The 53,768-nt window shown below is 44.5% G+C and overlaps 1 protein-coding gene across 1 annotated transcript; it reads left to right on the top strand.

The window, feature by feature from the left end:
* Positions 1 to 4,185: 4,185 nt before the first annotated feature.
* Positions 4,186 to 52,196, top strand: LOC117702498 (colorectal mutant cancer protein-like; the record flags this gene model as incomplete). The annotated part of the gene is given in 11 exon segments (XM_034493614.2): positions 4,186 to 4,470; positions 6,524 to 6,730; positions 20,961 to 21,107; positions 22,098 to 22,187; positions 24,016 to 24,164; positions 29,235 to 29,375; positions 34,043 to 34,146; positions 38,884 to 39,070; positions 48,569 to 48,788; positions 48,790 to 48,804; positions 51,990 to 52,196. Coding segments are annotated over 11 exon segments (1,752 nt in total), but the record flags the coding sequence as incomplete, so codon positions are not given.
* Between the last annotated feature and the right edge of the window lie 1,572 nt (positions 52,197 to 53,768).

Below are 53,768 nucleotides of genomic sequence, written 5' to 3'. Positions count from 1 at the left end.
CATGGTAAACACTTTCAAGTAAACAGTCCAGGGTTTCAGGTGCTACACACACACAACAGCAACTGCCTGAGGTAGCCTTCCCAGCCTCCCTTCTGCTCTCTGTCTCTAAGCATTTGTTTCTTCTAAACAGCTCACAAAAGTGGAATCATGTATGTGTCCTTGGCTCATTTCATGTAACATAATGTCATTAAGGTTCATTCACAGTCTGGTCACAGAATTAGCATACAAATCCTAGTCTCTTAGAGTCCTTTAAGAGTTAATGTCCCCCCATTCACTTGCCCTCCATTGACTCTTCTAAAGGCTGTAACAAGGAAGGCAGTATGCAGACTTGTGACCCTGTGCCCAGAAAGCCCTATTCTCAGTTGCTGAGTTTGGTAGCATGACCCTGGCTATAGAGAGGGAGCCTCTGTCATGGCTCCTGTTCTCCTGACAACCCCATGTAACTTGGGTGAGTGAGGAAAAGTCGTCACACTAAGACATCTCCTGTGAGAGGCATCTGACCTGCCTGTCTGGTGAGGCCATGAATATGTGCATGACCTGAGAGAGGGTCCATACTATGCTGTGAGGGGTGCTGGCTCTGCTCTGGTTAATTGCAAATGACACCTCCCTGAAGGACCTACTATTCTGTCTGGAACACTGTAATGTTGCAAATACTATCTTTCCATGCAGACTTCGGGTATCATAGCCTTTGGTATTGAGTGTTCAGTTTCTGCCTAGGGCTGGATTGTGTCAGATGAAGAAGTTTCTAATTGTTACAAGTGAATATGTGAAAAAATATGCCACCAGTTCCCATCTTCCCTGTCTGGAGCAGTACTGATAACTGGGTGATGGTGGAATGAGTGCTTGGTGACAATGTCTCACGCCCCTCCCCACACCACACCCCACACCTGTGTACACTCGCCTGACCACCTTGTTTTCTTTGAGTCTCCACATAGAGCACAGTGGCAGAGGACAGTGACATGTCAGTAGATATTCGGTGAGTGTATATGAATAACAGACTGGGGGTAGGGGGACATCATCTAGAAGGTACACATTGCCTTCCTAAGACCATAGAAAAGGCTTATAGCTCTCCTTTCAGACAGAAAGACATAGAGTATTTCTAATATAATTGTGTTTTTTTGTTTGTTTGTTTGTTTGAGTACAGGGTCTCCTGGACTCTAGACTGCCTCAAACAGCATTGCATAGCTGAGGATGACCTTCTCTCTCTACTTCTCCAGTGCTGGGCTTCCCAGGATGCACCAGTACATTAGGCTTTGTACTTAAATGTCCCTCTCCCACCATTCTTCACTGAGGAGACAGTGTGGCCCTGTGCTCTTCAGGGCAACATTTCCAGGCAGGTGGCAGGTTCCTCAGAGAAGGACTTTAGTGTTGGCACCATACATTTGTTAGCTTCTCAGAATTGAAGAGAGTCTCTAGCTCATCCAGGAACTCTGCTTTCATACTGCAATCAGGGCCCAGACACTGTCTGACAACAGAGTGAGAGATACTGCCGGAACCCTTGTCCCTGTTCTTCCTCCTGTTCCCCAAGGCCTAGCCACCACTTTGATGCTGTACCCCGAAAACTGTTTAGCAGATATAGCCAGCATGACCCACACACCATCAGGTGGGCCTGGGTGGACAAACGGTGGAATGGCTGAATAGAAATCCTTTTTTCTTAGCCCTACTGATAAGGACTTACAGATCCGGAAATGTGTGTTCATGAAGCCCGATACCAGGCAACCTGCACCTGAGTGGTCATTCAGAGACTAGATTGTGTGTTAACTGAATGAGCTGCTTCACACTTGGACCATGTTGCCTCAATTGGAGCTGAGCCCATGTCTTTCCTGTCCTGGTGAATGCTATGATGACCATCTCCCTCCCAACCCCCTTCAGCATCCCTGTGAATAATGAGGAAGAAAAGCTTATCACCAATGTAAAGTATTCTAGTGCTGACAGAGTCTTCTCTGTGTTGCCGACTCAACTGTATACTGCCGATTTTTACTCTTTTAACATTGTTTTTGATTGTCTACCCTGTTCTATTTTGAGATACAGTGACAAGGGAGATCAAAGTCCCTTCTTTCATAATGCATGCATCTTTAAAAGGGAAAGATAATAAACATACAGTCATTATCAGATAGTGATGTTTGCCACAAACAAAACAGGATAATGGGGTTGGGACTGGGCAGAAGATGAGAGATAAACTCCCCATGCTTTGGGGTAGGAGGACCTTGGTAGGGAAGCAGTGTTTGAGCCTCACAGTGAGTGGAAAAGAGAGTCGGCAGAGGAAGTAGCAGAGAGACATCTGGGAGAGTTGAGAATTTGACATCTTCTAGTGTGTGTGTGTTTGTGTGTAGACCCCGTAGCATGAAAGAGCAGGGAACACAAGGAGAGGATAGAGGATCAAAGAGTGATTCTTCACCATCCTCACATCAAAACCATTCAAGGAATTGAAAACATTCCCAGTATCTAGGCCCCTCCCCCAGAGACCATAATTTAATTGGTCTGGGTGGGGCCCTGGCATTGGCAGTTTATAAATGCTCCCCAAGGATTTTCATGGTGCAGCCCAGGCTAAGCTCATGAGTCTTGGATAAGCAGAAATTTTGTGGGGTTTTGCTTGTTTGTTTGTTTTTTACGACTGTGGTAAGGAGTTTGATCTTAGTTTAGTGGTAAGGAGTAGGGGAAGCCATGGGACAGTTTGCCCTCAGAAGGTGCCATATCTGCCTTTAAAGAGGTGCACTCTAACTGCCCTGTGGGGAGAGGAGAGGGGACCAACTTGAAGAGGAATGGTGGTTTTGGAGCACAGTGGTATCAGCAGAGAGGAAGATGAGTTGCTCAATTGGAGGACGAGTTCGGGAAGTTGTACTTACAGGATGGATTGGATTCAGGGTGGGACACAAAGGGCACTGAGGTCACTTCAGAGATGACCTAAGTAACTGGCTGGATGGTGGGTTCCATTCAGAGGAGGGGGAGGTGGGAAGAGGTGATAGTGAGGAGCAGATGGAATCATTGTATCAGAGAGAAAGCCTCCAGCTGATTGCTCTCTAGGTTTGGGAAACTAAATGGATGTGGGCAGCCAAGTGAGGATGGTTCAAATGTCCTGAGACATCTGCTTCCCATAATGCTGAGCATTCTCTCAAAGCGCTCCAAAGTTTAGCAAAAACAAACAAGCAAACAACAAGCAGACAAACAAGCAGTCGTCCATGTTGGTGCATTGAACCTGTGACTGGAAGTAGAACTGGGAAGATACTAATTTCTTGCATGCAGGAAGCATGCTAGGTTTAGGAGAAGGATTGACTTCTGGAGACTGTCGTATCCTCCATGTATAACTTGCTACAATAATTGAAAAGTATGTAATGTCCAGAAACTGGAACAATGGGTGAAGAAAGGTTGATTCTTAAGGGATTTTTGTCACGACAAAGCTATTATATAACATGTATCTAACCCATATTATAATTAATATTGTTTTCCTGACCAGACACCAGGGTCCAGGAGTTTCATAGCAACCCAGATAAAGTAAAATTATTAGAAATTTTACATTTAAATGTAACAATGGCATTTGTTAGAAGTTTGTTATTCCCTCAGTGGAATAAATGGATTAAACTGCACAGGTGGGGCATTATCAGTTGATGTATGGGGGAGGGGCAGACTGGAAGCTTATGGAAGGCACGATGAGTTTTTTATAATTTAGATTTTGTTAAATGTATAATTTATATTTTTTCATGTTCAGTGGTGTTTTGCCTACATGTATGTCGGTGTGAGGGTGTCAGATACCCTGGAACAGGAGTTATAGACAGCTGTGAGCTGCCATGTGGATACTGAGAATTGAACCTGGGTTCTCTGGCAGAGCAGCCAGTGCTCTTAACTGATGAGCCATCTCTCCAGCCCCCAGTTTCTGTAATTTTAATATCAATCAGCGCTGCTCATTCTGAGTTTTGTTGTTGTTCAGTGAAGTTGTGAGATCTTTACTGAACTTGTAGAATTGGTGTTGGTCTGAATGGTTGAGCAAGAGGGTTTGACTAGAGATTTGTTGAAGTCTCCTCTGGGACATTTTTGCTCTTACTAGCAAGACACAGTGCGGTTGCCCATAGTTGAAAGGCAAGATAATTCTAGGTGGTACAGATATTTTTAAAATGGCAAAAGTCTAAAACTTCTTAATAAACGGTTTGTATTGGCTACAAGCCTCAGCTAGCAGCCCGTGTGATGAGGATGGATGATGTTAGCTTTGAAAGCACCACTGCTCCTAAGTGGGTGCCTTATGGTGAAAGCAACCGAGAGTGCCCATTGCCAGTTGGCCTGTTTAATGGCTTTTATCCCCGTTTCCTCTTAGACAACTGCAGTGACTTGAACTCAGAACTGCAGAGGGTGCTGACGGGTCTGGAGAGTGTTGTTTGCGGCAGAAAGAAGAGCAGCTGTAGCCTTTCTGTGGCCGAGGTGGACAGACACATTGAGCAGCTCACAACTGCCAGCGAGCACTGTGACTTGGCCATTAAGGTGAGTCTTCCTCCTGCTTTGCTTGGTTTTCCGAGGGGAAGGGAAGGGAGAGGACAAACTCCTTTTTTGACATAAAGTTTTCTTGAATACCTATTAGCCATTGAAAGCCATACAAAATATATCGAGCCATCAGCTATAAGCAGGAGCCTTATACATATTTCTTGAGCTAAATTACTTCAGGGGATAAAAAGGCATGTCAACAATGACAAGCATTGGCTTCGCACTAAAAAAAAAAGATGATTTCCTTGGAAATCATTACATTTGTAGCATAAAACCACGTCATTTTGGGGTGGCCCACCATTTTACTTTTTCCCTTTTCTTCTTGAGATAGGATTTCAACATGTAGCCCTAGCTGGCCTGGAACTGTAGACCAAAGTGCCCTCAAATTCATAGAAATCCACCTGCCTCTGCCTCCCAAGTGCTGGATTAAAGGTGTATGCCACTGTGGCCAGCTACCATAGTATTGTCATGTTGAAAGTTGACCTTAGAGGCTTTCTTACAGATTTAAGATTCCTAGAAACCCAACTGTATGAGGTAGCAGTCTATGCTGTCCAAAGAGGGAAGGGATAAGGGTCTAACTGTGTCACCCCATCCCCAGCCAGTGGGTCTCAGCCACACCTTTTTCCTTTTCCTTCTGAGAAAATATGGAGTGAGAGGAACAGCGTGTGCACACCCTCGCCTCTTTCAGAGTAATAGGGAGGTCAGTCCCTTCTTGATTCTGGGCCTCAGTTGTATTTCTATTACTTCATTATGGCTTAGTGTCCTGGACCTTGCAGCCTATACTTGCAAGTCTTACAGGAACTTATGCAAAGGAAGAGATTTGTTTGTCAGGAAGAATTCTGGATTGCCTAAGAGGGTAGTAGTGAATCACGAAATGCAATTCCAGTACTGCTGCTCCTCCAGTTGCAGATGGGAAGATCTGGCCCACTGGTGCTTCTGCCTCTGGAGCCTCCCAAGTCCCAGATTTGATTGTAATGCTAACTTGGAATTCCATTCTTCTCAGTGGAGGAGTGAGGGTGGTGTGCGCAAGAACTTCTGGTAACCAGCAGTGGAGAAAACAAGAGCCAAACAGACTCTCTTGCATTTGAAGGGAAGGACAAAGGATCACTTAGGGAAAGAGGCAGCAAGATTTGGGTTGCTTGTCTTCCTGGGGGGAACTGGTGTGAGTCCTTGCAAATGGCTGACTACTACTATGTGTTTAGTGTTGGTACTCTTCTGTTTCTCATCAGTATGTGTTCTCTCTGCTCAGCAATTCCCCTTCTATTTAAAAACCAGCTGGCCTAGGGTCTTTGTAAAGGACAATATGGATGAATAGTTCTCAGAACAAGCAGAGAAAGTTCTTCCTAATTGTATGTTTCTTCCTGGTCCTTTAATTCCATGTTTAAAGAACTCTCCAAATAATAAGATTGTCTTCTATTTGTGTCATATCCATCTTATTAACTAAATCAATCCCCACTGTCCGAGGAACCTCCCCGATAGGCCCGCCCTTTCCGGTATCACTGAAGCTTTATTCTTGGCTTTGCCATCTTGAGACTGAACCTCATTCACACCATCTGAATTCTGATGTGACACAAAGAGTGGAAAATAGTGATGTCACCTGCCTTACTGCAGAGCTGGCCCACGGAAGGCCTGTAATTTAGGAAACTTACAATTAGACACCGTGCACAGCCTGCAACCTCGTGTCTGTCACAGCATTTTCAGGATCACTCACTGGCCTCCTGCCTGGATGCAAATTGACCAGCTCTGGGGCTCCTTAAGGAAATAAACATTGTGTGGGCACCACACACAGACTCAGCACCCAGAAGGGACATCCCCCCCCCCCCCCCCCCCCGTTGTCCTTAATTCTGGGAACTGCTGAGTAGCACAAACTAGGATGCAGGCAAGTGACAGCCTCATCTGAGTCTGAGATATGACCATGTGCATAGCGATACCACTATGTGTATAGGGTTCTCCATTCAGCTCCTGGGCTCACAGGTTCCTAAGCAACCTCTGTCCTTCCTGACCTCTTTCTCCATGGTAGTTAGCCTGCTTTTGATGTATGTCTATTTTTCAGACAGTTGAGGAGATCGAGGGAGTTCTTGGTCGGGATCTGTATCCCAGCCTGGCTGAGGAGCGGTCCCGGTGGGAGAAAGAGCTGGCTGGATTGCGGGAAGAGAATGAAAGCCTGACCGCCATGCTGTGCAGCAAAGAGGAGGAGCTGAACCGGACCAAGGCCACTATGAACGCCATCCGAGAGGAGCGGGACAGGCTTCGGAGGCGGGTGAGCATGCAGCCAGACATGGCTTAGGTCTGGGGATGGGGTGGTTAGATAGATAGAGCCAAGGGCAGCCTGGATTCTTAGGAAATCAGAATCTTGGGCTCTGTTTTCACTAGTTCTGATGTTGTTAATAAAAGTAGTTCAAAGATCCTTAGGGGTAGAGCTAAGAATATAAATACACTCTTCTCAGGAATCCTGAATCTGAGAGATGGCAAAATTATGTCTGGGCAGTACATCTCAATCTACTCTACTGGGATGCACTTCTACCACTAGCTCAATTAAAATATTCTGTTAAGACAGTCTAATGATATTTTATAATTGGAAAACATAGAAATTTCCTCTTCTTCACATTTTTCTTTAACTCTATAGTAGCTCCTCTCATTTATATCAAATAGCGAGTCTCTTTTACAGACTCTTATATGTGTGTATGAGTGTCTGTGTACAGGGGTTTATGTATGTGTAAATATGCATTTGTGTAGTGTGCCTATATATGGGTTTGCACAGGTGTACATGAGAGAGTGGCATGGGTGTCCCCGTATCCCCATGAGGACTGGTACTTGTTTGAGAACTGTGGTGACAGTATATATTTCTGTCACTGAAGATGCTGATGGTCCAACATTGAAGCACTTGCATCAACTTTTCCAATGATAGATGTCCACCTGCCAAGGCCCATACATTCTTTGTCTGGCTATGTCTTTGAAGTATGATGGGACTGAGGGTGGAAAGAGTAATTCTTGTATCAGAAACAATTCTTTCTAAACTTCACTTTGAATTATGGGGCTTCCTTTACTCGCTGTCTCAACTGAGGCAGTGTATGAGGTTCCTCATATGATTCTGCACATGGAGTTTAATCAGACACATCTTGTAGGCTCATGGACCACTAACATTGCTTTGTCTCCCTAACTTAGGAAGTAACTTATTCTTCAATAGTGTTAGCATGCGTAAATCTTTCTGTTCTTTAAAGATCTATTTTTATTATCTTAATTATGTCTATGTGTGTGTATGATTTGGACTTGAAAGAGTACAGATGCCTTCAGAGGCCAGAAGGTGTTAGATCCCCTAAAGTTGAAATCACAGGTAGCTGTATGCTGGCGGAAATGGTGCTAGGAACTGAATTCTAATCCTCTGGAAGAACAGTAAGCCAGAATGAACTACTGAGCTATTTCTCTAGTGACAGCCATTCTGTTTCCACTCTGTGTACAGATATTTTCAGTATTCATTGGGGGTAGATATGGAATAAATTACTAGTTTTGAAGGTTGTCAGCCCCATCCCTCATTGTTGCTAATGTCATAATTAAAGGAGCTATTATCCTGCAGCTATCTGGACAAAATCTTTCTGAGCTCACATAAACTTGTTTCTAGAAGCCACCTATATCAGATTCTCTCTACTCGCATCGGGGGCTGTAAAACCTCCTGGTCAGCAAAGGCTTTATCTGGCGATCCTGATAAAGTTGACTTAGCATGGAGACCTGTAGCACCTGTAATTTCCTGGGTCCCACTCCCGATCTTTATGAGTGATAGTCTAATTAGGTGTGTGTTCACTCTTACAGTGTGCATCCGATGGCTCATGTGCTACAACATGAATGATGGCCTTAGATCTAACCATATACTGCACTTTAAAATAAATTTTTCTCTCTAATTTGGGTTACCAAGGCACAGAAGAGCCCTTGGTTATAACTAAAGAGAAAGAAAGTCAGTCTTCCTTCCATCCAGAGCTTTTTCCAGCTCTCGAGGTCAGCACAAAGAGCACTGTACTGTGGGGGTACACACATCATATACCAGAGTCCCAGAACCTGACTGCTGGCGCTCACAGCCTGACCTGCAAAGGCAATGCATATCTTTGGCAAGGCACCTGACATCTCTATGCCTGTTTGCTTCAGCCTTCATCATGGATTAAGGGTAGCCATGATACCTGCTTCAGGAAGATTAAATAATACTCACAAAATAGTCACACTGTGTCTAGCACACAGTAAGTACTCAAAAATGGAGGGGTAGTTGTTTCGAGTAAAATCAAGATTTGAATAGTATGGAAGATTTGCCTTTACACCTTTTTATCCATAAGAATCCTTGTGTGTTTGAATGTCTCTAACCTGAACAGTGAATAATTGAGTGTAAACACATGCATATTTGAGTACATGCACATTTCTGTCAAAATATGTATGATTTTTACCCAGTTGTTTGTGCTGTTGTTATACCTTCTGAAAATTTATATAATGTACACCTCATTTATCTTCAAATAACAAAATCTGAAGTGATGTGTGTTTCTTCAAACATCCTCTGGGATTTGTATATTTACCCATGAGTTAGATTATTCTTTTTATTTCTAGACAATTATGAATCTTAAAGAATTTTCTAGATTCTTTTGAATGCCACTTTTGTAGAGTTTAAATACGGGAAGACTTCCACCCCACCATTACCCAGCATATGTCATTTCCCTGAAGAAGGATCAGTCTCTTGTGGTCTTCTGTTTACATGATCTCCAGCCTTGGAGAATGCATAAGGTTCAATTTCATGTTTGTCTCTGTGAGTCTGTATAATATGTGGATGTTTTGCCCTTCTGTTTCTGTTGCAGCTTTGAGATCCCAGTTCATCAATGTGGCCTGAAAAGCAAATGGGGCCACAGTTATTTCCTTTGTCCATCTTTATTGCTCAGACTTTGACCAGATCAATGAAATTGGTGTATGTCCCCTGCCTGTAATTAAACCAAGTGCTCTCCATAGGTCTTCTGAGCCTTGTCCAAGATTTAATTAAATTAGGTCTTTAATGCAGTCAGTTAACAAATTGAGCTACTAGGCAGAACAGTAACTGAGGGACAACAGGGAAATCTTTATTATTGGTCTTTGTTCATTATTAAATGAGATAATCATTTGTTTCTGAGTATCCTGTAATATAACCATTTATTTCCTCACACTTACAAAAGCAGATTCAATCTCAGGGAAGTTAAGGACTCATGAGAGGAAACACTTTTCTTCTTCCATTCATTTGTACTCTTCATAAATGCTTAGTCTTTTCTGGCCAGGTGGGGGATCACAGTGATAAACTGGGTACCATCCCTGGCTTCAGGGATACTGGAGAATTGATGCAGTGTTATAGGTCAATGGATATGGACAGCAGGCACAGAAGTACACATAAGACAGACTTGTTCTAGTAAGGTACAGTTTCTTCATACTTTTTGCACTTTTGACCTAAATTGCTTAGGTCAGCTGCCATGCAGTCAAAATGATCAACTCTTTCCCTAATCCGTTTGGCCAAACAAGTTTGCTGGGACCACAAAGCCAGCAAATCCACCCCCATTGAATCGTAGACCTGAAATAAATAGACCACAGCAGTCCCGTTGAAAGCCTTATATTCTTTCAAAAGTTGTTCGTATTCACAGCATAAGGTGGTAGTGCCAACAATTTCTTCTTTATACTCTGCATCCTATCTGGGTCTTTTCTGTGTGTCTTGAAGTGAGTTCCACACCTCTCTCCATAGAGGCTTTGTCTTTCTGATCAGCACCATAATTGACTGGTAGCACAGTAGAACTTTGCTAATGAGGGACACACCCTCCCTACAGTGTGATGGAGAGCTTTAAGAGAAACCTGAAGCAGAGCTCTGGTTCTACCACCTTGTTGGGAGTGGTTCAAGGGTCCCTTAGGAAGATAGTACTCACACTGTGTGCTGAGGGAACACTGGGGAAATTCTTCCTGTTGTCACATTTGGGTTTGATCCTTTATCCCTGTCCTCACTGTACCTGCCAGGTTATACAGGGCTAACTCTTCACTATAAAGGAAATAGCCATTTGATTATTAGACATTTGGGAAGAAATTATGAGGGCAGTGCACTCGCCCTTTCTCTATGTAGCCATTTGATCATCAGATCCAGGCACTTTCTGGGGCTTAAAAACAAAGGTGAAGGGAACACACCTGCCAAACCCCAGAGCTACAAAGACACAGGTTTAATTTTCCTTTCCTATTTTGTGGCCCACTTCAAACACCTCAAAATTGCTATTGGTGATAACATAACACTTGCCTAAAGTACTGTGTAAGTTAGTGTCATATAAAGAAGCCTATATTTTCTATACTGGGATTCTTATTTCAAATTCATCTGAAGGCTCTACGAAGGGACATGTAAAATCCCCACTAAGAATGGTTCTCTGCCAAATCGAACATCTGAGCCCAAAGAAGGCAACTTTGCATGTGGTAATAGTCTGCACTAACATTCTGTAGAACTTTTCTGGCCGAATGGGTTTTACCCTTCTGTAGTTTAGGTGTTGTCTCTCCCTCACCAGTTCTAATATATAGTAAAACCATGAGTTATGGCCGAACTGCCTGAAACTGCAGGTATCTGTGAACATGGCCACATATAACTTCAAAACTCATTTATTGATGGCTGACCATGTGCCTTCTTCCACTCGGGACTCTAGTGCCACCTTCATTCCTTGCACGCCATTAATCCACCAACCACATTCATAGGTGACTTAAGAAACTGATTGTCATACAATCGCTTGTGTTGTCCTTGCCCAGCATCACAGCATCTGGCCCTCCTGCTCTCAGGGGCCAGGAACAAATTAAAACAAAGTGGAATGGATGACCACCAAATCCCTTCAGGCTTCCTGCTTCCCACAAACACAGTAGCATCTGGAGGTGCAGTTCCTCGAACAGGGCTGTGCTTTGGGAATGACTCTGGCATCTGCTTGCTGAGTCCTTGAGTAGCTGAGTGTTCTCCTTTACCAGGTCTTGCCAGTGGCCTCTTTGAATGGTGTGCCAGGCCATATGCTCTGCAGATGCACTGAGGACGTCTGACCCACCCCACTCCTCATCTCCATCCCTCCCTTGCTGCTCTCTTGACACTATCTTTGGGTTCCTAAGCCTGTATCTTTGGAAGTTCTTCTAGCAAAGATCTGGAAACAGTAAATCTGTCATCTTGAGAGTGTCTTCATTTTTGCCCAAAACTTTAAAAGGTTTTTTTTTTTTAAATCATCAAATTTATTTTGTAACTCAGATGTAAAAATATTAATATTTGTGCCCAGGATTGGGATTCCACGTAATGTTTTGAAACACATAACATCGGGTAATGTTAAAATCCGTTTAAATTTAGCTGTATCTTCAAGCAGTTGTGATTTCTTAATGGGAAGAGTACTCAAAACTCTTTCTTCTGGCTCTTTGAAGGATCTAATACACAGTTGCCAGCAGTAGTGGCCATACACTACAGAGCATACCAGAACTTCTGCGTCCTCACTATAACTTAAAACCCACTGGTTAGTCCATACCTACCCCTACCAGGTCCCAGTCTGGCTCCTGGTAAGCACTATTCTACTTCCTGACTTTATTTTTTTTCCCCATTTTTTGTTTTTGTGCATGTGTAGTACATAGGTGTGTATGTATGTGTGTATCTGTGTGTGTGTGTTATGTGTATGAATGTGTGTAAGCATGTGTGTGCACACTGTGGAGGCCTAAGGTTGATATTACGAGTCGTCTTTGGATCATCCTTGATCAAACCTGGAGCTTGCCAATATGACTAGTCTTGTTAACCAGCTTGCTCTGTCTGTGACTTCCAGAGCTGAATTACAGGCAGGCCACTGTACCCTCCCCGAGACTAGTCCTCTTGTTTGTGTGATAAGTACTTTTAACTGCTGAACCATCTCTAGCCCTGCTTTTAAAAATACCTTTTATTATTAGTTAAATTTGTTCTGATGCATTAAAATACACAAAATGTATTAGTGGTAGTGTGATGTTTCAGTGCATATATGTTGAGTAATGTGAAAACTATCTGTTCAGGGTGTTTTTTCCTTTATAATGAAAAACTAAAAGTTTCTTTTTTACAAGCTGTTGGAAATCCTCAGACAGGATTACCTGCATGGTGGACTGAATGAGAGCGGCCTCCATAGACTCATGCCTTTGAATACTTGGGTGGAAGTGTTTGGAAAGTGTTATGTGTGTTTTTAAAATGTTACCTCCTTTGGCTGGGGTCTGCCATGCTATTAGCCCCTCTTGGCTTTCCTTTTGTTTCCTCCATCTTTGCTCCAGAAGGTGGTTGTGCTATCAGCCCACTCCCTAGACCCTTGACTCCACAGATAAAAGATACATATACACAGTAAATTTTTGTATAATGTGTTGCCACGGGCCCCAGCTCTCCCCAAGACCTTAAATGATTGTTATGTTCTTCTTCCTCCAAAGCATGGCAGAAAGGGCCACCCCCTTCTCTGAATTTGCCTTTTCCTCCTGGGACCCTTCCACCCAGCAATTGGTCCCCAGCCTTCTTTACTGAAAAAAATCAAGAACCAATTGGAGAACAGGATGTTAGTATCAGAACCTCCCCTTACCAGGAAGGGTTAGGACATGTGGCCTTATAAAAAGAGGCATGGCACTGAGGCTGGGCTTTGGGGTTATAAACAAAATGAAACAAAAACAAACAAACAAACAAACTCTTGCCATCCGCAGTCTCCTTCCCTTCCTCGAGCCCTCATCTTCCTTCCTCCACTCCACCTACTTGTGGATCATGATGTGAGATGTGAGATCTTAGCAGCTCTGGCGACCATGACTTTGATTTACTGTCATGGACTCTCTCCGAAACTTTAAGCCTCAAATTCCACTCTTTTTTTAGTAAGTTGTATTGGTTGTGGTCTCTTATCACAGCAATAGAAAAGTAAATGAGACATCCTCTAATCATCTTCTATGTAGTACATGCCAGAGCTACTTTTATCTAACTAAATCTTACTGTCTACAGATCTCCATCCCTCCTACCCTCTAACCTCCAACCTTGGATAACTTCTATTCTACTCTTGACTTCTGAGCGATTAACTTTTTTTTTTCACACATGAGTGTTGCTCAATGTTGATATATGTATCATTTCCTATGGATGATGTAGCAATTTCTCATCAACTTAATGGCTAAAAATACTCAAATTCGGTCAGGCATGGTGGCCCGAGTCTTTGATCCCTGTACTTGGGATGCAGAGGATGACTCTGTGAATGTGAAACCGTGTTGCTTTAGTGAGTTCCAGGCTATCCAGGGCTGTATAGTGAGACCCTATCTCAAAAACAAACAAACAAACAAACAAACAAAACCACCCCAAACCTCAGATTTATTATCCTACAGCTTTGAAAGTCAGAATCTAAAATGTGTCACTTTTACTGACTTCCAAGTGTCAGCAGGACTGTGGGCTTCTGGAAGCTTGAAAATAGTCAGTTTCCTGCCTTCACAGCATCCAGGGGAAGCTGCCTTTTGTAGCCTTGCCCCTCCCTCCAGCTTCTAGGTGAGCTACAAGGCATCTTCAAGACTATCTGACAGTTCTGTTTTCTTTCTTCCATGGCCCAGATGACTCAGGACCACCCCCATCTCAACTTCTGTTAGCCATTTATAGGTGTTGGGGATTGAAGGTGTCACCCATAGTCTGCCGTGTATTAGATTTTATGGTGACAAGGTTTTTTGGTTTTTACTTTTGTTTTTTTTTCAGCATTCGATGGATTTTCTCAAGACTGTCATAATTGAAGGCTAGGCACTGCCGTACCGAATGAAGCAGATCAATATTCTTGCTTTCAGAGGCCATCATAAGGAACAGTCTTTTAAAATTGGGTATCAGCCTTTGTGTGATAGTCCACACCTGTCCTTCTGGGGACTCATGTGATAGAGTTTCAGAATAGTGTGGACTACATACTGAGATTGTAGTGCAAGGGTAGAGAGGTGGGGTGGGGCTCAATATCAATGCCTGGTCCTTTTTTGGCATTGCTTCTTACTACTTATAAAATCGCCTCCTTTTATCTCATTAGGAACCCTGGATATGTCTATTGGGACATAGTCTGCTCTGTTCATCTTTTCATCTGGAGCAAACTCTGATGGGTTAGCTGGCTGCCTCTCTCCTTTCTTCCTCTTTAAAATTGTTACTCCACATCTGGCAGCTTCCTGGTCGAAAGCCCCAGTCTTCTGATCTCTAATGACACTAGGTTGGGCTAGTTATAAGTTTGATGTCTGAGGTAGGAAGAGGCTTGGCCATATACACCAGTGTTAGATGATAATAGGATGCTACAGTGTGTGGACAGCACAGACCTGAAGCCTACATCCAAATATGCTGTATCTTTGAGTTTTGAGTTACTGACTTAGAGATAAGGTTCAACCAAGCTAGGCTCAGGCACACGATCCTTCCAACCTTCTTAATGCTAAAATTATAAGTATAGAATTGTGCCACAGTTAATTTGGGGCTTTTTTTTTCTTACAGTTGTTCCTTCTTCACCACTCCAGAGAGTCTATTAGTTCCTAGAGTAGCACATTTTGTATACTTCTTACAGACAGATGTGGTAGGAACCTATGGGCTCTGTTGGGCAGAGAACTGTTTGGCTCAGGAGCCCACTCCCCATCTCTTGCCCTCCTTCCTGTCCTCTATAATGTCAGCTCTTATGCCTGGCAACTGGAGAATTTTATTGTCTTTCTTTTTCCCTGGGCAATGAGTTTCTCTCTCATAGTATCTTTTCCATACAACAGCCATTTCCATGCATTGTTAGGAAGAGTGCTTGCTGGCTTTTGCTAAGGCCATCATATGTTGATGTTTTAAGTTGTACTGTGCTCAATCATGGGGACAGCAGCCTTTGAACAGCTGTTTCCAGCCCCACTTCTCATCTTGTGCGAATCTGTCAGTGTGAATCGAGTCCCTGCTGCCCATCTTGTCAGTAGACTGGCCGCTTCCCTTCAGATGCACCATAGAATGTGCTGTTTCTTCTCTCAGTGGGGTGTCTTACTCCTCTTTAACCTTTTTGAAGTATACGCCACTCTTATTTATATGACTGCCCCTTGCACATTCTTCTCTCTTTTCTATCCTTTACTATTATTTTAATAAGGTCTCCAGAGTTAGAAGATAACATGTCTTCAGACTTGACTTGAATGGACGATCAGCCGAGCCCTTGGTGCTGATGAGTAGGCTTGCCCATCCACATCTTCTTACTTTAGTACCCTGGCTTGTACCCCTTCCTTATGTCTAACATCTGCTAATTCAGTCCACTATACCTAGCAGAGAATTTACTCCATGGGGTGGGCATCCCTCTGACTTTCACCATCCCTCTTCCTGCAAATTCACCTTTCTTTCTGCCTGCCCATGCTCTCTTTTCCTTTCCCCTAGTGGAGTGGGTACTCTTTTCCCTCCCCTCCACTGACCCTTTGCCCATGTGACTATACCTCCTTCCCCCTTAGACCTTAGCCACATCCAGAATTCATTTGTTTTCTCTCTCTCTCTCTTTCTTTCTTTCTTTCTTTCTTTCTTTCTTTCTTTCTTTCTTTCTTTCTTTCAGCCAGGCTCTTTCTACATAGCCCTGGCTATCCTGGAACTCTCTAAGTACACCAGACAGGAGTTTCCTCAAATTTCACATGTCCAAAGTTGATATCATTCTTTCTGGAGGTTGGGAATGGGGAGGGACACTCCCCCCCCCTCTGTTTGTGTGTGTCTGTGTGTGTGTTTCCACTGTATTGAGGAATATCATGACTTATGACTTATGATGTCACCAAGCTTCAAGTGTGGGCAGCTGTTTAGTTTCCTTGAATATTTATACAGCTGTACTGGCCAGCACAGTAACAACTAGCCACATACAACTATTCAAGTTTGAATCGAAACAAGTTTCAGTCAAATACAGTTTAAAATTCATCTCCTTGGATAAACTAGACATACTGCAAGTATGTACAGGCTGATCCTATGCATCTGGTAGTAATCTATAGGGTGAGCAGACATGGCTGCTGTAGAACACTGCTGTCAATACAAGAAATTATGTCTAAAGATAGAGTCTTACCTCCATACTCCACCAGGGTATCCATATGTGGAAGGGACTGATCTCCATGCATCTAGGTGGGTACTGGAGTGTCTTGCCATCTTTATTCTCCATTCACTGTTTGTGACCCCATCCCTTCCCATCCATACCATCTGTAAACATCTTACTTTCTTCTTCTTTGTATTGGTCCTCTTTCTTCTGTTAACCTAGTAAAACAAAACGGGCCCAAAACCCTTAAATGAGACCCAGAGAGAAGCAAGAGTCCACTGTCTTCATCCTGTGTTGTGAAGGAGAGACACCTTTTCTACAGTTGATGTTGCTTGTGGACTTCATTTTGATTGAAGATTTCCATCGTGGTTTACTAAATTCTGAGCCCTTGAAAGATAAGAGCCTTACCTTAAACACTATCAGAGTCCTAGTGTTGCAACAGATCAATTATTATGCATGGATATTAGCTATGTATTGAGTTTAATCAAGAAAGTAGCCTCTCAGGGTCAGAGGCTGGGGCTGAGGGACCTAACTCAGAAGGGTTGTCAGGTAATACATACCTTTCCTAGATATATCAGTTTTCCTTTGGATACACTTTGAATCTTGGCCATCCCTCTTCAAAAGAAACAAAACAAAACAGTAACAGAAAGTATTCTGTAGAGAAAAAGCATGTAGGGGGCCCGAAGCAGAACAACCACATCTGCTACTGGGAGGAATGTCCCCGAGAGGCAAGTCCTTCAAGGTGGAGTACAAACTGGTCAACCATATCCAAGTGCACACTGGTGAGAAGCCCTTCCCATGTCCCTTCCATGGCTGCGGGAAGATTTTTGCCTGCCCTGAGAACCTCAAGATCCACAAGAGAACCCACACAGGTGAGAAACCTTTCAAATACGAAGGCTGTTAAAGACAGTTCGCCAACAGCAGAGACCACAAGAAGCACACGCATGTGCACACCTCCAAGAAGCCCTCTATCTGTAAAGTATGAGACAAGTCCTATATGCATCTGAGCTCTCTGCGCAAACACATGAAGGTTCACGAATCTCAAGGATCAGATTCTTCCCCTGCTGACAGTTCAGGCTATGAATCTTCCACTCTACCCCCTATAGCTTCTGCAAACAGTAAAGATACCACTAAAACCCCTTCTGCAGTTCAAACTAGCACCACCCACAACCCTGGATTTCCTCCCAATTTTAACGAATGGCATATTTACTTTAATAAAAAAAAAATCTTCAATAGAAGCTGAGATTTATCAGGTAATTAGTATAAATATAGAATTTTTAAAAATGTTATTTTTTAATATTACTGGGGTCCAAGAATTCCAGATCACAATGTGCACTGCAGGGTTACACCATCTCTACAGGATGGAAAGGAGCAGCCTTTGGTGTCTTTCAGTGTCTGCCTCTCATAGCTCTTGATTTGCAGCCATTCTCTAAATTACTCTTCACGTGTCCTTCACTGGTCTCCTATCTCTGTCTCCAGCCTCCCACCCCCCACCCGCAGCCCCTTTTAAGAAGCAAGTCATTGTGTGGTTCCAATTCTAAGTCCAGGATGATCTCAGATCTGTGGTATCATCCCATCTACAGAGACTGTTCCGAAATAGTCTCATTCCCGGGTATTATGGAGAATTGGGACATTACTGTTGAGGTTGTCCTGATCCAACCCAGTCCCATGGGAGGAGTGAAAAGGAAATCTCCAGTGGCTGTCTGCCCACCCCCTGGTCCTTGTCTAAGCTAACTTCTTGGCCTTCAGTTCTAGTGTTGGCTCATCTATAGGAGATGGTCAGGGAACCCTGCAGCTGCCCTTCCTTCTGTGTGGCTGCTCCATCAGCTAGCTTTTTGTCCTACTGATGAACACTGTCATTTAAAAATAGGGCATAGTCCAAAAGGAAGGTATCGTTCTTTAATTTTTACAGGGTCCATAGCTTTTTAAATGAGAATGTATAAATGAGAAATTACTGGACCACATGAATGCACATAGGAAATGACTAGAAGCGATTGCCTGAGAGCGGTTAGCAGGGTCGTGCAAACCTTTTCTGTTTTAACCTGCAGTGCTACTTAGCTTTACCTCAGTCAACATTCAGCATCTTTGTGAATAGAAGAACAAATGTTTCTAAAACACGGGTCATTTTAAATGATGCTTTAATACATTTGCTAGAACTATTTGTAGTTTTCAAAAGCCAACTATGGTTGGTTTATGCCTGAATCCTTGTGCTGGAGAAACTGAGGCAGGGCAATTGCTGTAAGATCCAAGACCAGCCTGGGATAAGGAATAAGATCCTGACTCAAAAAATTCCTAACCGAGCAAACCAAGTACACTCACTGGTGATTTAGGAGCAGGCCAGTGATGGCTTCCTGCTCCGCTTAGCCTGGATGTAAGTTTTAGAGTGACATTAACTTTGTTAATTATTCAGAACCTTATTGACTCCACCAGGGAAGCTGCCTGAGAACATAGTGGAAGCACAGTCCCTCACTCCCCCCTCCCCCTCGGCTCCATGGCCTGATGAACCTCCATACTGACACTGCCTTTGATTTGTCAGGGAGTATTCCAGAATAAACTCCCATCATGAATTCTGTTTGACTCCAGCAGGCATGTGTCTTTGCAGTCTGGTTATGTTTTGATTGCTGCCCTTGTTTCTGTTGTGAGAACACTGTTCATTTCTAGCAATCCCTAGCTCCTGGAAGCCACAGCAAAGCATTAAGCTCTTTTGATCTGTTTCCCTATTGAATGCAATTTGCTCCAAGGGAATTTCCCTATTTTGGCTTATAATATGTTGATGAATTATTGAAACTTCAATTACTTTTGGTTCCCAAGATAGCAGGGTAGAGATAGCCCAGACATTTAATATGAAAGCTTTCTAGAAGCTCTTAGAGAGGGGGAGGGCGGGGGCTGTGTATCTGCTCTCTGCCCTTGCCTGGAAGGGCTATGGCACCAAGAGCTAGCATAGGGTTGGGCTCTGCTCTGCCCGGCTGTGATGTTTTGTATAATGCTTTGTAGCCTTGGGTCAGCTGCTCAAGGTATGGTTGCCTGATGTCCAGCATTCAGGCCTTTGGAGAGCTCATTAGATGGAAGATTTCTGGCTTCGTGCAACCCTGATAAATCTGAGCCACTGGGGTGGGCTTCCGCTTCCCTGGTTTCTCACTAGCCTTGAAGAGGTAGATCTGGTATACCATAAAGTTTAGAAAACCATGCTCTAAATGTTTAGGTGTGCCTTCTGGCTGTCTGTGTCTGGTGCTTCAATCATATGAATTTTTGGACACTGCAGTCAATCGGAAGCATAATAAACTAGGCTTAGTAGTACTTCCCCATAATTCTAGCATTCAAGAGGTAAAGACAGGAGCTTCAGAAGTTCAAGGTCATCTTGGTTGCATAGCAAGTTTGATAATAGTCTTGGTACTCTGATGATTAAAGTGTGTCCATGGTTATCATAAAGGTTGCAACTGACCTCACTTACTGGGATGTTTCTCCCCTTGGTGGCCACAGAGCAGTAACCATAGATAATGGAGACTTAGATATTCATTGTGGTGTTAATAGGACATTTTACTTTTTAAATTTTATGTGTATGGGTCATCTGATCCCCTGGGACTGTAGTTATAGATAGTTATCAGCCTCCATGTAAGTGCTTCAAATTGAGCTTTGGTCTCCTGGAAGAGCAGTCAGGGCTCTTAATAGCAAACCATCTCTCCAGCCTTCACTCTTGTGTCTTAAATGTATTCACAGGGCTCTGTTTTCTTCTGTTTTACTTTTGTTTTTTTTTTTCATGCTTTAATTATTTAGGTGTTTCTCTCTACCATACCAGGGATGCTCTGAGCCTTGGTTACCTGGAGGAACGCTACTGGTACCTTCACTGTCACTCCAGTTTGGTTTCATCTCTTTCCTAAAGCCCTGTTTCTAAAAACTCAAAAGTTTGTCCAGTATTGCGTATTGTCCAGATGCTGTGCACACAGTTAGTTCTACCTCCCCATCCCCCACCCCCACCCCCACCCCAGCCACACCTCTACCAAGCTCACCCTGACACATTCTCCCATGGAACCCAGCTCTCCTATCATATACCATTTTATATTCTCTAGAGTAGCTTCAGGTGGAGGTTCAGTCTTCCCAAGTTCTGCTGCCTTGGAGCACTCGAGACAGATGTTTCTAGTGTGTGCAGGCACAAGCGTGTGTGTGTGTGTGTGTGTGTGTGTGTGTGTGTGTGTGTGTGTGTGTGTAGACTCTTCTCTATCCCTGTGCAGCCTCTGGGTTTCCTAAGACTAGAGATCACATCCTTATCTGAGTTGCAGCTTTTCTGCATACCTCCCTCCTATGTTGGATGCTTCCAATACTTAGGTTGCATATTCTCTCTTCTTGCTTGTAAATTACGGATGATTGGTCGGGAGTGAGTACACTTAAGAATTCACTAGCTTCAGTGGACTTGGCCAGACGAGCAGCACAGTTGAAAACTTTGCCTTAGGCTGTCTGGCTCTTTGGCTGTTTAACCTGGGAAACCACCAACTCCATCTAAACGGATTTTGTTTTCAGGTCCGAGAGCTTCAAACTCGGCTGCAGAGTGTGCAGGCGACTGGACCTTCTAGCCCAGGTCGCCTCACCCCTGCCAATCGCCCAATTAACCCCAGCACTGGAGAGCTAAGCACCAGCAGTAGCAGCAATGACATCCCCATCGCTAAGGTGAGCTCCCTGGGATGAGTCTGGGAGGGTCAGAACACTTCTTATCGAAAAAACCCAGCCGTGGCTGAGTCCACCATTGTGAAGCATACCAGTATATATCTGCTAGTGGCTTCCCCTGGGACTGAGTGTCAACTCTACCAAATCAAGCTGCAGGGAGAGATAACCCACTAATAGGTTTAAGTCTCTCTTAGATGCAACCTGTATACCAGGTCTCATTAATCAGCCTACTGGAAAATGTCACAGCTGACAAGCCATTGTGGACAGTTTTGTCATGTGCGACCTCACAGTGGAACTATCAGCCCTTAGGGGACCCTGAGTGATGATGCAGTGAGTTCCCCCTCAGAAGAATGACAACTGTGCCAGCAGAAGAAATACATCACAGAGCTGAACTTGGAGGTGCAGGCCTATATAATTCCAGCCAGGAGGCAGAGGCAGGAAGAACAAGATAAATTCCAGGCCATTCAGGAGTACATAGTGAGACACTGTCATAAAAGGAAAAAAAAAAGAAAAGAAATACGTTATTACCACTTGTTCTCTGCCAGTGCTTTTGTACAATTTCCTAAAATGGTGTCTTCCTGCCTGCCAGCGTTAAACAGTCTCCACAGTGAAGCTGTTTCTCAGCCTTTATGTTTAGTAAGTTAGGTGAAACCATTGCTTCTTGACCATGCATGAGTTCTGCCTCCTAAGGAACATTTTGAGTGGTTACAACTGGAGTGCTGCTGGCATCTTGTGGCTACATGCTATAGATGCTACACAATAGCTCGCTCTACCCGGGCTGAGGTGCCTGGCCCTCAATGTGCTGAGGTTGAGAAGCCCCAGTTTAAGTTTACCGCAGCAGAATTGAGCCAGGGGATTCTTTTGAAGTGTTTTGATCAATCACTTTAGATGACAGGGCTAAAAATCGCATAAGCCTTGCTTCAATCTATGCAGGGGACTGTCGTGAACTTTCTGATAAATTTTTCTCTTCTTTTTTTTTTTTTTTTTTAAAAGATTGCTGAAAGAGTGAAACTATCAAAGACAAGATCAGAATCCTCGTCGTCTGATAGGCCAGTCCTGGGCTCAGAAATCAGTAGCATTGGGGTGAGTGTCTGTGATGGGCAAGGGAAGGAGGAACCCTATACAGCCAGCCAGACCAAGGCTCCCAGAGGACAGAAGTGTTGATGTTCGACTCCGACTTGTCAGTGAATTGGATAACAAATCATAAGGGTTTCATTCCACAGAAGCAAAGCCAAATGTATAAAGTTTCTAAATGGTGAATTGCTACTTCAGCTTTAAGGTAGATACCTCCCCTGATTCCCCCCTCACACACTTGAAAAAGTAAATAACATTTCCAAAAGGTAAATAACATTTGGTTAGTTATTGGTGATGCCGGTGAATGTCTTGAAGTATCTGCTTCATACCATCGGGCCTCCCAGAGTCCTAGGGGGTTGCAAAACTCCAAAAGAACTGTCTCTCTGCATATACAACTTGAAGGGAAACACACTGTCCAGGGAGTGGGGGATGCTGACTTGGAAGTGGGGCCCAAAGCTAGCTGAGCATGGGCTGGACCTGATTGTTCAGTGTGAATCTTCATACTAGTGTCTCTCACCTCCAGGGAGGAAGACTGAAGGCTGGTGAGGAGACAATGGAGTAGTTTCAGCTCTTTTACTGTTTTTTTTTTTTTTTTAAGATTTATTTATTTTATATATATGTGTGCTTCAACTGTATGTATACCTGTGTGCCAGAAGAGGGCATCAGATCCTAGGACAGACATATGTGAGCCACCATGTGGTTGCTGGGGATTGAACTCAAGACCTTTGGAAGAACAAACAGTGATGTTAACCACTGAGCCATCTCTCTGGTCCTATAGTTTCAGTTCTTTAAGGAGTATGTTTTATTTTTTTTTCCTTTTTTTATTGGATATTTTTTTATTTACATTTGAGATGTCATCCCCTTTCCTCATTTCCCCTCCCTAGAACCCCCTATCCCATACCCCCTCCTCCTTTTTGCTTTGATACCATTTTAATTACATGCAAGTATTAGGGTCAGTTCTAGGTTGAGAATCTAGCAATACAACAGATGCAAATAGTCAAGGAACAAGCAAGACAATAAACACAAATAGTCAAAGAACAAGCAAGGCAAGAAACAAAAGTTCTATGAACACTCCCATGATCACTGTTTTTAAGGGCTTATCAGGATGACTAAAATATCTGAGCCAACCTCCCTGTCCTAGCCCAAAGTCATTTTCATGTCTGAAGCCTACTTCCTTGTTCTAGCCTAATATTTAGATTCTCGCCTGAAATTACTTCTTTGTTCTAGCCTAAGATTTAGATTCCTGCCTGAAATTACTTTAAAAAGGAGTATGTTTTATGATTAGGCATGGAACTGGGAGAGCTAGCTGCTTGATTCTAGGGCAAAAGGAAGGAGCCTAAGAAACAACCCAAAAACTCACTTTAATTTCCTAATTGAAAGTTTTGCATTGTGCAGAAACCACATGCATTCAGATTCTGTGCCAAACCCAAACTGTGAGGATAAAGGGGACAACATCTCTCTTGGGCTACAGTCACCCAAGACTATGTCTGTAGAGTGTCAGGAGTTCAAGATAGGAGAAGAAATTCCAGACTGTATTTAAAGTCCTGGATTTTCAGGACTTTAGGAGAGCTGGTGGGCTTGTTGTTTCCCATCATGAGCTATTCAGGAGGTGCAGCTGTGAGGTGATTGTGTTTCACACAACACTGTCACAGTCATTTTTTAATGCTAGAATTATACCAACTGAGACCCATGAGACTCAGAAGGATAACTATCTGCTGGCGCCAAATTCTTAAGGAATCTTGGCTTTAAGTTGTTGCATGTGCAGATTGTACCTGGGGACCGGTGTTTCTGACCTGACATCTCTGGGGGTCGGGGGTAATTGTGCTCATTTTTACAGGTTTCCAGCAGTGTGGCAGAACACCTGGCCCACTCCCTCCAGGACTGCTCCAATATCCAGGAAATTTTCCAAACCCTCTATTCACATGGATCTGCCATCTCTGAAAGCAAGATTAGAGAGTTTGAGGTGGAAACGGAACGATTAAATAGGTAAAGAAGCAATCTGACATATTTCTCTGGAGGGGGCTGAGGGTAGGGGTGTGAGTGGGAGCTGCTTCCAGCCCTCATTCTAAAGGATCATCCAAATTGGCTTGTGGATTGTGACCTGAAGTGAGATTACCAGGCTGGCGGGGTTGAGATGGAGACATGACATGCTCATGGCAGACAGGGTCAACCTCACAGGCCCGAGACAGACATTCACACAGGGCCTTGTGTGTAGGAAGGTCGAACAGATGCATTCTGACTGTGCCGTTACTGTTGTTAATCCTTAATCATGTATGAACAAGGAGCTCTACCCTGCCTCCTCAATTCATGTTGGACCTTGCAAAGTACACAGCGAGTCCTGGGAGCAATCCCCAGAGAATGTCAAGTAGGTCATAGGCGGCTGCCAAGTGCATGGGCCAGTGCTGCGGAGAGTCACAGTGGGAAGTCCTGGAATGTTGAGTCAGTGTCAGGGGGTGCTTATGTTTGCCAGACATAGCAAAAGCAGTGTGCTGAAGCTGTTCTTGGCATTGGCCCCACATGTTGGTCTAATCCGCTGCTCTTTCTGAGGGCTGTCTGCATTTCTTTATGCACTCTGCTCATGTGCACAAGCCTGAGTCCCTACATCCATCCTAACGAGAAACGTTTACCATATACCACCTTTTTAAATTCTTGCCCATTCTCCTGATATAGACAGATGTACTGTGCACTCCTACTCCTTGGTAAAGACAGGGTTAGTGTATTCTCAATGACGAGGGAACTGCTTCAAAAGCTAAGAAGGACCACAGCCAAACCCGCTGACCACACTGACTCAGACTCAGTTCCATGATAACAGAATGGCCCCTTGAACAGTTTCCAAGAATGGCGTGGCTGCCTTGACTTAGCAGTCTTCAGGGAGAGCACAGGAAGACCATGGAAAGCTCATGAGCTCATCAAGAAGGGATGCGAGCACTAATTCTCATCTACCATTGCTTAATTCCATTCCTCTTGTGTGTGTGGCAAAGTGGAATAAATCAGACTGGCATGTTACTCCTCTCTGATATGAAGCTGTTTTAGTTCTTGAGAACACAGGAAATGTGGTAATCTGGTCATCTCAAAATTTGCTGTTTTTAAACGAATGTGCGTGTATCTACGTGTGGGTATGGGCACGTGAGTGTGCCTGTGGAGGCCAGAGGCATCCGATCTCCCTGAAACTAGAATTTAAGAGGCTGCCCAGCATAGGTACTGAGAATTGAACTTGGATCCTCTGCAAGAAAAGCATATGTTTTTAACTGCTGAGCCATCTCTCTAGGCCCATTAAATAATTTTAAATCTTAAAATTAAAAGTTTTCCTTGTTAAATCTACAGTCTTTTAGAATGCCAATCCTCAGAACAACAAAGCAAAACCCTTTTTCTCCACTGGCCTTCCCAGACTTAGACCTGAATCAGATATGCCCTTTGCAATTGAATGAAGCCATATGCCTTCAGGGAACCCTCCCTTCAGCTAAAGATCTCTTCTCTGGGATTGCAAACGTCTACTTTGTTGCTGAACTTGGAGAAGGCAACTTTCTTCTCAGTCATATGCACTCAAGAGAGAACAAAGAAGGGACACTATTTAGTTCTCAAAAAGCAGGTTATATGTCTAGCATCACACAATGGATGCTCACAGAAAATGTCTTAATGTTCAATTTGTGAGGATTAGGCTAGTCTCCCTCTGCAATGAGAAAACAAAGGCTTTGAAGTGGAAAGTTGAGAGATGAAGTCCAGTGCAGTTATTTGACAGGCAGAATTCCAGACCCTGCCCTTTGCCCTCACCCTGTTGTTTTATGATCATAGCTGTGGTCAGAACCTAGGGCTTCTTAGAAATACTGTCTTAATGACTGTTATTTTATTGTTTCAACATTAAAGGACTATTACTTAAAAAAAAAATAAGCCTAGTCTTTGACTCAGATTTCCTTGGGATAGGGAAACATACTGACACAAAACTGTACTTACTCATGTTGCACATCTGTGTTAAGCACCTACTGTGTGCTAGAGTATGTGGCATGAAAAACAGAAAAGGGTCCTGATCTCATGAAGCATATGTTCTGTTAGGAAATGTAGAAGGAACACAGTAGAGGTGACATCAAGGAAGAATAATCTGGACCCTGAAAGAATCAAGTAGTGTATTTGTTATTGTTACATTGGATGCTGGAGGAGGATAAAGCTAGGACCTCATACAAGCTATCCAGCCATTCTACCATGAGCTGTATCCCTTGCTTGGAAAGAACCCAAGAGGGTTCTTCCTTGATAAGTAGCGGTCCATGGAGATGTCTCTAAATAGGAGAGGCTTATCATGAGGTTTTAAGGAAAAGGAGCAACTGTGACAAGGTTGGAAGAGTCTTAAATTCTGGGCTGGACAAAAGTGGTGTGAAAAAGGAGCCATACAAAGGGCAGCGGGACCGAGGTAGGGCGGGGCCCTGGAGGATGCACAGGAAGCAGGAGGACCACCAGGCAGAGGGTGGCATAGATACAGAATCGGATTCTATGGCAGATTTTACTCTTTAGCCTAAATATAGTTAGAAGGCGTTTTCAACGGGAAGAACAAAACCTGTTCTCCCTTCTGGAGCTTCGAGGTAAAGGGTAAAAAGAGTGGGAACAGAGAGATGACTGTGACAGGCCAAGAGCGATGGCACATAATGCATTCAGAATAAGGGAAGCCTCAGCCACATTAGATCTGGCTGTAGGAAGAGGCTCTGAGATGCTCCCGTGCTAGCTTGTGATGCTAGGAGCATGGCAGCAGTAACCACCAGTATGGGGGAGGTGAGGAAGAGCAGATTGAAGACAATTGAGCGCCCCATCATTGTTAGTTGGAGGCAGTGTGTGACCCCCCAGTGGGAATGCCAGGAGGCAGCTGATGTGTGGGACTGGCACTCAGAGGGTGGTGTGTGCTAGAAAAGATGGGAAGCCATGGAAACAGAATCACAGACTGGATAGAAGCACCCCTAGGGAGAGTGTTGGCAGAAGAGGGAACCCCCTCCCCCAAGCCTGAGCCAGAGGAAAGACCAACCGTCATAGCCTTTACATTCAGAAGACCAGCAGGGTATCCTGACCTGAGCAAGGAAAGTGTTTCAGGCAGGGATGGTTTAGACTCAGCCACATGTAGGTCAGTAAGTGGGATAAATGACTTCCAGTTAGCAAGGAATTCTACTATACTGGAATTACAAATCAGAGAGTGGGGCCTATTGGAAGAAGCCAAAATGAACAAAAGCAGAATGTGCGTGCTCCTAACACTTCACTCGCTGTACCCCATAGGAGTCTTCATTACTCTTCCAACAGACATGTCCCGTATAGGCAACTCCACTCTACCCTAAGATTTATGCTCAACTACAGTGGCTTCAACATGCCATCTCTCTCAGGAGTCAATTGAATATCTTTTGAAGACTTGCTTCTATGAAGATTAAAAAAGTGTGCTCTGTGGAAAATGAAGGATCACACTCAATGTCCTAGGACAGAAAATGGAGAAGCTGAGGGATCTACGTTTGTTTTCTACTTTTCCTCAAAGTCATTGTTTTAAGTATACAGTTCTAGATCTAATTTAAAAGAACCTAAAAAAGTTCTGTCAGTCACTGGTGTTGCTGGACATCCAGCTTAGAAGGCCCTTTGGACAAGATCATAGGTCTCCGGGTCCATTTCCTACTTAGGGACAACCTAGTAGAATATTCCTGTTTGTTCACAAATTCACCTTTTGCTAGTGTTCTGTGGTGTGTGGTTAAGAGTACAAGACCTAGGTTGACCAGCCTGGTTATATTCCAAGTCAAGGAACTTGACCTTTCAATATCTGAATGCATCTCCTTACCTGGGTAACGGGTTTGATCATACCTGATTGGGCAGGCTGCTGGTAGATGACCCAGCAAAGGCTCAGCACAGAGCAGTCATTATGACCATGGTGTGCTGTCTTGCTCCATGCAATGTGGCTTGTTGCAGCATAGTTGCAGTTACTCTGCAGAGTTACAGGGTACCAATGCTGTTGCTTTCCTTACTGTACACCCATAGCCTCACACAATACAGGTACATGGCATGGATGAAGTATAACTGGGTACCAGAGTGTAATTTCTTTGTGGTTGTCTTTTGTTTTCTGAGTCGGGGTCTCTCTACATAGCTGTGGCTGTCCTGGAACTCACTCAAATTGAAAGAGATCTGCCTGCCTCCTGAGTTCTGAGATGAAGGATGAGCACCACGACATTCAGCCCTGTGTTTTTATTTTTATTTCACACTGAACTCAATGATCATTTTGGCTTGTTCTGTGTCCATTATACTTGCTAAAATGCCCAACAATGCCATATCATTGTTGTCATCACATGGGTGTCTTGTGTACATGAATTCATGCACATCTATGTACGTGTGGAAGAAAAATAGATACCAAGTGCCTTTCTCAGTCACTCTCCACCTTCTTTTCATGAGGCAGGGTCTCTTACCTGAATCTGGAGCCAATTTGGCTAGGCTGTCTGGTGAGCAAACCCCAGCGATCCATCCTTTTGCCTTCCCAGTGCTGGGATTATAGATAGTGCCACTTTGCCTGGCTCTTAAGTGGTTGCAGGAGATTGAACTCATCTCCTAGTGCTTTTGTCACAAGCATTTCACTTTGCTGAGCTGTGTCTCCAGCCTCCCATATCACATGTATGTTCTATGTATGCATCTGTGTATGTGGCACATGTATGTGTTCATGTGTGTACTCACCCATGCATGTATGTAGAAGTGAGAAGTTGACATTAAGTGTCTTTCTCCATTGCTCTTCACCTTAGTTTTTGAGACAGGGCCTCTTAGCAAACCCCAAGCTCACCAGGCTGGCTGGCTAGCAATCTCCAGGAAGCTGCTTGACTCTGTCCCCCCAATCCACATCACTAGAGTTACAGGTGCACACCACCATGCCTGTGCGGGGAACTACACACAGGTTCTCATGCTTGCAGGTTCTCATGCTTGCATGGCAAGCACTTTATCTGCTGATCCTCTCCCTGCTGTGTTATCTTACCATGACCATCTAGACTAATTGTGAGTGAGACAAGTGAAATATCGGACCACAATCCTAGCGTATAAAATCAATGTGTCTTTCTTTTGTAGTCGTATTGAACACCTCAAATCCCAAAATGATCTTCTCACCATAACCTTGGAGGAATGTAAAAGCAACGCCGAGAGGATGAGCATGCTGGTGGGGAAGTATGAATCCAATGCTACAGCCCTGAGGCTGGCCTTGCAGTACAGGTAGGAGAGCCAGAGAGGGGAAGATGTCCTGGGTGTGCTTTTAATTTTTTTTTTAACACGTATTGGTTTATTTTTACTTAAAATTAATTAATGTCATTAATTAATGTATATTATTTATATAACTGTATACTTAAAATTAATGTCATTAATTATATTATTTACTTAACTATAAAATTAGTATTATTGATAAAAACAATAAATTGATAGAACTAAAATTATTTTTAAAATTAATTAATGTCATTAATTACTGTATATTATTTATTATAACTATATACTTAAAATTAATGTCATTAATTATATTATTTACTTAACTATAAAAATTAGTATTATTGATAAAAACAATAAATTGATAGAACTAAAATTATTTTTTTAAATGTATTCAATTACTGTGTGCATGTATACATGTTTGAGTGCATACTTGCCACAGCACGTGTATAGAAGTCGGCAGACCACATGAGAATCCGTTCTTTCTTTCTACCATGTGGGTTCCAAATTTCGAACCCAGGTGTCAGGCTCAGCCCTCTGTGTGCCTTCACCCTCTGAGCCATCTCGCTGGCCCATTCTCTGTGTCCTTGCAGCAACTTTGTTACATGCACACCTGTAGCAATCCTTAACATAAAAGGAAAGACCATAACTAGGGGCTTGGACCTGCAAATATTAGTGTGGTTTATATTGAAAACCAATTAGTGTTCCTTGGCGATTAGGGGCATCAGATGTGGTAATAGTGCTTAATGTTTCCCCACTCTTTCAATTCAGACTAAAGATTAACTCATTTAAGTAATAGCACCTAAAATATCAGGGTGAGGGGGTCAGGGAGATGGCTTAGGGAGTAAAGGCACTTACCACCAAAGCTAATGACCTGAGTTCCAGCCTTGGAACCCACATGGTACAAGGCAAAGCAAAAACCCCCTCTTGCAAATTGTCCTGTGGCCACCATGTGTACACTGCAGTGCCCCCTCCACATGTACTAAGTAAATGTAAAAAAAAAAAAAAAAACAAAAAACCTATTAAAACATTCAGCTTTTGTGTTCTATTTCCACTTGTTCCGTCTGTTCTTTATTCTTATATACTTATTCAGCTTGTTATAGACTTTTTTTTGCTGGTTTGCTTTCAGTCCTAGAAAGTGAACCCAGGGATTTACAGAAGCTAGAAAGTGCTCTCCCACTGAGCTGTGCTTCAAGCCTGGCATAGTTTTTATTTTTGTTTGTTTGTTTGTTTGTTGTTTGGTTTGGTTTGGTTTGAGACAGAATCTCTGGACAACAGCCTTGACTGTCCTGGAACTTGCTCTGCAGACCAGGCTGGCCTTAAACTCACAGAGATCTGCCTGCCTCTACCTCCTGGGTGCTGGGACTAAAGGCATTTACCATTTACCGGCTATTTTAATTGTTTTAACTTATCTTTTTAAAATTTACAAACGTTTTTCCTACGGTATATTTTGAGCATATTTCCCCCTCTCCGAACTTCTCTCACATCCTCCCCAGCGACTTAAGTGCACACCTTTTTTTGTTCTTTCTCTTCCTCCCCACCCCACCCCCAATCTTAAAAATAAACAAAAGAAAAACTCCCAAAAAGGAACAAATAGGCAAAAGACCAATAAGACAAAACAATGCATAAATAAAACAATAAAATCCAAAGTCCACATAAAAAAAAAAAGAAAGCCATGGAATTCATTTTGTGTGGGGCAACTACTCCTGGGCATTGGGCCTGCCCCGGACTGGACTGTGTTTTATATGCCTGGTGACATTCCGCTGGAGAAAGCTGATTTTCCCTTTTATGAGCAGGTATCTATTGTAGATAGGCTTTGGTTAGGAGTGGGAGCCCATATTTGCTTCTGCTATCAGTACTGGGAGCCTATCTGGCTTGAACCTGTGCAGGTTTTAAATGTCTTTAAATGTTTAAAAGTCTGCACTTTTCTCAGATGGCTGAAGGCAAAGCCGCACATTCTATGCCTTTTACATTGCTCGCTTTTCTAAAAGACCTTTGAAGCACCGGTAATTAAAATAATTCCACAGTCAACAGCCTGATGCAGGTAATATTGTCATTTTTTGAATGCTTTCCTTGGGATAAAGTGCCCGAAGCAGGAGACATGAGTGTCGTCATAGCTCTTTGATTGGTTTCCATTAAGATAAGTTACTTTATTAAAGGCATGGTGATGTGGCATATGCCTTTAATTCTAGCAATCCAAGACAGTCAGATCTCTGTGAGTTTAAAGCCAGCTTGGTCTACAACATGAATTCCTGGACAGCTAGGGCTATACAGAGAAATCCTATGTAAGAGAGAGAGAGAGAGAGAGAGAGAGGAAGAAGAAGAGAAGGAAGGAGGGAGGGAGCCAGTTTAAGAAACTATAGTCAATCCATTTGCCAGTAGGTAATAACACTTTCTTATCAGTTCTGGTATTGTTTGTCTTGCTTGTTTTTTAATTTTTTTTTTTTAAATTACATTTATTTGGGTTTTACACCATAGCGTGGATGTTGAGGTCAGAAGACAATATGCAAAAGTGGGTTTCACTGTGTAGATCCCCAAATCAAACGTTGTCAGGCTTGGTGGCAAATGCCTATACTCACTGAGCCATTTCCCTGGCCCCATTTTATCATTTTCAAAACCACTTTTTTTAAAGCTGCAAAACTGTTGCTGTCTTCTGAGGCTTGTTAGTGGTGCCTCATAAGTCCATTGCCAAGGTCTCAGAGTAGATGATTGTTTCTCACTTAGCATCCTATATAAGGTATCACCTTAAGAAAGTTTTGTTGCTTCCAAAATAAAATCTTCCAACATAATGAGACCAAAGCAGGCTGGCGGTCACACTGGTTTTCAGGTTCCCAGGCAAACCAAGAGCTGTCCTTCCTGGAATAGTCTTTAACATGGACCACTCTCCACCTTTGGTCTCAGGGGTTGCTGCACATGAGCAAGTCCTGAAGGATGGAGTACCTCCCGCCTGCCTGCCTTTGCACGGAGCCGCCAGCACCACACGCTAGTGATGTGACCCTTTTCTTAACTGTTGGCTTGGGGAAGGGTGATGAGCATGAACACAATCTAAACCAGATGGCTCCTCTGTTTTTGTCTCTGTAAATGTCGATTAAAGCAGCATTTCCCTTGTTCAGCTTGGAGAAACTCATCAAGTATTTGCTCACAAGGAAATCTCACTGCTGCAGGGCCTCTTGTCCTGAGCACATGGGCATCAGGCATGTGTTTTTGCCTTCTGTCTGGACATGGGTCTATGTGTATCAGAAAGGGAGAGAGAGAGAGAGAGAGAGAGAGAGAGAGAGAGAGAGAGAGAGAGAGAGAGAGAGAGAGACAGAGACAGAGACAGAGACAGACAGAGAGACCGACAGAGAGAGAGACAGAGAGACAGACAGAGAGACAGACAGAGACAGAGACAAAGAGAGACAGAGACACACCTTTATGTGTATGTGAGAGAGAAAGAGAGGGAGAGAGAGAAGAGAGAATGACTCTCATTTTACTATATAGTCCAAGCTAGCCTCAGACTAGTGATCCTCTTGCCTTAGTTCCCTACATGTGGGAGATAGACGTGTGCCCTGTTATGCCTAGCATAAAGACTGTTCTTGGGCCCATCTTGTATGCTCAGTGGATGATAGGCACAGAGAAGAATAACCTTTCCTTCTCTCAGACACCGAAATTCAGACTCTTACTAGAAACCCATTAGGCTTTTTTAGGAATCCCTATTTGCACTTTCTATGGGGATAGAGCTGTCCTCTCTTCATGTGCTCAGCACCATGGTTACTGGCAGCCATGTGATGGCTACACATGGGTACTATAGCCATCACAAGAAGGACATGAGGTTTCCATTTGAATTAACTTGAAATAGCCACATATAGCTATTATATACTGTACAATACACATATAGGTCAAATGATTATTTCCTCAAGGGAAATTTTAATCACTGTTGAGTGTTGCATGCCAGGGTCAGGCATCCGTGAGTGACTTGGCTAGCTGTGTGAAGCCTCTGGGCTCCTAGGCAGTTCTGAAAGTCAGTGTCAGCTAGGGCTGTTTTTGAAAGTTTGGCTGGGACCACTAGGTCTTCCTTTCAAGCAGATTCTGTCTCTCCAGTGGCCTCAGTTTCTCCCTGGCTATAGGCTAGAAGTCTCTGTTCCTCTCTATGTAAGTTTCTTCATAGGGCTGCTTAAGATGGGGATCCCAGTATCCTTAGAGAAGATGACCAGAGAGAGAACAGGAAGTGGAGAATGATCAAAATGGAAGTCATGGTGTTTTAAGAGCCTATTGTTGGGTATCGCACATCATCATTTCCATTTGTTATAGAGACCAACCCTAAGAGAGTCAAGGGGACAGTAGAAAGAGTATGCCTACCAGGATGCAGGCTCAGTAGGGGACACTGTGGATTGAGTACCATATGTGTGTCACATGCCTCTCTTAACCTGACAGGCAGTTTGCTCCCCCCCCCCCCGTTGTTGCTTCTTGTGTATTTTTCTAGAACATTCTATTGTTTTGGTTTTTTTTTTTTTTTTTTTTTTTTTTTTTTTTTTAATGGTGAACATAGCAGCAAGTCATTGGTTTGTCCCAGGAGCACTTCTGCATAGAATGTTCTTCACTTTGTGGGTGTGGAGGGTGAGGCAGGCACTGGAGTGGCACTAATGATAAGGATCATTACCATTCCCGGCCAGTGCTGATGCCAGCCTGTGCTTCTCTTGCAGTGAACAGTGCATAGAAGCCTATGAACTCCTGCTGGCCCTGGCCGAGAGCGAGCAGAGCCTCATCCTGGGGCAATTCCGGGCAGCTGGTGTGGGCTCCTCCCCCGGTAAGTGTCGTCCCCCCCCCCCCCCCCCCGAGTTCCCTTTGTGCTACTTCCCATCTTGTCCCCACTGTTGCTGGCATCGTGTCATCTCCCAGAAACATGAAATCTGCTTGTCAACTGTGTTTTCCGTTCTCACCCATGACTGAGTGTGTAAATTGTTTACATTGAAATGAAGCAAGAACTGGAGTGGAAACCGGATCACAGACAAGTTAAAACAAACAAGCTCTCTTAGGAAATGAGTTCTCCTGGGCTGACAGGAGGAGCAGAGAGAGTGGGGCTCACAGTGCTGTTAAAGGGACCAAGGCATTGTGAAGCTGCCTATTGCTGCTGCTGTGGCCTTTTGCTGTACTGGTCTCCTTGTCTCTGTGCTTATACTTGTTCCCTAGGTTCTGTCCTGTGAATAGCTTTGAAGCCTAGATCCACACCCCCATATATCTCATGAGTAGGGAGGTAGTTTTATACCTGGCCTTGAAAGTTTTGCCTGGGCTATGGTAGCATAGGGTGCACCTGTCTGCCATCTTGTCCTTTACTCAACCTCAGTGGTCAAGTTACTCTCCTGGCCTGATTCGTACCTCAGACTCTTCACCAGTGGCTCTCAGCCTTCCAAATTCTGTGACCCTTTCATACAGTTCCTCATGTTGTGGTGACCCCCAACATAACATTATTTTCATTGCCACCTCATAACTATCATTTTGCGACTGTTATGAATCATAATGTAAATATTGGACATGCAGCCTGCAGCCTCCAAAGGTGTCTCCACACATGGGTTGGGTTCTGCTGCTCTACAATCCTCTCCCACTCCTGCCTCACAATTCTGTGTAAAGTAGAAAGGTCCTGTAGGCTCCTTCACCACAACGATAAACTCAGCCAATGACAGTGACTCCTGGGCCTGCACTGGTGTGAGGGGACCACAGTACAGTGCTGGAGAGGAAGGAAAACATGGCAGCAAGCTCGCCACACCCTTAGCGTGCCCTGGACACAGGCTCACCAATGCTTTGCAGAAACAGCCTTTTGGGAGAAATAACACCAAATCCGTAAGAGTCAAATGACCAGGTGCTTCCCAAACCTTCCATGACGACCACGATGAGCAAGCCAGATGCTCTGCTATGTGGCCACTAGGCTGTCAAGAAGTTGCTTAGAGCTGTAAGCTGGGAGCAGGGGATAATAAATGGATAGTTCTTCAATGGCTATGTGCTGTGCTCTTGTCTCTCCAGGACACCACCATCACAGTGTCCACCCCAGGCACCTTCTAAATAAATCCCCTATCCCTGTCACCTCCCTTGTTGCTCCCTTTGTAAGGATTTTTAGGGTTTTTCTCCTTGGTTTTGATATTCTGTGAAATTGGAATCAGACCCCAAGGTAGGAAAACAAACAGCATTACTTTCCTTCTTATACTCAGGTTCTCTAATAAGGAAGCAGTTCTCCTTGGTATAGGTGGCTGCCCTTCATTTCTCTACTCCACCCTCTGGTTTTGTTTCCCACCCCAGGCCTGCTTTGGTTAATAATATTCAAAGCCCAGCCCAGAAGTAGAAACTCTGCCAACACTTCCATTAGAAACCTCATTTTTCAGGGTCTTTTAACTGAACCATAAAACTTTACTCCTCATATGAAACAGATTCTACAATGATCTTGGCCTGCTGTCAGTTTTTTTTTTTTTTTTAATAAGAAAACCATCAATTAAAGGAGGAAAAAAAAAAAAAAAAAAGCAATCCTGTCCTAGTTTGTATCACAAGATGTCTTAACCTGTTCCATGAGTGAAAAGCATCTTTATTAGGCTGGTGTCTACACAGAGCAATTACTTGGTAGGAGCTGAAATGGCTTTAAACAAACCAGCATTGGAAATGTTTGAAATAGTAATGAAGTGTTCCATGTCTCCCTCCTCCCACGTAACTCCTGCATGCATTAATAAGATGATACCAGGCCTACGTTAGAACAGAGTAGAGTGAATAGTCAGCTGGCAAGGTGTGTGTAAAAGTCCTAGTGGAGAGAAAAAACGAGGGGAGAACAGCTGGAAGTCAGTTTGAGGGATGTGCTTTCAGTCTAGGAAGCACGACATACCCAAGAGTGTTCTCCTACTCTCCATAGTGCTAAGCCTTGCCTTGATTTTCATACCTGCTGACAGGGACAATTGATATGTCACTCTGCCCGAGGTGCTGTCTAAGCAAGAGCTGGTTCGTGACATTTACTCACAGGGTCAATTACTGTCATCGTCTTTGTTTGTTATTGAATTCACAGCACTCATTATGTTCATTTGAGGAGAAGGTTTAGCCCAGTGGTTTTCAAACTGTACTTTGGGACACCAGAAGGATTTCTTTGGGTCTCAGCAAATGGGCACGGAGGGTGGAGAAGTTGAGTATGGCCTAACCTCTGCCACTTCACACAACCACATTTATGTTTTTAATGTTCACTATCCAAAGTTCATAAGAAAAAATACACATCTGTGTTGTGTGGGTGGCAAGCCAGTGGTTTTGTTTGACCAAGACAATTCTTGAGTTGTTATGAAGACTTTGCTCTTTAGAATACTGTCTTAGTCACTGTTCTATTGCTGTGAAGAGACGCTATGACCAAGGCAACTCTTATGAAAGAAAGCATTTAATTGGGGGCTTGCTTAGAGTTTGTGGTTAGTCCATTAACATGGTGAAGAGCATGGTGGCACACATAGTACTGGAGCAGAAGCTGATAGATATTATCCTGATCCACAGGCAGAAAGTGGAGGGGTGTGAGGGTGGGGGTGTGAGTTAGACAGAGAGGGCAGGAGACTGGGCCTGGCCTGGATTTTTGAAACATTAAAGCCCACCCTCAGTAACACACTCCCTCCAATAAGGCCATACCTATTACAAAAACCACACCTCCTAATCCTTCTAATCCTTTTGAATAATAACCATCCCTGGTAATTAAGCATTCAAATACCCACACCTATGGGGGCCACTCTTACTCAAATGATCACAAGTAGTTTGGAAGTACATAGATGTCCCATGCACATGCACAGCTTTCGATATTATCACTAACAGATGTAACAGACTTTGCCTTACAAAGTTCCTGCTCTCTATTAGAGTTCACTCCCTGTTAGAAATTCCTTGGGTGTGGCAGGTGGACAATGACATGGACCCACCACTGTGGCATTGTAAGTAGTAGCTTTAAGCTTGGTGGCTGCCATCTAGTGAAGACCCTCCCAGCTCTGCCTTCTCTTTCCTCCTCCACCCTCTACTCTCCCGACCCTAAGAAACACTGTGTTTGTTTAGTCTTTTTCTTTTTCTTTTCTTTCTTTTTAAAATTTGTTTTGTTTTGTTTTTCTAAGAGAGAGTTTCTCTGTGTATAGCCCTAGTAGTCTAGAACTTGCTCTCTAGACCAGGCTGACCACGAACTCACGGAGACCTGCCTGCCTCAGCTTAGCAAGTGCTGGGATTCAAGGAGTGTGCCACCAACTCCCGGCTCTTTTCTTTTCTCTCTTTCTTTCTTTTTTTTTTTTTTTTCTTTTGAACTCTAAGAGTCAAACCCAGTAGTGCCTTTTACAAAGCAGGCAAGGGATCTGCTCTCGGAACATTTTTGTGTTTGTATTTAGTATATACACACATGTTCCTATGAATGGGCATATGCACTTATGTGTTTATGTGGCACGTGGAAAACAGAGGTTGATATCAGAGTTTTGTATTATCTACCTGGTTGAGTAGTTGGTTAATTATTTAATTAATTAATTTTTGAGACAGGATCATACTATTTATAGTCCCTGGCTGGCATGGAATATGCTATGTAGACATATCTAACCTTGAACTCACAAAGAGATCTGTTGTCTTTGCTATGCCTCCCTAGTTCTGGAATTAAAGGCAACATAGCATCACTATATTTATAAACACACACATATGTATATGTACGTGTACCTGTATATGTACATATGCAGACAGGTTATTTCACTGCACTCGGGACTCCTCAGTTTGGTTAGGCTGGCTGGCTACTGAGCCCCAGGGATCCGCCTGTCTCCTCCACAACTTCTCTCAAGTGCTGAGACTGCAGCTCTGTGCATGGTGCTGATTATTTAAAGTGAGGTACTTCACTGATAAAGTCATTATCTAAAACCCCACTGAGCTTTTTAAATGTCTCTATGGTTCCACCTTTTCCAACAGTTTTTAAAAACCCACACCCAGATGTGAATATCCTGAACAGGGGCTAAGTTCAATATCTGCCTTTATGCTTCTTATACCTCTGTGTCCTAGCCTAGCCTCGTCACCCAGCTTCTGGAGCCATCTGAGTTAGCCACCTTGCTTCAGGCTGAGCGGAATAATGTTGGTACAAGAAAACAAAACAAAACAAAACAAAACTGCAGTTTGAGCTGTAATTACTTGCTGTGTTCCTGTTGCCCCGCAGGAAGCTCTGACAGTGTTGTTGATGTGTGATGCTGTGGCATTTTACCTCAGTTTCTCCCTGTCCTCATACACAAAGTGCTCATGTGTAGAGACATGTACTTGAGTGGGAAGAGGGTGCCAGCATCAGAGATATGTAAAAGTTAGCATGTTAGAACTGGAAGCTGATGGTGGAGATCATGCTATCCACCAGGACTATGGAGCCCATGCCAAGGAATGCCTTCCCAACCCTTGTCAGCTACCCCTCCAGCCCAGAGCACAAGCCTCCTCAGCCTTCCTACTCTTTGTGCCCTCAGTAACTGAGAGACAATTACAGAATCACAGCCTGGGCTTTTCTGACTCCACCTGCACCAATTAACCCATTGGCTTCTCTGTGGTGTAGGAGACCAATCAGGGGATGAGAATATCACTCAGATGCTCAAGCGGGCTCACGACTGCCGGAAGACTGCTGAGAACGCCGCCAAAAGCCCTGCTCATGAAAACTGGACGGCAGCTGCGGGGGAAGCCTTCGCAGTGGCTGGCTGCAGCGTGCAACCCTGGGAGAGCCTGTCCTCCAACAGTCATACCAGGTAACTGCTCGATGCTCTGTCCTGTGGCTCCTCTGCCTGCAGTGGGCTCCTCACCGGCCCAATCCAGGAGACCGTGTGATTAGGATTATGGCAAGGCTGCTTCATGCTTACAGCCTGTTCTCCCCAAGAGCTATGGGGAGGGGCTAGAAAGTGGCCTTGTTATGCTTTCTGTGGAAAGGTACAGTCCAGAGAGACAGGGCTGTAGCATCCACTAGGGGGTGGAACAAGAGCGCAGTCTCTTTGATACTCTTCTTCCTATGCTGTTCTGTTCTCTGTTTCTTCATCATTCTCCATTTGAGGAATTACCTGGAGTGACTAAGACTCACTGTTAAAAGACCCCGCCCACCTTAAGCTAGCGCCACTCTTTCCCTGTACCCTTGTCCTCTGAGAGCTCTTCCATGGCAAGAGGCCCTCCCGCCCCCTTTATCAAGTGAGGCTGTATTTTCAGTGCCTCTCAGGCAGGCAGTTAATCATGAGCCTCAGTCACACCTTCCATCCAGGCACCCGAGGGCTCTCAGAAGTGGTGAAGAAAGCAGTGGAGATGACAACACTGTCCGTGGAGCAGGCTGATCTTTCTAGATGGGGGCAGGGCGCCAGAATGAAGCCCCGTGTAGCTCCCCCCCCCCTTTTTTTTAAAAAAATCATTTCTGGCCACAGAAGCTCTACTGTGACCACACCCCCCTCTTTACATGCCAGTTCTCAGACCTGGAATATGGTTGTTTCTTACTGGACTTTGCTTTGTGGGAAGCCCAGGGTGATTTACTCCAGTTTCACAGGTGACACCACCTTGGCTCAGAGATGTGTAATTGGTGTGTTTAAGAGCCCATGCCTGTTAAGAGGGAAGTCTAGAACTTCGGCACCAAGCAGTTTCCCTTCCCGCTCCCTGACACTAGATCTCAGGTCATATAGACGGTCAGCTTCCATGCAAGTGACAAAAGCTACATAAAGATCGATGGGATGTCTAATGCAAAGCAGAAGTACTGATGTTTTCTTGAAGCCTAAAAAGCATTTGATACTCCTGTCTCCCACTGAGGGAACCAGCCATCTGCCTCAATATATCATATACATACACACTGGACCCCATGTCCCAGGAGGGAGCCCATTTCCCAATCTTACACTTGGCCACAAACACAGGGGATTATTTTTTTTCTACACTTTAGCAGCATGTGTTTTATTCAATAGCACATAGATTATAATTTTTCACTTAAAACCAGACTCTTATGTTTAAATACAAAAGCAGGTGCCCTTTTCCATGACGTTTCCAGGTATTTATAATCTATGCTTTCCATGTTTGTTTATGTAGGAATTCAGTGCTCAGCTTGTCAGTGAGATTCTTCTGTACAGCTAGGGATTGTTAAGAGTTAACAGAAACTGTCATGCTTAATTGTCTGCACACATCTCCCTTTTCCTGCAAATAATTCTGCTGTTTCAGTCTGAGTCAGAGACAACTCTGGAGTCGTCAAAAGTGAGAATAAATTTCTAACTTTCTATTAGTGGAGATCTGATTTTCAATATTTGTTACAGGAGGTATTTGGTGTATAGGTAAGCTTGTTTCTTAGAACATTTTCTTGAGAAGTTGAATTTTTGATTTTGTATTTCTATAGGATGAGAAAAATTCAGACTCAGACTTTCTGCTTTCAAATATAAGCTTGTTATTAATCCAGTACTTGGGAGGCAAAGGCATCTCTGAGTTCGAGGTCAGCCTGGTCTACAGAATGAGTTCCAGGACAGCCAGGGCTATACAGAGAAACCCTATCTTAAGAAACCAAAAGCAACAACACACCAAAAAGGGAATTCACTAAAGACTGGCTGTTTAGGGCCAGGCAGTGGGCTCATCGGGTAAAGTGATTACTATGCAGGCATGAGGACCCGAGTTCAGATCCCAGCACCCCCACACAGCTGCTGAGCAAGCATGATGGCCTGCCTATAATCCTAGTACTCAGGAGGTAGGGATAGGGCAGGGAAGACCCTCACATGCATGAACATACCCACACACATACTACACATGTGTGTGAAGAGGGAGGTGGGCCTCTGTAATAAAGGTTAGTCCTCAAATAGATCTTCCATCAAACACAGGCTTTTAACTCTGATTCCACTAAGATGCCTTCTTGCCCTGTCACAGGCCATTCAGAGCCTGTACAGAAAAATACCCAGGGAATACCTGTGGCTCTCCATAACCATAAAACAGACACAGGAGTGTCTTTATGTCTTTATGACAAACATAGGTTCAGAACAAAGTTCCTAACCATCAGGCTACAATAGTATGAGTGTTTTTATTTATAAGCTTTGGAAATTCTGGCCCAAACGCTGTCCCCGTGATAGGTTAAAAAAAAAAAACAAAAAAAAAAAAACAAAAAAAAAAAAAACAAAAAAAAAAAAAAAAAAGAAGAAGAAGGAAAATGGAGCTTTCTGAGCCAGGAGCTTTTGTGTGGCCCAGTGCACCCCCTTCTCTTCCACTGTAACCACCTTGCCGAGACATGTGCAAGTCAGGGTATCAGCCCCTCCTACCCAAAGTCTCAGAAAAGGAAGGCTCAGGTCAGGTCCCTGGAGGGCTCTTACAGCTCCTGAGGACAAGAGGGTTAATGGATTTTGGAAGGAGAAGCAAAGGGTTAGTTACCCAGCAAAAAGGATATGGATGAGAGCCACCCCTCAGAGGATGCTCGTACAGCTGCAGATCCATCAAGCATGGTTTGTCTTAATGGGTAGAGCAGCCAGGTAAGGCTGATCGCCTTCATAGCTTTATCAACATAGCAACAGCACAGAGGCAAATGACCGAATTGTCTGCAAGTAGAGCTAGGCGTTACCAAACAGCCTATGCTTTGTGTCAAACACTGGATTTTCTGCTTATTCTGGTGGAAGGACATTAAACCGATCCAATCCATGAGAGGTGCAGAAAAGCCATAGCAAGCATGCCCTCCTAGGAATCGGGATTGACGCTATTTTCTTTCAGCAAAAATGGACGCAGGAGTATGCAATCTGTGAAGAGTGATTTCAGCCCTTGCTGTGATGCCTCCTTGTTCCTTGGGTACCTAAGATGCTGGCTGGCTGGTCATGCCATCTGGGGCATGATTTCCACATTGCAGTAGAAAGCAGTGAAGCACCAGAAAGGCCTGGTCTGCACCCTCTGTATTAGTCTCAGCTAGGATAAAGTTTTCAGGGGGCAGGAAAAAAATGGTTTTGACCAGTAGAACACTGTCTGTTGCTAAGCGATGTCCTGGAACCCCTGTCTGATTAGGAGAGGCCTCTGCCACCCCCAGCAGCAAGCTTTAGGGAATGAGTCATATGGGCTTGGCTGTTTACAGTGTCAGTGAGCACCAGCACCCAACTGAGATCTTCCTCAACATGACAGTGTGCTGATCTGTTCCTAGTCACTTTTTTCTTGGCTCCTGTGACTAAAATATGCACTACTTTCTGTACTTTATTTCTTCATCTCAAGACCAAACTTAAAAACAAACAATTAAGTCCTAACCTGGCAAGATGCAAAATATGCAATATACGTTCTCTATGCTAGGTTCCCTACCACGAAAGGACCACTGGGAAATACTTTAGGATAGAATTTCATACTACAATTGGGATCTCATAAATTGATATTTGGGGTCACAAAGGACAGAAATATGCAAAATAGCTTAAGAGGGACCCTGACTAAAAGGCCATGGGGCCCTATATTCATGAGATAAACAGCAACTTAAGGCAGAGGACTGTCGTACGCCTGAGCAACATAGCCTGCCAGTGAGCAGTGACACACACACCAGGCTCTAACGGCTAGCCACTGTGGGCTCTGCACTGGCTGCCATTTTTTTTCATCCTGTTGGCAGCAGCCTTGCCTAGGTGTTTAGAAAGGCAGCAGGCTACCGGCGTTGATGTACGAGACTAACTCATTTCATTGATGCCATAAGAAAAACTTCAGTGGCCATGTCTGGATTGGGACCATGTGGTTTTTTAGTGACAGGGATTGGGTCATCTGGAAATCAGAGATGGCACCTGGTGCAGAGGATTGGAAGAAATGGCATTTGGCACCTGGAGGTAGTGTGAATGGCTGGTGTCCAACAGCAGACAGGGTAGGCCAGAGGGCAGGGTATGTTCTGGTTTTGAGCCTGGCCCTCATGCCCCTCTCTTAGACTGTAGCTAGCAGCTTGAGCAGCCAAGTTGCAGCAGAACATTCTGGCAATCACCCACTGCAGAATAAGCTATCTTGATAGGAGTTCCAACAGAACAGAGGGATGACTACCAAAAACCATAGCTCTTGTATCACCTCCTGAGAAAACCCAGAGCAAAGCACAGACATGTAATAGCTGGCTATGCCTGGGTTCTTCATCTGCAGGTTTCCTTCCATTCTGCTCTCAGAGCATCCTCCAGGCACCAGCCCCGGAGAGGAGGGATTGGGCAGCCTGTAGAAAGTGATTTATTCTTCTTGACAGCTGAGCTCATCCTGCGTTCCAAGCTGAGAGAGGTAATGGATGACTTTAGCCCTCTCCTGGCAGCCAACAGCGGCCCTCAGGAGGCCAGAGGAAGGGCCGGTGGCCCTTCCCCTCCCTTTCACCATCAACATAATCATATTGGGCTGTGGAAACATTAAGAGCATGAAGTAGAATTGTAATTACCATCGCCTGGTCTGCTCCCTGCTGGTGTCCTGGAAGGGGGAGAGAGAGCTAGGTTTTGTGATGCTTTGAGATTTAGCATTCCCCTGGAAGAGCAGTGAAAGCTCTGAGCTCCCAATAGGGTCAGATCTTTTTTTCTTTCTGTAAAGCAAAGAAAGTAGAAACAAAAACATTCCTTTCTGGCCAGTGAACAACCTGCAGGTGAAGAAATCCAATACTCCCTGCCCACTAGTGTTTCTGGCAGAGGGGGTCTTGGTGGTCTCTAAGGTCTTTGATAACCTTCTTCTCCTCCATAGCAAGTTTCCTGCATGGTGGCAGGTGTCTGACCTCTGGTGGACACCAAGGCTGGTGGTGGGTCTCCTTACTCAGCTGTCAGGAAAGTATCCCTTGTCCCTTTTCTTCACCTAGAATTCACACTGGGTGGCACCAGCTCACCCTCCCCTACTCTGGGAGGTAGAAACCACCCTCTTGACCAAAGCCATTTAAGTCAGGCAATGCTCTCCAGGCCATGAGGCTGGGGTGTGCCAGAAGGTGGCTTGTGCAGGTGTGAGGGGACTGTTAGCAATCATCCGCAGCCGCCCCACCCCTAGGAAAACGTGGGGCCAGCCAATTAGTTACCAGTGAGTTTCCATTTGTTGCCGCCCTGGTGGCAGGCACAGTGTGTAGTCCTGTCTTAAGGAACCCTTAATTGCTGCCATCCCTTATCTACTCCCAGAGGTTTTGACCTTGTGGGTGTTGGGGAAGGTCGTGCCAGCCTAGGTAAGACTGAAGCACTGAAGCAACTACCTCAGAGCTGAGAAGTGGTGGGATATAATAGAAATTCAAATGTGTCTTCTCTGTCTCTCTGTCTATCTGTCTCTCTGTCTCTCTCTCTCTGTCTCTCTCTCTCTGTCCTCTCTCTCTCTGTCTCTCTCTCTCTCTCTCTCTCTCTCTCTCTCTCTCTCTCTCTTCTTTCTCTCTCCCTCCCCTTTTTCTCTTTCTCTCTCAGTTTTTGAGACGGGGTTTCTCTGTATAGCCCCTGGCTATCCTGGAACTCACTCCATAGACCATGCTAGCCTCAAACTGAGGAATTCTGGGTTGCTGGGTTGAACAGTGTGGGCCACCACCACGCAGCTATACTATCTCTTAGTTTGGGGTGTCACAGCTAGCGAGTCCTAGCTTTGAACTCTTCGAATTTTGCAATTTTTATTTGAAACGAAAGTTAACAAGGGTGCTTTAGTTATCGATGTCACAGTTCCCAAACTGGCAGTCTGGAGATGATATGCCCAAGTGTCACGTGGTGGCTGGCACATGGATTTTGGTGATTGTCTCGTGTAGGATTTGGTCAATAATTTTTAATGAAAGGAATGGCTTGCGGCTGAGTTAAGGTGTCACGTGGGAAGATTTTGTTACTGGGGCCCAGCCCTCCTCTCAGCTGCCTGGCAGAGAGACCCTGTTGTTCTTGCTTTATTGTGTAAATACAGGGCTTGGGGAGCAGGCTCCACACTCTGCCCTGGAGAATGCTGGGTAAAGATGCTGCCTCCTGAGCTGTCCTGCTCCCTCACCTGGGGAACACCAGCCTTCTGTCCCTTTGTCACTATTGAGTGTGTAGAGGTGAGCCCTACACTTAGGGGTCAGTGTGGCTGGTTGTGCTTGTCACCTAACTGCGGACAGGCCCGTGGTGCGTGCCTCCAGTCCTGCAGAAACCCACTCTAACATAGCCCATGCTGCAGGCTCTGCCCTGATTCCTTCAGCAGCGTGGTTTCTTTAGGGTTTTCTAGGGGGTAGTGTTTGAGGCCCGAGAGGGTCGTGGTATTTCCTTCTTGTTCTTTCTAAAACATAACACACATGATGACGCCTTGTTTTTTATCTTTCCCTGCTTTCTCTGCTCATACCCACTCTAAACTTCTGCTATCGCCCCCAGTATTCTTGGAGTGCCCCCCTCCAGGTCACCTCCTGCATACTCTAGACATACATATGCAGACATAAGACTATTTCTCCTGTTGTGGTCAGCGACATGGCACCTGGCCATAACTCCTCTATTCTGGCCAGCTTGCTGTTTGAGTTTTTGTGCTTTCTCAGCCCCCATCAACTCCCTCCAGATATCCATGGGGCTCTCATTCTTGTCTCCTTTAGGTCTACTGGATTGTATCATTGTCATACGGGTCTTCCCCTTTGCTATTTTGGATAATAAACCTATCTCCACTTTGCATTCCCTGAGTCTCTCATTTCACATCTTTGTGATGGTGCATATCATTGTCAGCTCTACTCTATAACTGGTTTATCTCTGCTATTAGAACACGAGTTGCACAAAGGTAGGGATTTTTTCCAGGGCCTTGGAAGGTATCCTATGGCAAGAACCCCTTTGTTTTAATAATTCTGAAATAAATAATGATGTTTATTGAGTGTGTGCATTGTTACCGATTTAATGGCCTTGTATCTCACATTGTTTAATTGTTATCACAACTTTTAAAAACATCTATGTTATAATGTGTCCAAGAAACATGAAATCTACACTGTATAAGATGCTTGGGTCACAAGTGACAGTTGGTATGTCAGCATGAGAGCTCTCTGCAAAGGACAAGAACCAGGCTGGTCAGCGCACATAAATATATAGCATCTCTGTACTACTTGTGTGCATTTCAATACAGTAGTACATGTTTCTGGACATACACATATGCAGACAATGACTTTTAGGGATTTGAATATAGAGGCTGGAGCGTCAGGACATTCAGACTATGCTGGAGCCCCCAAGGAAGAACTGTGGTTGAATCCTTTGTCTGGGATTGTCTGGAGGCAGAATTTCTTCCTCTGCAGGCCTTCAGTGGACTGAAAGAAACCTATCCATATTATGGTGACTACTCTCTACCAATATAACTGTCCAGCATTTAAATCTACCCTCACAGTATCAGGTAGATGACTGCCTTGAAAGTTCCTGTATTCTGCAGCTCAACCTACATGGCATAGTAATTCCCCTTTCCAGTGCCCCAGAGGTATTCAGGCTGATGGCCAGGCTCATCCTGTCCACTCCACTTCCCAGGGATATTTGTCCTGCCCTGAGGGATAAAGCAAGACCACCCACCACCACCATACAATCGCGCGCGCGTACACACACACACACACACACCACACACAATACACACACACACACACATGATTCTAGTACCCAAGAGCTTCCCATCCTATTTGTTCTTGGACGTGAAGACCACCCAGTTCTCAGGATGACCTCCACTTTATATAGACAGAAGAATGATCAGCATAGCTCCAGCCCATAGCTTTCTCATCCTGGAAGCCTTGCATTCTCTTTTATTCTCTTTTATCTTTGAAACAGTCTTATTGTCTTGAATAGTCCGGCTTTCAACTCCAGATTCTAGGGATCTTTCTGCTTCTGGTCTCTTGAGTGGCTGAGGCTTACAACCATGAACTACCACATCTGGCTTTGTCTTTTTAGACTTATTTAAATGTAGGGAGTATGCCATACATGCATTATGTGCATCAGCGACTTGATCCCTGGAACTAAAGTTACAGATGTTTGTTACTTTACAGAGTTACAGTTACAAATGGTTATGAACCACCTTGTGAGAACTAGTACCACACTCAGGTTGTTCATCAGCATCAAGTGCTCCTAATTATGCAGCCAGCTCTCCAGCCTGGTTTTTGTCTGTTTTTTTAAACGATGTATCCCATGCAGAGAATTTCCCACTATGCTGGGATGTTGTACCCATTTTCATTATTTCAGTGTCAGGTGAAGAAGCAGACAACTGTGGACCACTCTCAGATACTGGATAGCATTTTAACTCAAAAAATTAGGAAGAGGACAGAGCTGTGGAATGAGATGGTTCTGTCTAAGGCTCTTTGCAGCCACATGACTTAGCAAGGCCTTCAATGTCTCTTCATTTGAGCGTTCTGGTTTATAATCGCAAATAATGGTGTTTTGTTGACAGCTGCTTAGGCCCTGCTTGCTTTCCTGCCATCAATTCCAAATCAGTTGTAATTGGAGTGATCTGTAGACAGGAAAGACTAGAAGAGCAAAGAAACCTGTGGGCATTATTTGGAGCCAGTAGGGACAGCTTGTCACAACTGGCTCAGTTTCCCTTTATGGTGGATTGGTCTGACACTGAGGGCATAAAAGGTCTGTGTTTACCTGGGCACTCCTTAAGTCTGGCATCATTTGCCCACTCACTGTGCCACATGAGCTACCAATGGCCATTAGAACCAGCCTGAGTCCTGGGGTGGACACCAAGAATGGGCTCTGGCAGTCTGGAGACAACCACTTTCAACATGCTATCATGCTATACATACTTGCTTCTCATTGCAGTGTAAGCAACAGGGGCTTGTCCAGTATACCGTATTCCCTCTAGTATGATTCCTTCCCACTTCCACGCCTGCAGGGACTTTGTCACTCTCTGGGGTGCCTGTGTGCCAGGAATACATATGTACACCCAAAGTTATAGGTCATGAGATTGGTTCCATAGCTCCCATTATTAAGCCCTGTCCCCATGTCACCTGTTCTTATTAGATGTGTACCATTTTCTTTAATCCTTTTCCTCACTTAAAGTATCTCTACCATTGTTACAGTGATCTAAAGTGTTCACATTGTTTAGTCTTTTTTTTAAATTCTTTCCATCATGTGCTAAACTTAATCTTATACCACATTATAGGAAACAGCTTTGCATACGCGTGTCTTTACTTTTGAAGAACTAACACCTCAGAATTCATTTTTAGAGTCTACATCACGATCTAAAATGCACTTAGAGTAACCAGAGAGTCTGTGTGTGTGTGTGTGTGTGTGTGTGTGTGTGTGTGTGTGTGTCTGGGTCTGGGTCTGGGTCTGGGTCTGTGTGTCCCCTAAATAATGGTGACAAGAGACAGGGTCTAATGGTGATGACTTGGAAACATGGGGTTTCTCTTTCTTCCTCAGCACAACCAGCTCTACAGCCAGCAGCTGTGACACAGAGTTCACTAAAGAAGACGAGCAAAGGCTGAAGGATTACATCCAGCAGCTCAAGAATGACAGAGCTGCAGTCAAGCTGACCATGTTGGAGCTGGAAAGCATCCACATCGACCCACTCAGCTATGATGTCAAGCCAAGAGGCGACAGCCAGAGGCTGGACCTGGAGAATGCGGTGCTGATGCAGGAAGCTGATGGCCATGAAGGTGTGCTGAAGGTTTCATTTGTTGGGCCCACCCAGAGGGGATACCTCACAGGCCTCTGTGAGCATGGCAGCAGGGTTCAGTTAGTAGTTATCTCTGTTTGGACAATAGCCTTTGGGGAGAGGCTGGCTTTAGTTTGTCTGGAAGTCCTATGGTCTGGACTTTATTGGAAAGGCAGTTGACTTCAGAGGATGCTGTGGAGTACCACAGTTTAATATATGCCTGTCAAGGGTTAAGCAAGACCTGCAGCTTCTATGATGACCCCTGATCTTAATAGTGGTTAAAGGCCTTGTTGGGGTCAACCATGTTGGTAGAAGCTGGAGCAGGGAGAGACTGTGACAAAGCCAGCTTAGCAATTGGCAAAAAGTCTGGTTTCCTGTCACCCCTGGGCCTTAAGAACTGCTTAGAATTGGGGCGCTCTGGTAAGAGTTGGCAGAACAGTTCTGGGCAAGGTCCTGCCAAGATCTTGAGTTCTTTGCTCATGGGCTAAGTTATCTACCAGCATTTCTAGAGAAAGGAATGCCATTACAAGTAGTTGAGTTGCTATCCCTTCATCTCAGTGTACCTGCATCTCATTGCAGCCACAGCAGAAAGGAAGAGGAAGATTAGAGCAGCTCCCCGGTTCCTCGGTCAGCTCTGGACTGGGTTCCCAGACCCTGTCCATCACTTCTCTAAGATGCTGGTGCTTAAATCCAGGAAGATACATGGCAGCAGAACCAGACTTGGAAACCCAGGTGTCCCTTTTTGATATTACCCTTGTCACCCCTACTTGGCACTTCTCTATCCAGCCACTCAGCTCTGAGGGCTTCCATTCCTCTGGCTGAGTCCTGACTGCCTGTGACTTTGTCCCAGTCAGGTTCCTTTTGCAGCTCTTGTAGCCCACACTAATGAGCCCACAGCTTATCCTTCTATTATTTATCCCAAACAGGATGTTTTCTTTGATCCAGAGACTAAGCATTTCCTTCCTTTTATAATTTAGCCAATATGGAGTGTGACAGATTTATTGTTGATCTGGCCAAGGAAAGACACACACTCTCTCTCTCTCTCTCTCTCTCTCTCTCTCTCTCTCTCTCTCTCTCTCTCTCTCTTTGTGTGTGTGTGTGTGTAATTCCCTTTGCCACCTAACATAAACTGCACTCATCTTAGATATTTTTGAAGGTGTACAAGTGATGAAAAGCTAGGAGACCTCAGGACCCAGAACAGCCATTGTCCATGTTCTGACCTGGTTTTCCTCCTGAGGGCTTTAAGAAGGCTACCAATCAGCTTTATATTGCTTTCCCCAACGTGTTCACCAGTGTGTGTGTGCCAATCCACACACCACTAGCCAGTGGACTATGTTGGTATTCACCATTTTGTTCCAGAATGTAAATGCTGAGGTTTCTGGTCCATGATCTTTAGTGAATACCAATCATCTCTGGATGATCCACCTGACATTTTTATAATCCACTCTTCCTTCAGGATGTCTTGTCTTTTCATTAGGAGTCCTATTCCCTTACCCCTTTAGTTGTTAGCAATACTAGCCTTTCTAGTTTTTTCACATCCTCCATTCTGCTCCCATAAATGCCCAGTCACTTTTGATGGACATGCTAACCACGCCTCTCTCAGAGAGGCTCATTTCCATCACTGTTGAGGGTGGAATGCCTATGTCTGCCTTGGAGAGCATGTCTCCATGGGGTCTCACAGCCCAGGACTAAGGCTGTCCACTGTCCTTTGTGACCTGTGGATTGCAGAGGTCAGGTATTCAGTTTGGGTATGATTGAGGCACATGGATTCTTGTACCATCCGTATATAAGCTTGATTTTTTTAAGAGCTTATTTTCTTCTTACCCATAGCTTGAGAGATGGTAAGTTTCCTCACCATCCCTCCAGAAACAAGCTCCTAGTATCTCATTCAGGCAGTACTTCAAGAGTCTTGGCTCACCTAGGTGGGTATCAACATGGATATCTGCCTCACAGAGGCCATGGCCTGCTCTCGTGTGGACCTAAAAGCACAGATGCCAGGAATTACAGAGCAGTCTGCTACCTTGGGCCACCTGTGAGTCTCAACTGCAGACCTGTGCTGTGTTTCTGACACTTGTATCTTCCCCTTTCCTTTCTGTGCGTTTGCTTTTATATGTGTGTTCTGAGAGTTGACCATCACATGGGCTCAGTATGCACAGTTGCCATAGCCTTTGGAATCCTCCTTCTGATAACAAAAGATGAGAAGAAAGCTTCCAGTATAGAAACCATCCTGGATGAGTCTGGTCATCACGGTAAAGAGGGTTTAGCCTGTGCTACTGAGAGGTCACTGAAACTCAGTGACTAATGCGTTCTGCCCCAAGAAAGACAACAAGCCTTGTGGGTGCCCTCCAACTCTTCTTTGCTTTCAGAAGATTAAATGAGCTTCTTTCTGTGCTCAAGGAAAACTGATGGTTGCCACTGCTTTCTGGCTCCTGGTCAAGAATAGCATTGCCCTATTTTGCATTCCCATCTCAGTCCAGAGAAAACAATCAGTTAAGCCCTTTAGGAGATTTTTTTCAGAAGTTTTCTATTGGTGCATTGGCTCAGCATGCACTTGGCCCTTAGGTCCATTCCCAGCACTGAGCAACCAGAAGGACCTTATCTGATGAGTAATTTCCAGTGGAGGATTGGTCCTGCTAATTTCGTTTGGCCCTCTGAAGCAGACAAGTGCTAACGGATGCTATTGTAATTAGCACTCCCCAACTGGCATGGCTCAGCTGTGGAGCGACGAGAAAATGGTGCCATGGAAGTGAAGTGAGAATCAGAACCCCAGTCAGACATCTTTGCATGAATATTTCCTTTACAGTCCTTGGTGGATACACTTGAGCCTCTGCATCCAGAGAACTGATTTTCACTAAGTCATTTTGAGATGTATGCACTGGCCTGTGTACATTTGAGATCCCAACAGCACTTTAAAAGGTTTTCCCTCACATGAAATGAAGTCTGCTTGCCTGTGATTTCTACCCATGATTCTAAATTCTAGACCCTAGGATGGCAAAGCACTCCATTTTGTCTACCTATCAGCCTGTCAGATGTGTGGAGACAGCCAGCTCATGCTCAGGTTTGGAGTGACATCTGGACTATGTGCCCGTGGCTTGCAGCCAGGACTTTTTGCACCTATTTGACACAGTATCCCTTAGGACATACAGTGCAAACCTCTCCTTGGCTGTGTGTGCTTTGTTTCCACAGGAGGAGATGGCTGAGCTGAAGGCCCAGCTCTATCTTCTGGAGAAAGAGAAGAAAGCCCTGGAGCTGAAGCTGAGCACGAGGGAAGCGCAGGAGCAGCGGCTATCTGTACACATTGAGCACCTCAAGTCCGAAGTGGAGGAACAGAAGGAGCAGAGGATGCGGTCTCTGAGCTCCACCAGCAGCAGCGGCAAGGAGAAGCCTGGCAAGGTAGGGACCGGATGATATGGGGACACCCTCAGTGCAGCATTACCCCCACCTTTACCTTGTCAATATGCCGTTGTTGTCTCAGGTTCCTTGCTGTTTACATAGGCTCGAGAGGTCATAAGAAACCAAATCCACATTAAGAGGTAACATCTCCCATTGTATCCAAGTTCAAACATGTACACATCAGTCTCATCAGAGGAGTGGTCTGTGCAGTGGTCTCATCCAGGATCTATGTGTTTCTCTCAATGCGCAGAGAGCTGCTCCTTCTGTATTAGTTCCCTGTGTTTATCTCCCTCAGATCTCATGTCTCTAAGCAAGGACACTAGTCTGCATTTATTTGATGAAAACCGTTCCACAGAAGTAAGGGGCCTTACAAATAAAAACAGCAGTGTGGTGCATAAACCACACCTGGCCTACAGGCTACTTCCACTCTTCTCCGCCACCCCTGCTCTCTCAGTGCCTCAGTAAGCAGGAACAGAAGGTGGAAGGGAAGCCTTTGATTACCAAGTATACAGAGACGGGGCTTCTAGTGACAATGTTCACAACCCATACTTGAATCAACCCCTCCTTCATGCCCAGGGGCCTTTTCTAGAATCTAAGCTCATTCTGTCATTTTGTATTTCACTTCCACACATGTGCATTGGAAAGATAGAAAACATAGCGCTTTCGAGCCTAATAATTTCTATCCCTCACTCACTTGGGGAACTGCGTGTTCAGCACATCATATTCAATATTCCTAAAATGCAAGCTCCCCCTGACACCAGTGTGTGCTCAGATTCAGGATTTGCAAGCATATGCTGACTGGCTGATCCTGTAAATGCTTTCTCACAGTGCAACTGTAGGTACCGCAGGGCGTCTCCAGGAAAGTGGTGTGCTTAGGAAGGAAGAACGCCGTTGCTGCTGCGCGGTGTGAACTTTTGCTTCCTATGTAGCTAAGATTCTGAAGCATGCTGCACCACTAGCTGCAGCATCTGCTGCCTCACCTCGATCTGCAGATAAATCCATGAGGTTCACAGTATGGCTCTTTGCTAAGCCAGGCATCCTGAGGCTATGAGGCATCCCGCCCATCCGTCCACGGCATGTCAGGCCCAAGGTGAACTGCTGTCGGTTAGGACTTATGCTGGGGCTGATGGATAAAGGTGTTCACAGTACAGTTACAAGATGCCCCTAAATGCAAGTTTCAGCTTCCAGAGCTAATGTGAGGCAAATTCAGGACATACTTCGGGAGGTTGAGGACAGATTCCCAGAAGAAATGGGCTTCTGACCAGGTCCCAGTAGGGAGTGGGAGCTAACGGACAGGTCTGCAAGGCCTCCAGCAAGGATAGGCTCTGAGACCCAGAATCAGTTCGTTATCTCAATCAGTGAAAAAATCAGGGATGGGCTTTGGTGGGGGCAGGGGTGGAGTTGACATGGCTCAAGATCTGGAAGATGCTATGCCAAAATGCAGTACCACTCCAGCAGGGCCATTCAGTGACGGTGTTTCATATGATCACACCCACGGTTTAAAAAGATGGTGCTTTCTGTTCTGTACACTTTCAGAATCTTTGCTTGGCCTTTTAAGCTCCTTGGTCAGTT

Source organism: Arvicanthis niloticus, unplaced genomic scaffold, assembly GCF_011762505.2.
Source record: "Arvicanthis niloticus isolate mArvNil1 unplaced genomic scaffold, mArvNil1.pat.X pat_scaffold_883_arrow_ctg1, whole genome shotgun sequence".
In the NCBI taxonomy this organism is placed as follows: domain Eukaryota; kingdom Metazoa; phylum Chordata; class Mammalia; order Rodentia; family Muridae; genus Arvicanthis; species Arvicanthis niloticus.
The sequence above is the reverse complement of the archived record's forward strand: the minus strand, read 5'-3'. Positions and strand labels throughout refer to the sequence as shown.